This window comes from Octopus sinensis, linkage group LG7 (assembly GCF_006345805.1).
Source record: "Octopus sinensis linkage group LG7, ASM634580v1, whole genome shotgun sequence".
In the NCBI taxonomy this organism is placed as follows: Eukaryota; Metazoa; Mollusca; class Cephalopoda; order Octopoda; family Octopodidae; genus Octopus; species Octopus sinensis.
In genome coordinates this window covers 40,144,445-40,216,533 of record NC_043003.1, presented here as the reverse complement: position 1 = coordinate 40,216,533, position 72,089 = coordinate 40,144,445, and the positions used below count along the sequence as shown (strand labels likewise).

The 72,089-nt window shown below is 37.7% G+C and overlaps 2 protein-coding genes and 1 non-coding gene across 5 annotated transcripts; 1 reads left to right on the top strand and 2 right to left on the bottom strand.

Moving 5' to 3' along the window:
- Positions 1 to 2,418: 2,418 nt before the first annotated feature.
- Trnag-gcc lies at positions 2,419 to 2,489 on the bottom strand. The gene has a single exon. It is a non-coding gene; the product is annotated as a tRNA-Gly (tRNA).
- A 14,634-nt stretch (positions 2,490 to 17,123) lies between these two features.
- Positions 17,124 to 36,873, bottom strand: LOC115214525 (mitochondrial thiamine pyrophosphate carrier). Of its 3 annotated transcripts, XM_029783727.2 has the most exons (7): positions 36,512 to 36,873; positions 29,642 to 29,782; positions 27,524 to 27,706; positions 25,639 to 25,794; positions 22,216 to 22,395; positions 20,562 to 20,751; positions 17,124 to 17,566 (listed from the first exon to the last, which is right to left on the bottom strand). In XM_029783727.2, the coding sequence occupies exons 3-7, from the start codon at positions 27,650 to 27,652 to the stop codon at positions 17,265 to 17,267; spliced, it is 957 nt and encodes a 318-aa protein (XP_029639587.1). In that variant the 5' UTR covers positions 27,653 to 27,706; positions 29,642 to 29,782; positions 36,512 to 36,873; the 3' UTR covers positions 17,124 to 17,264. The 3 variants fall into 3 exon arrangements, with proteins under 3 accessions (XP_029639587.1, XP_029639586.1, XP_036360617.1); XM_029783726.2 differs by lacking the exon at positions 29,642 to 29,782 and having other exon boundaries at positions 36,512 to 36,870; XM_036504724.1 differs by lacking the exons at positions 29,642 to 29,782; positions 36,512 to 36,873 and adding an exon at positions 35,915 to 36,159.
- Positions 36,874 to 37,109: 236 nt separating this feature from the next.
- Positions 37,110 to 70,155, top strand: LOC115214524 (eukaryotic translation initiation factor 3 subunit B). Its single transcript, XM_029783725.2, has 17 exons — positions 37,110 to 37,303; positions 45,346 to 45,538; positions 47,594 to 47,713; positions 52,245 to 52,302; positions 53,601 to 53,732; positions 54,377 to 54,534; positions 55,764 to 55,895; positions 59,196 to 59,262; positions 60,100 to 60,146; positions 61,982 to 62,222; positions 62,911 to 62,983; positions 64,280 to 64,402; positions 65,813 to 65,891; positions 67,804 to 67,942; positions 68,130 to 68,333; positions 69,020 to 69,128; positions 69,407 to 70,155. Exons 1-17 carry the CDS (start codon positions 37,159 to 37,161, stop codon positions 69,499 to 69,501), a joined length of 2,115 nt encoding a protein of 704 aa, XP_029639585.1. The 5' UTR covers positions 37,110 to 37,158; the 3' UTR covers positions 69,502 to 70,155.
- Positions 70,156 to 72,089: the final 1,934 nt, after the last annotated feature.

The following is a 72,089-nucleotide window of genomic DNA, read 5'->3' as shown; positions in this document are numbered from 1 at the left end:
AATTTTTACTCGGTGTATGTGTATATGTATGTCTGCATGTATGTGTGTGTGTGTATGTATGTGTAAGTATGTGTGTGTGTGTATGTATGTGTGTGTGTGTATGTATGTATGGCCGATTCATACATACATAGATACATACACACACACACATACATGCAGACATACATATACACATACACCGAGTAAAAAATTTCAGTTATCTCTCTCTTTCACACATTACTCTCTCTGTCTCTTCACACACACTAACAGAAGCACTTCACTTACACAACATACTGTCTCCCACACCCCATCAAACACACACACACACACATGTACATCAATGCTTCCCCTAGACGGTAACTTCAAAGACAAACTTCCCTCGTCATAAAATCGCTTCCTCTTAGTCTCTTTCGCTCTCATTACTTATGTAAAAAAATAAAAGTTTTTTACGGAATCGACGAAAACTTGTGCTACGACAACGCCGAAATTTAATATTAAAAAGCAAAGAGCTGGCAGAAACGTTAGCACGCCGGGCGAAATGCGTAGCCGTATTTCGTCTGCCGTTACGTTCTGTGTTTGTTTACAGTTTTCCGAACGTTAGTACGTCACAAAAGCGCTTTCTACGTCACACTAATAGAATGCAGTCAAGTTTTACACATGAAAACAAACAATCTGATTGGTTAAAATTCGCAGTTTTAATCTACGATTAAAGTCATAAAATAGATTTTTCTCAAATAAACTAGTTCCAACCTGTGTCTTGTTTTGCTAGACTCTATCAGCATACGAAGTTTCAGATTATTTAGTTAAGTAGAAAGATCTGTGGTCCTGGCTTCAGAATAGAAAAGATCCCCCATCTCAATAACTTCCACTTGGAAGCTGAGGTACGAGTGAAGAATTTTACAGCTATCCGTGCAGATAGTGTCGGCAGAAGAAAGGGTGGGACCGCCATTTTCGTACACGATTCTTTTTCGGTTGAAGCAATGGACATATTTACCAATGGCTACTGTGAAGCAGCTTATGTGGATAGTAAAACCAACAATTTAATAATAGTTGGGCTCTATAGGCCACCCTTAACTCCTTTTCTACGCTTCAAGGAATGCCTCAACAATATTAAGTATTTCATCAATCAGTGTAATGCTGACAACATATTAATGATGGGGGACTTTAACCATCTCAGAGTCGATTGGTCCACAAACAGCTTGACACCAGGTTTATTCACCTCAACCCGTGATAAGAAAGCAATCGAATTGCTTTTTGATTTCATGGATGAGTTTTTCCTGACCCAACTTGTTCTCGAACCAACAAGGTGTCACAAAAACACCTTGGACCATGTGTTCAGTAACCTCACTGACACTATCCTCACTATTGCAGAGTGGAAAAAAGACCACTACTCTCAGACCATGACATGGTTCTCTGCGATCTGAGATTCTACCAGCCAAAGATCAAATCCAGTGATATCTCTCCAGCCCATCCATTTGACACTATGGATCTTCATAACGCAGACTGGGATACGATCAATCATGATCTTTCACAAGTTGATTGGGTCTTCTCGTACGCACCCCACCCCACCAACATGAATACATCATGGCAGACATTTGTAGATACTGTAACAAATATATGCGCAAACCATACTCCATTAAGATCAGTATACAAATCTAAGTGCAGAATCCATTGAAATAGAAGAGCAATTATCAGAAAAATAAAAAGAATTAAAAAGAAAATCAACCAACTTAAATACTTCCAGCAGCAACTTAAATACTTCCTATATATATATGTATATATATATATATGTGTATATATATATATATATATATATATAATATATATATATATTATATATATATTATATATATATATATATATATATATATTTACACATATATACGACGGGCCTCCTTTAGCCTCCGTCCACCAAATCCACCCACAAGGCCTTGGACGGCACTACCTTGGAGAATTTTTAATCAAACGGGTCGACCCCAGTACTTATTATTTTCTTTTAAAGCTTAGTCGTTATTCTATAGGCCTCGTTTGCCGAACTGCTAAATTGCGGGAACGTAAATACACCAATACCGGTTCTCAAGCGGTGATGGGGAACACACACACACACACACACACACAGATATGACGGGCTTCTTTCAGTTACCATCAACCAAATCCACTCACAAGGCTCCGCAGTGGGATTGAACCCTGAACTCTGGTTGTGAAGCAAACCCTTACCATACAGCCACTCCTGCACCTAAAACTGGACGTTGTCAGTCAAATGACTATGCGGGACACACAGACATAGACCCACACGTAATAGAATACAAGTGCTGTGAACGAATATTACTTGTCTCAAGTTTCTGATTAAAATTGAAGTTGACTCTTTAAGAGACATTCGAAATGTCGCCAAAAGATAATATAGAAATAACTCAATAAAAATAAAATGAGACTTTCATATGCATCGGCCGGGAATCGAACCCGGGCCGCCCGCGTGGCAGGCGAGCATTCTACCACTGAACCACCGATGCTGACAGTTAGATACTTCATTAAATATATTTAAATCATCAGTGATGTTATCTAAATCATTTTAATTCTAGTGTTGACTGGATGTTTGATTTCTATCACTCTCGGTACATGCTTTGGGGACACGGCAAGCCAACGGCTGTTCTGCGTGTGCACCATCCGTTCGTATTGGAGCTTTCTGTGCGAATGCCAAGCAGTACAGCATGTCGTTTCCAAATTTCTGGCTGAGTGAATTGCGTCATGGAGATGTTTTTTTTCTCACAGACGTTGTCGTTGTGTAGTCGGCAAAATCAAAAACAAACAATGCGCATGCGCAAAATTAAACTCTCAGTGCTGCCATTAACAAGCAAATCACCAAAACAGTCAAAATCAGTCCCCACTATCGCTCCAACATTTTTGCTCAATGCACAAGGCATCAGCCCTTCCACCAATGCCCCAAAATGGAAGATCCAATTTATTGAGGATTGGGTTAATGACCATCCGCACCATGTCCCTTTCTTCGTACTCACAGAGACCCATCTCAATAACTTCCACTTGGAAGCTGAGGTACGGCTGAAGCAATGGACGTATTTACCAATGGCTACTGTGAAGCAGCTTATGTGTATAGTAAAACCAACAATTTAATGGTAGTTGGGCTCTATAGACCACCCTTAACTCTTTTACTACGCTTCAAGGAATGCCTCAACAGTATTAAGTATTTCATCCATCAGTGTAATACTGACAACATATTAATGATGGGGGACTTCAACCTTCTCAGTGTTGATTGGTCCACAAACAGCTTGAAACCAGGTTTATTCACCTCAACCCGTGATAAAGAAGCAATCGAATTGCTTTTTGATTTCATGGGTGAGTTTTTCCTGACCCAACTTGTTCTCGAACCAACAAGGTGTCACAAAAACACCTTGGACCATGTGTTCAGTAACCGCACTGACACTATCCTCACTATTGCAGAGGGGAAAAAAGACCACTACTCTCAGACCATGACATGGTTCTCTGCGATCTGAGATTCTACCATCCAAAGATCAAATCCAATGACATCTCTCCCTCCCATCCATTTGACACTATGGATCTTCATAACGCAGACTGGGATACGATCAATCATGATCTTTCACAGGTTGATTGGGTCTTCTCGTACGCACCACCACCCCCACCAACATGAACACATCATGGCAGACATTTGTAGATACTGTAACAAATATATGCGCAAACCATACTCCATTAAGATCAGTATACAAATCTAAGTGCAGAATCCATTGAAATAGAAGAGCAATTATCAGAAAAATAAAAAGAATTAAAAAGAAAATCAACCAACTTAAATACTTCCAGCAGCAACGCACCCATTTGACTGTCATTGCATCACTCGTATCGAAAAAACACAACCTCCAAAAAAGCACGATGACCACCATTAACAAACAAAGAGCAGCTGAGAAGAATTGGGCCATTGAGAAAATAAAATTCAATCCCGAAGTGTTCTTTTCATTTGCAAAAAAAAAACATAAAGACGTTGTTTCCACTTTTGGTCCTCTGGTTGATGAGAACAACACTCTACATTATGATGCAAAATCCTTGTGCGAGATACTGCAGAAACAATACTGCTCTGTTTTCAGTAACGCTAACGCGGTTGATCTGGCTAGTATCAGTGATGTAAATCCTCAATTAACCATATCTGACATAACTTTTGGTGCTCCTGACATCCTAACAGAAATAAATAAGATGAAGCACAATTCGGCAGTAGGTCCCGATAAGTTCCCGGCCACTATCCTGAAGATGTTCCTTCTCGAGCCACGCCTGGCTCATAAGGGCGGGTTTCCCGGTTTCCTTGGCGTATAGGTTCCCCACCTGGACGAGACGCCGGTCCATCGCAGGTGAGCTGCAAGATGCAGGAGGAAAGAGAGAGAGAAAGTTGTAACGAAAGAGTCATCAGAAGTTCGCCATTAACTTCTGCAGGAGCCGCGTGGAGCTTAGGTATTTCACTCATAAACATACACATCGCCCGGTCTGAGATTCGAACCCGCGATCCCTCGACCGCGAGTCCGCTATTCTAACCACTTGGCCATGTGCCTCCACTGTCCTGAAGATGTGTCGACATCAACTTGCAATCCCTGTTGCTGAGCTCGGGGTAAACTCACTTGATGCAGGCTACATTCCTGATCATTTTCTTTCCCAGTCTAACGTTCCAGTCTTCAAAAGGGGGAACAAATCTCTTGCAGTGAACTTCCGTCCGATTTCACTCACCTCTCATATCATTAAAGTATTTGAGAGGGTGGTGAGATCGCAAATAACTCACTTCCTCGAAGGCAACAATCTGCTGAACCCCAACCAGCATAGTTTCCATGATGGCAAGGACAGTCTGTCGCAGCTTCTGCATCATTTTGATAACATCTTAAAAGCATTGGGAAAAGGCTCCAACACTGACGTCATATGCCTTGATTTCAGCAAGGTATTTGACAGAGTAGACCACAAAATCCTGCTGAAGAAACTGTCCACATGGATTCCATGGAAAGCTGCTGCAGTAGATAAAGTGTTTCCTGACAAACGGAACCCAACATGTTGTGTTTGAGGGAATACGATCCAGCTTAGCTAAAGTTAATAGTGGTATCCCACAAGGTCCTGTGTTGGGCCCACTCCTCTTCATTATCTACATCAATGACATAGTGGACGTCATCAAACATTCAACATTGAAAATCTTTGCAGATGATTCTAAACTCCAGAAAGCTATAAACGGTATAGGAGACCGAACATTGCTTTCAGTCGGATCTGTTTGCTGTTGTCCAATGAGTGGGGAAAACAATATGCTTCTAAATGAAGATAAGTTTGGTTTTATCCACTTTGGAAAAAAAGGACACTCTGAAATTACCATATGTTCTTCCATCAAGCGACTCCTTAGTGTCATCCAACAACACCAGAGATCTTGGAGTAATTGTTGATAACAATCTAAGCTGGAGTTCCCACGTAAACAACAAGATTAACTTGGCCCGCCAGATGTACTCCTGGATTCTGAGAACTTTCCGGTCTAGAGATGCCCACACCATCATCCTTCTCTACTCTACTTTGCCCGACCCCACCTGTTGCTCACTGTAGTCTCCCCTTACGAAGCAACTCATTATGAAACTGGAAGCAATCCAGAGGTCAATAACAAGAAAGATAGACGGCATGATAGGCGTTGACTATTGGGGTCGACTAAAAAAACTCAATCTCTACTCTCTCTCTCTAACACCGCCGGGAAGGCTACATCGTTTGTGTTATGAGGTTTCTAAGTTAAGATCATAAGTTTATATTTATATCGATGACAATTGGTGCACTTGGTTTGTAAATAAATCCTTAAATGACAATTTAGATAAATTGGGGTTTTCAGAAAAAGAAACCGTCCAGCTAACACGCACATTATGAACACAATCTGTAAGTGGAACAGCAAAAAATATGCAATACTTTTCTCAAGTTTAGAATGTGAATTTGTTTTTATTATCCACATTCCAAAGATTGAGCTTTGTATCGTCGTTAGAGGCAAGTTTTTCGTTCGCAAGAAGACTACAAGTAACTAAAAACAGAAGACACACGCGCACACACACACACACACACATACACACACACATACATACATACATAAATACATACACACACATACATACATGTAAAAAACAAGAATGGAGAGTTAGTTCTGAAGTTCATAGAGCATCCTTATATGTCAGTGAAAATTATAAGTCCAAATTACACACACACACACAAACACACACTCACACTCACACACACACGCACATATATATATATATATATATATATATATATATATATATATATATATATACGCGAAGAGGTGTGGAATGCTTACTACGATACCTAAAAAGCAGAATCCCGTAATTTCATTCATTAATTTACAGTTTTTCTACTATTAGAAGCATTGCTCGCAGAGCTGAGTGCTTGTGCAGAGAGACAGAGAGAGAGGGGGAGAGGGAGAGGGAGAGGAGAGGGAGAGGGAGAGAGGGAGAGGAGAGAGAGAGAGAGAGAGAGAGGAGAGAGAGAGAGAGGGAGAGAGAGTAAATAAGTCAGATTGAAGAGATCCCTCAACTTCAAACTATGTATAATCACAAGATGAGTTGAACGCGGCACTGAAATATAACGGAATATGTGACAATGTGACACCTATTTTCCTAGTGGGGAGTGTCATTTGTGACCGGTTACGAAAACGTAAGGTAATGTGAGTCACACTCGTGCTCGGTCGATCTGCTAAAATTGCCTTCGCTGTAGGCATTGAGGTAACGGATTTGTTAGAGTGTCCGAAAAAATGCCTCGTAGTATTTCTGTTAACTTTTTATGCTTCGGGTTCAAAAGACGCCGAAGTCAGTTTTGTTTTTTCATCTCTCCGGGTTCGATAAAATAAAGAAGTACCAGTCCTGTAGCTGAGTATTAACCCTTTCATCTCAAAAATGCTTGCCTTGTGCCTAAATAATAATAATCTTTCCTACTCTAGGCACAAGGCCCGAAATTTGGTGGGAAAGGGCCAGTCGATTAGATCGACCCCAGTACGCAAATTATTATTATTATTATTATTTTCCCTCTGTCTTTGTGTTTTGAGTTCAAATTCCGCCGAGGTTCACTTTACCTTTTATCCTTTCGGGGTCGATAAATTAAGTACCATTTGTGAAAATATATTGTGAAACGATATTTTATTTTGAAGGGAGATGACTCATAAAATATTTACGAGTTATTCCCCTTGCATGATTATTATTTTTTTTGTTAAATCTTTTGTTTAATCCGAGATTCTACATTGAAATCGAAACACGTACCATCACAGTAGATATATGTTACTCATTTAAAGCATATATATATAACTTTAGTTTTTATTTTTAATAGTTACATATATTGTAAAAATATCAAGACATTTTATCCACCTATGACCTAGTAAATGAATATATTCCACGACATGGTTTATATAGAGGCAAATACCTCCTTCGATCATAAATGAGCAAGAGATTGCGCCTAGGAAGTTCCCTTCCAAGGCACAAGTCTGGGCAAGGCTGTTTATGGAAGACCAGCAGTCACACATTTACACCAGCCTTCCCGTTCCACGCCACCGATGTTATCCAAGGGTAAGGCAAAGGCCAATACAGCTTGGCTCCAGTAACGTCGCAACCCATTTCCACAGCTGAGTGAACTGGAGCAACATGAAATAAAGTGTCTTGCTCAAGAGCAAAACACACAGCTCGGTCCATGAATCGAACCCACTACCTCATGATTGTGAGCCCAATGCTCTAACCACTGAGCCATGCGCCTTCGCAGTGATTTATATACTTTTTTGTAATGTCCTTTAGTTTATTTCTGCAGGTTGGTTCGTAGCCACGCTGGAGTACCACATATGAAGGCTTGTATCTCATATTTTTCTAGGGTACATGTAATACATATGAAGGCTTGCTTCTCACATTTTGCTATGGTACATATAATAAGTGGAGGCGCAAAGGCCTAGTGGTTAGGGCTGCGGACTTGCGGTCGTAGCATCACGGTTTCGATTCCCAGACCGGGCGTTGTGAGTGTTTATTGAGTGAAAACACCTAAAGCTCCACGAGGCTCCGGTAGGGGGTGGTGGTGATCCCTGCTGTTCTCTTTCACCACAACTTTCTCTCACTCTTTCTTCTATTGGCCTGCTCGCTTAGCCAGTGGGGTGGCGTCATTGAAGGCTAAATCAATGTGAAGCGCATTGTGACCAGTGATGTGTAGCAACATCTGATGGCCTGGTCGGTCACGTGATCACATATAATACATATGAAGGCTTGCTTCTTATATTTTTCTAGGGTACATGTAAGCCTATGATGTTATTCGTTGTACATTTACATACAAATCCATGTAACACATACAAGGTGGGGCCTGAAAAGTTCATAGGCTGACTATGAAGGAGTGATGCTAGGGCTGTGAAATCTTGCATGCATTACGTTATAGCTGCATTTTCTTTCCAAGTAAATTGATACCCGACTGATCAAAAAAAAAAATTCAAAAGTAACTAATAACATCGTGCTGTTATCAAGTGCCTGCAAGGGAAAGGCTTTCGCCTCCAAGGACATTCATGCTTACATGGTTGCTACATTAGGGGATGACACTCCAGCTTTATTAATAGAGCAAAAGGGGGGGAAGTTGAATTTAGGAGGGGAAGAGACAGTCTTAAAGATGACCCGAGGTCTTGACGTCCTGCAATTGTCACGATGGAGGAAAACATTTACCTTATTCACAACATAGTGATAGATGACAAGCAATTGACTATAAATCAAATAGACAGTATTATTAACATATCCTGTTAGAGAGTTGAGAATATGCTGTCCAATAAACTTAGCACGACGAAGGTTTCTGCTCGGTGTCTGCCACGTCTTCTGACACCTGATCTAAATGCACCAGGCTGATCACATCACAGGAAAATCTGACGTTGTTTCAGACAGAACCAGCTGGTTTATTTGAACGTTTTCTAACACAGAACTAGTGTTTGCTTCATCGCTTTGAGTTGGAAATAGAGAGATACTTCATGCAGTGGAAACACCCACTCCTCACCTGCTCTGTAGAAAGCAAAGGTAGTTTCATCTGTGGGAAAGTTGATGGTCTCAATTTCGGAGGATGCAAAAGGCATTTTTTATCGACTATCTTCAAAAAAACCACACCATCAATGGAGAGTACTTTGCCAACTTGCTGAGACAATTACGAAAGGTCATCAAGACCAAATGCATCGAGAAACTTGAAAGGGATCTTGTTCCATCAGGACAATGCTCCAGCACACAAGGCCTTGGTTTCAATGACTCTGAATGTTTGTTTCGGCTCTTTACGCTCTGATTTCAAATCTTGCTATGATCAGCCTCTCTATTCTACAAATTTGGCCCCAAACTATCATCTGTTCTCCAACATGAAAAAATACTTCGTTGGGAACCAGTATCGCAGTAATGATGATATCATATCTGCAGTTGATGACTTTTTTAATTAACAGGATAATAGTTTCTTCACCAGTAGGATCCAAGCACTGCAACACCAGTTGAAGAAGTGTGTGGAACGCAAGATGGACTATGTTACAAAATAAATCTCATTTGGTGATATTCCATCAGAGTATCTTGGACAGCCGACCCTCGTACGTACGTGCATACATACACCTCCCGCATCATACCTATTATTACTGAAGCAACAAGATACATACCAACTCAACTGGAGCAAAGTATGGCTGAACTTCGGATGTTGGAAAGAGAATGCAAAATTTTTATTCATATGCTAGAATTGACCATGATATCTGAGACTATAAAATTTGCAAAACCTTCTTAAACTTTTTTTCATTCATGACCCCATTTTTCACCATGAGATTTTTCGAGACCCCAGTTATTAAATATGATGCATCACATTAAATATTTTACATTTGTGAAATAATATATAAACTGAAATTCGAGTGTTTGAATTTAATTTTCGCGACCCCAGCATTTAGCTTCACAACCCCATTTGGGATCGTGACCCATAGTTTAAGAGGCGCTGACTTAAAGGATGATGGTTAAAAGAAGATAATTTCTTTCGCAACCTTGCTATGTAGGTGGCCGGTTAAAATTTACTCTAAAATTAGAAAGAGAACACACACACACGTATACGTCTGTACATATACACACACGTGTGTACAGGCCTAACCATTTATCCAACAGTTTCACTTCATCATGACATTGATTTGGATTTGTTTCCACTATATGTCATAATGTGGAGGCTCGTGGCTTAGTGGCTAGGGTGTCAGCATCATGATCGTAAGATTGTGGTTTTGATTCCTGGACCAGGCGACACGTTGTGTTCTTGAGCAAAACACTTTATTTCACGTTGCTCCAGTCCACTCAGCTGGCAAAAAGGAGTAACACTGCGATATACTGGTGTCCAGTCCAGCTGGGGAACACATATGCCATTGAAACTGGGCCCATGAGCCTGGCTAGGCTTTAAAAGCGCGCAAAAAAAATGTCATAATGAGCAGGTGTCTTTAGCCATAGCATTGTGAACGAAGTTTGAGAAACACGAAACTATAGGATTCCATTGACTATATATATATTTAATGGGGTGGGGTGAAAGAACCAGTAGAGTATCGAACAAAATACAAATAGTTCTTTTATTCCATTCGACTGCGGCTATGCCGGAGCACCGCCTTTTAGTCAAAGAAATCAACCCCAGGATTTATTCTTTGTAAGCCTACAACTTATTCTATTGGTCTCTTTTGCTGAACTGCTAAGTTACGGGGACGTAAGCACACCAACATCGGTTGTCAAGCGATGGTGGTGTAGGCACACACACATATATATACACACACACACACTCGACGGGCTTCTTTCAGTTTCCGTCTACCAAATCCACTCACAAGGCTTTGGTTACCCAAAGGCACTTGTAGAAGACACTTGATCAAGGTGCAACGCAGTGGGACTGAAGCCAGAACCATGTGGTCGGGAAGCAAGCTTCTTACCCCACAGATACGCTTCCCGTATTGACTTTGACTTTCTTTCTTTACATTGTCAATAAAATATGTACCAAACACTGAGGCAATGCCACAACACAGCCAGTCTAAATGACTGAAGCATATAAAAGAACAAAATTTATATGTATAGACATGATTATTTAGCTTTATTACTAGATTCCTTACCAATGGCAAAAGAGCTGGTTTCTAACCTAAATCCAAAACTCGTTCGTTGGAATTTTAAAAACGTCACCATGATAGTTGTACTGTATATGTGGGTATGAGCAAGCATTTGGAGTCTGAGCAATTGCAAATCTGTATACTTTGTTTTATCAGTGTGTATACTGACACATATACTTGCATGTCTAGACAAGAGTATGAATGTTTGTTTGTAGATATGTATGTTTCTTGTTTCTTTTATTATCTGAAATCTTCCTCCGAGAAAGGTGCTGGTTTCTAATAAAGATACAAAGCTCTAAGATTGGAATACCTTTTTATTGGAATTTAGACGCCTTCTACAGAGCATATATATATATATATATATATACATATACATACACACACAGGCCTTGTGCTTATAGTAGAAATCATAATAACACTCACTTCTACTTATGAAAAATAAATCTTACTCTTAGATATTAAAAACAGGAAAACTGAATTTTGTTTATTCCCAAATATGTAACCAAGTAACAATGAAAATGTTTTACTGAAAATTAGATTGTATAGTTTTCAAACTTCAGTTCACTTTCATAAATTTCTCAGATATGTCTTTTAAGTCTGCACCCACACCTTGTTTCATTGGTTAAACAAAGAAGGATTCTCAGTGGGGTATATTCTGCTCATACGTTATTAAGAAAGTTCATTTAAGTTAACTGAATGGTTTGGTGCAGTGCAGTGCCTAAAATGTGCAATGCATTGTTGGAAATAATGTCTGAAACCGCACCTTTCTAAAGCAGGATAAATGTTTGTAAACCATGCTACAAAAAAAAAAGCTCTTAACATCTATGCCTTTATATTTGAATACCAGATCAGGGGTAAATTTGTGTGACCTTTGAGAGAACTCAGATTTTTAGAGTGACATACGAGTAAGGTGTTGAATTTCATATCAGTGGCATTTCCTCCCGGAAGTGATTTTCACAATCTTTAAACCCTGGTGTTAGTTATTTTCTTGCAGAGAAACAATAATTCTGCTACTACTCATTTATGAATGCTTTACACTTTTCTAACCTACAAACCAACCAATAACGATATATACATTTCTTAACACCAAAATATGAATTTTTTTTTTATCTAAAACAATATTTGTGTCACTTGGACTTAATCTCATTAGCAATAAACATTCTAGTGCTGTACAGAAGATGTATCTACATTACATATTTTCTGCAAAAATCAAGGATTCCGGAAAACACAGGTAGTTAATGCTAACAATCCTCAGTGAATGTAAAGCAAATATAGAAAGGAAAGAGAAATCACAAACTGTTTTAGTGACTGTAAGTAAACCTTAGCACACATACACAGTACCCTATGCTCATGTGGTCAAATACTGTCAATATATAAATATAAAATTGTAGTAACAAAACCCAACAACAAAATATAAATAATAAATAATAAATAAATAATAAAAACATTGTGTACAGTGCTCAGGTGCACTACAACTCATCTAAAGTGTATGTATCATCAGGTGTAGTTTCGGCGGATTTCGGAAAGCATGAGGGCCTTAAAGGATGCAGTGTCATGGCAGTCAACAACTGACGCAGGCAGTTTGTTCCATGCTTCAGCAACTCTGAGCGTGAAAAAATGTTTCCGAAAGTCATGGGAGCTGTGTTGTTTTCTGACTTTGTAGGCATGTCCACGTGTGTTAGACATATCAAGATCAAAAAGGTGTTCAGTGTTGTTGTTGGTGAGGTGGTTGATAACTTTGTGGGTGTCTACCAAGTCCATCGCCAGACGCCGGAGCTTCAGTGAATCCATGCCCAGGGAAACAAGGCGCTCAGAGTATAACAGGTAAAAGCCTTCAAAATTCAATAAGACCCATCCCACTATCATCACTTATATTAAATTCCTCATTCAGAAAATGGAAACTATAATTGAAGAGGATTCAGTGAACCATCTATCTCTAGAACAATACAACACCAATAAATACTAAGGAAGAATATGGTTTTATATTTAAATTCTAAAAATGTGATCTGCAGTTGTAAAAGTATTTGAACATCATTGTCCTGAACACCTTGTATAACAGGGACCTCCAATCACTGAGCTACATACAAGTACCAGACTGTGGATCATTTAGTGCCAGGTCACACTAAAATAATAAATTTTAAAATTTTATTTCTATTTCACCTTTCACAGTCTGCAGAGTGTTGTATTTTGAAAAATTACCACTTCCATTTGTGCTTTTTTTTTTTCCTGTAGTTGTCTACATCATAGTTATTTTTCATGCACTGATAAATTACATTCACAAAATAATTGTAACAATAATAATGAATTGTATTATGTATATCACAATGTGTGGAGACGCAATGGCCTAGTGGTTAGGGCAGCGGACTCGCGGTCGCAGGATCGCGGTTTCGATTCCCAGACCAGGCTTTGTGAGTGTTTATTGAGCGAAAACATCTAAAAAAAAGCTCCACGAGGCTCCGACAGGGGGTGGTGATCCCTGCTGTACTCTTCCACCACTCTTTCTTCTGTTGGCCTGCTCGCTTAGCCAGCGGGGTGGCGTCATTCGAAGGCTAAAACAATGCGAACACATTGTGACCAGCGATGTGTAACAACATCTGATGGTCTGGTCGGTCACGTGATCACGTGATATCACAATGTAATAATGCTGGAAATAAAGTATATACTATACAATGCAATAATTACATTTGCATCATATAGGTAATAATTAAATCATGGCGCCACATAGAAAGCACCTAGTACACTCAGTTAAGTGTTTGGCATTAGGAAGGGCATATAGCTGTAGAATCCAAAACAAAACAAACTATGGAACCTGGTGTGGCCCCTGGCTTTGCCAGTTCCTGTCAATCCATGCAACCCAATCTAGCATGGAAAACAGACATTAATTAATGATGATGCACTTTGTATTTTGTTATGCATGTGATCCCCCAGTCCATGGAGAAATTTTATTGCATGAAACTGGTCCATGATGTAATGTGGTAAGAAGCTTGCTTTCCAACCACATGGTTTCAGGTTCAGTCCCATTGTGTGACACCTTGGGCAAGTGTCTTCTACTATAGCCTCGGGTCAACCAAAGCCTTGTGAATGGATTTGGTAAACAGAAACTGAATGAAACCTGTCGTGTTGCGGGGTGTGTCCCACCACTGCTTGACTACCAGTTTTGATGTATTTACATCCCCATAACTTAGCAGCTCAGTAAAAAAAGCCAATATTATAAGTACCAGGCTTAAAATTTTTTTTAAAAGCACTGGGGTCAATTCATTCAGCTAAAAATGTAAGGCAGTGTCCCAGCATGGCCACACCCGAATGACTGAAAAGAATAACTACTGATGTATAGTAGAAACTTCATTGATAAAAAGTTGAACAACACAAAACCAGAGGGATTTTGGTGATAGACTTAAACAGCTTGGTTCTACATGCTTAAAAGCTAAACTTTAGAAAAACGAGATATGTAAATTCTTGAAAAGCTGTTCAAGACCTATGCAGAGTTCTGGTTTCAGGGTATTGAGCAAGTAAGAAATACATCTCCCTCCTGGATAAGACACCAGTCTATTACAGACAACATCCCCAGATGATCCAATGCATATTGTCAGTAAACTAAGGGATCTACAACAAAGTGTTTCACCCCAGAAGACACAAAAGCACACCTGCACTGAATTTGAACACACAATAAGCCACTTGGTGACCCTGGCAGTGCTGGTACCATGTGATAAGCATCTAGTCCACACTGTAAAGTGGTTGGAGTTTGGAAGGGCATCCAGCTTTAAAAAACCATGCCAAAACTGACCTCATCTGTGATGGTGCTATATAAAAAGCACTCAGTCCACTCAGCAGGATGGTTGGCGTCAGGAAGGGCATCCAGCCATAAAAACCATGCCAAAACAGACACAGAAGTCTGTTGCTGTTTTCTACCAGTCAGCTCCTCTCTAACCATCCAACCCATGCCAGCATGGAAGGCAGACGTTAAACGATGACGATGATGAAGAATCTATGAATAAATGTTCTATCTATTCTACTCAGTCACTGTACCAATACTAAAATAGGAAAAACAATCTATAACTCGTAATGGGGTAGCAGGTAACCCCTAAATATTTTGTGTCAATGTTGTTTTTCTAAAAATCAAGTCAATCCTGAATGAGAAGACTTCTTAGTAAAAGCATTCCAGCCATGACCATTCCGTCTTTTATCAAGTATACATGTAAATTATAAACAGTTAATGTAAAAGAATAAAAATATAAACAAAAGCAATAAATTTATTATTAAGCAAGTATTTCATCCTCCCAGCATTCCCTGAGATGTTTGACGTTTCTGTAATAAATAAATACGAAATTTTTTTTTTTTTTTTTTTTAAAGACAGTTTCGGCCATTCGTTACCATGGTAATGCAATGCCTTCGAGGGGTTAAGTGAAACTGTGGCAAGTACTTTATGTAAAAAAAAAAAATTCGTGTAATGAATGATGTAAGGGGAGTAACTCATAGAAAAGAGTTACTTCCCTTCAATAGATAATATTTACATTACCCATCGCGTACACACCATGTGCTTCCCAATTGCGTAGTTTCTGCCCAGTCCCTGCACTTTGGGCAAATGTCTTCTGTTACCTTAACCCCATGAAATTTGTGAGTCGATTCGGGAGACGGATACTGAAAGAAATCCATCTGTGTGCGTTGTGCATTTATGTTAGGTGCCTCGTCAATTTAACATAGACCAACAGTTATAAACAAGTATGGCTGTTATACAAACGATATAATTCGTTTCCGATCTGCCACGAAAATATGTCTCGTCTTGGCTAGATATTACGTTGCTTGGAAACAAGGCTGGACTACAGGAAGAGCATCCAGCCATAGAAAATTTGCTACAACGAATTGTTTTACTCGTGCAAGCATGGAAAACAGGTCGTAAAAACGAAGATGACGTCAATGATCCCTCCACACACACAAACAACATGTGTGTGTATGTGTGTTTGTGTAGACAGACAGACAAACAGACAGATGATTGTAGACTAGGAGAAAAATATATACATATTTTGTTGGACTCAAGGAGAAGGATCATATGTATTGATACCATAACTTCTTCACAGAAATTGTTTATTCTATAAATCACACCATTTTGCTATGAACTGATTGTCTCCAGCAAGGAGTACATACACGTGTGTATTATATTCATATATAACATCGTTAGCTGCATTTTTACACCTGTTTCTTGTGCTAGTGTGTGATTTGCCATGGGGGAGGGGGGTTCTTTCATTTCAGCATCCTGAGATGAACCTTTATAATTTCCCTCCATGTCTTCTGTCTTCTTATAAACCTGGACGTTATCAAAGAAGCTTGAGAGGCGGTTGGATGGAACCTACACTCGCCTCCTTATGAGAGCTCAAAATCTCTCATGGAAGTGCCATCCAACCAAAATGCAAATATATGGGAAACTACCACCTGTGTCATCTCTTGTGAAAGGTAGGAGAGTCCAGTTTGCTGGACATTGTTGTAGAGCTGAAAAATAAGTAATTTCTACTCTTCTCCTCTGGAAGCCATCTACTCGCAATAACAGAGGGTGCACACTCTCCTACCCTGATGTAATCTCCAGGGATACAGGCATCTAGCAACAGGACCTCCGTAATGCCATGATGGACCGTGAAGTCTGGCGTAGCATGGTAAATTCCATTGTCTCGACCACAGTCGAACAATGATGATGATGATGTCTTCTTATATCATTATTGTTTTAATGTTCACTTTTCCATGCTCACATGAGTCAGACAAGATTTGTTGAGGTAGATCTTCTACAACCAGGTGCCCTTTCCGATCACCAGCCCTTACCTGTTTCCAAGTAAGGTAGTCATTTCCCCCACAATTAGACATTTTCTCAGAATACTAGAAATGACCAATACCGTTTGCATTATGGCGACACTCATTTACAATTATTGTGAAGGCAATGAGACGCAGACATATACACATGTAAACAATGGGCTTTTTTCAGTTTCTGTCTGCCAAATCCACTCTCAAGACTTTGGTCAGCCTGGGACTATAGCAGAGGAGACTTGCCCAAAGTACCATACAGTGGAACTGAACCTGAAACCAAGTAGTTGGGAAGCAAACTTCTTACCACACAGCCACACCTGCATACAAACATATTTATCATATATAATATATATTGAATTTCTAACCATTACTATCGTCACCTCCATTTTGAGAGGAAACCACAAGTCATTTCATAGATCATAAATGTAACACCACTCACAGACCCTGCCTTCAACATAGTTGGGAATAATCCTTTGTACAAACCCCGGATTCCTTCTTCAAGGAAAATCCCCTGGAGACAGCTGACCATGCCATTATAGGAACGTACTTTACCAAATTTCGACCGAGCCTCCTTAAAGTCCTGTACTTGCAGACGTTTCTTCACAACATCAAAAGGATAGACAATTAGTTTGGCAGACATCCCACTGCTGAGTCCACTTATGAAAGTTTTAATTTGATCTGAAATTACAAAATTTAACTCTTCTCAAAATATATACACGTTAATTGTTCTGAATATATATATATATATATATATATAAAACACTAAGTAAGTTAGGGGTTATGGATCCAACCCACTAAGGGATAATACTTATCCAATATACTGTTGGTATAATACCCAAATTCTTAATACACAAATTTTTTTAATTGCAATGCAATTAACTTATTTACTGTATTAAATGGGTGAAGATAAATAAATATTTTACCATTAATTTATAATACAAATAAGAAAATGGAGAATCAATTTAGTTGGTTCATCAGCTTTCGGATATTAGAATGTTGACTTATTTATTCATTTAACAAAATTGAGAACCTTAATAGGATACATATATACATTACAATTCAATACATATAAGATAAGAATACAATTATAAAAATCATAATATAAATTATTGAAATCATTAAAATCACTCCTTACAGCTTACCCATACGCATGGACTTGTATGTATGAAGAAGAACTATATTCTAAAAGCCATGGTCTAACTGTACGTTTTTGTGTATACATATATATATATATATATATATATATATATATAAATATATGTTTGTATGGATTGTGGATTTAAAATTTATAAAATTAAATCTACCGTAAAAAATTGTTTATATTGTATCGTAATATATGATATATTGGAATCTATTATAATATGTATTGTGAAGTGACGATTACTCTAAATCTAATAATATTGTTATTATTGATAAATATAACAATAATAATAATATTAGTAATAATTGTTTATGTAGTCATGAGCATAGACATATGTATATTTTCCAGTATATATGTATATGACGAATGGTCTATTTGCTTGTTTATTTATGTATTTATACACATGTATAGGCGCAGGAGTGGCTGTGTGGTAAGTAGCTTGCTAACCAACCACATGGTTCCGGGTTCAGTCCCCATGTGTGGCATCTTGGGCAAGGTGTCTTCTGCTATAGCCCCGGGCCGACCAATGCCTTGTGAGTGGATTTGGTAGATGGAAACTGAAAGAAGCCTGTCGTATATATGTATATATATATATATGTGTGTGTGTGTGTTTGTCCCCCTAGCATTACCTGACAACCGATGCTGGTGTGTTTATGTCCCCGTCACTTAGCGGTTTGGCAAAAGAGACCGATAGAATAAGTACTGGGCTTACAAAGAATAAGTCCCGGGGTCGATTTGCTCGACTAAAGGCGGTGCTCCAGCATGGCCGCAGTCAAATGACTGAAACAAGTAAAAGAGTAAAAGAGTAGAATATGTAAAAGTATATATACTCTGCTTATGTATGTATATATGTATATGTGTGAGTGTATATGGATATTTGTTCATATTTTAATATATATTAAATTGTACGTGTAATCTGTTTCATGCATTAATATTTTTAAAGTTCTTTATAATCTCTGACAAGGCCTATGGTTATATATAAGTATCCTGTTTTTAAATGCCTACAACCTCAATATAACTGACAACTATAGGCACTGAAAAAAAAAAACTACTTTTATCCATAGGCTGAAACAGCCGTAAGGAGTGATTTTAATGATTTCAATAATTTATATTATGATTTTTATTATTGTATTCTTATCTTATCTGTATTGAATTATAATGTAGGTTTCTACAGCTGTATGCCCTTCCTTAATGCCAACCACTTTACAGTGTGTGCTGAGTGCTTTTAACATGGCACCAGCAGACATGCTTTTATGTGACACCAGTATGAGAGCTTTTCAGGTGGCACCAGCACAGGACTCTTGCAGACCTCTTCAGCAGTGGGAGTAAACAAAACTGCTTTCTGCAGTTAAGGGTAATGAAACTTTGAGTGGACATATTTGATTTCCACAGTAAAAGGGGTTATGATGAATCAGGTGACAATCTTAAACTAAGAAACAAGCTTCTTCTACATAATTTCCTCTTCTCAATTTCATTCCTACAGCCTGGATGAACATCATCATCATCACTTAACATCCGTTGTCCATTCTGGCATGGGTTGGATGGTTTGGACAGAGCTGGCAAGCTGGGGAGCTGCACCAGACTCCAGTCTGATTTGGCACGGTTTCTATAGTTGAATGCCTTTTCTAATGCCAACCACTTTACAGTGTGTTGGCATTTATGTTACACTGTATGGGCACTTTCATGTGGCACCAGACGGGCACTTTCATGTGGCACCGGATGGGCACTTTTGTGTGGCACTGGATGGGCACTTTTGTGTGATACCAGATGGGCACTTTCATGTGGCACCAGATGGGCACTTTTGTGTGACACCAGATGGGCACTTTCATGTGGCACCGGATGGGCACTTTCATGTGGCATCGGATGGGCACTTTTGTGTGGCACCTGATGGGCACTTTTGTGTGACACCAGATGGGCACTTTCGTGTGACACCAGATGGGCACTTTCGTGTGGCACTGGATGGGCACTTTCATGTGACATCGGATGGGCACTTTTGTGTGGCACCAGATGGGAACTTTCGTGACACCGGATGGGCACTTTCGTGTGGCACCAGAAGGGCACTGGATGGGCACTGAATGGACACTTTCATGTGGCACCACATGTGTGCTTTTACATGGCACCACATGGATGCTTTTACATGGCACTGTCATGAGTGCTTGACACCACCAGAAAGACTGGTCTTAACACTTCAGCTGCAAAGTATGGATCTTCTTGAGTACAGCATGATGCCAGGCATCCAAGTCTATTGTCATCTCGCCTGAAAGGTTCAGCGACCTGAGGTCATTCTTCAGTACTTCATCCCACGTCTTCCTGAGTCTCCCCCACTTCCATGTGTTCCATCCACTTTGAGAGATCAGCGCTTTTTTATGGCGTTGTCAGCATCCATCCGCATCACATGAAACTAAACTAGGTTATACTTTCCCAAGACAGGTGCATTTCAGTAAAATAGAACCAAGGAGCATAAAATTAATTGTGAACAAACTTCTAAACCATACTGACATTCTTGCAACAACAAGAAGTGTAAATACTCACTTTCAATACTAAATGTAGAATGATTTTTCATATCATTCCTTAAAATTGATGTAAAAATTGTATGGAATCCAAAGGTGAGACCTGTCTGAGGTGTGACAAGGACAAGTGAAGGACCAATGCCACACCAAAAGCCTAAGATGCCTTCTTGTTGAACAATTCTGGCCGCTGCTGAGAAGATTGATTTATATACCTGAAAGTTTGGAAAAGAAATTAATTAATGACGGCAGTGATAAGAATGGTGACGGTGATGATGATGGTGGCGATGATGATGACGAAAGTAGCAATGACAAAGGCAATGGTGGTGATGGCAACAATGTCGATGGTGACAACCACAATGACAACGACAATCGTGGTGATGTCAGCAATGTTAGCATGCACTTAAAAGTAGCAAAGAGTGACAAACAATGTCCTCTCTTATTTTTTTTTTTTTTTCTGAATGTCTGCACAGAAATTTATTTGAATGCAAATTCTTATCTCTCTTTGCAAAACACAGACACAATTATGTGAATAACCATTACTCAAATGCCATACCAACACCAAGGTAAATAAAACAACAGTTTTAAGGGTGTATTACTTAATATTTTATCATGTATTTAAAATGCCTGAAGGTGCAAGGCTCAGTGGTTAGAGCGTTGAGCTTACAATCGTGAGGTTGTGAGTTTGATTCCCTGACCGGGATACGTGTTGTGTTCTTGAGCAAGACACTTTATTTCATGTTGCTCCAGTTCACTCAGCTGTAGAAATCAGTTGCGACATCACTGGTGCCAAGCTGTATTGACCTTTGCCTTTCCCTTGGATAACATCAGTGGTGTGGAGAGGGGAGGCTGGTATGCATGGGCGACTGCTGGCCTTCCATAAACAATCTTGCTTGGACTTGTACCTCAGAGGGTAACTTTCTAGGTTCAATCCCATGGTCATTCATGACCGAAGGGGGTCTCCCCATTTAAAATGCCTTTTAATTTTGATTTTCCAAAAATAATAAGACTCATTCTGAAGAGCAAAAATCCACCATTTCACACAAATGATGTGAAATTTGAAATGATTTTAAATCTAAATTTTTCTGACAATTCATTAAATTCATTAAACTAAGTATTTATGTAATTAACCAGACAATCATGATATTTAAGACAAATGGTATTAACCGTGTTCTCATTTTGTCCTGTACACAAGTTGTAGCCTGTGTGCACACAGCTTTGAGGAAACATCAGTGTGCATAGCTAACACACACACATACACATGTGTCTTGTTGAAGACATGTCAATGCTTAGTGCTGGTGCCATAATAAAATGCACCAAATACATTCTGTGAAGTACAGAGTCAGGAGGATCCTTTTCTTTTGTCAAAAACATGACAACCTCTCTGGTAATCATGCCATGATAAAATGCACTGAGCACATTCTGTATAGTGGTCAGTGTTAGGAAAGGAAGGCATCCAGCCATAGAAGCCAAATCAAACATGGAACATGAGCGAAATGTGGTCCTAGGTTCCATCAAAGAAAATAGAAACCCCAAATAAGAAATGTCACCACAAAGAAAACAGCCAAAACAAAAGAAAAAATACCATAATAATGCATGTGCACACACGTGCATATGCATACACACACACTATTGTAATCTTTCATATGATAAAAAGAAAGAAAAGAGTAGTGACTTACCTTTGGTTCACCTTGTGCCACAAACCTTGTCCTCAATAGATCGATGGGTTGGACAACTACGGTGGACACAGCCCCTGACATTGAACCACAAACCAAACTGATCAATGGCTTGTTCTTAGAAAAGAACTCACTTGGGACGCAATGATAGGTTAATTTAGAAAAGAATTCATATGAAGAAAACTGGAAAAAAAAGCAAAATCACAATGTAATATATACAATAGACAGGTGCAGGTGTGACTGTGAGGTTGAGAAGCTTACTTCCCAACCATGTAGTCTTGGGTTCAGTCCTACTGTATGGCAGCTTGAGCAAGTGACTTCTATGAATGCCCAGTGTCAACTAAAGCCTTGTGAGAGGATTTGGTAAGCAGAAACTGAAAGAAGCCCATAGATATACATGTGTGCATATTTATATATATACTAGCAGTATCGCCCGGCGTTGCTCGGGTTTGTAAGTGAAATAACTATAAAGCATTTTTAGAGAGTTATAGCCAAAAAATAGCAAAAAAATGGGAAAAAAATGATGGTAAATTTTTTTTGAGAGTTAAAAAAGGTCGAGTTGCGTCCCCTAGACAGTCTGTGGTTTGTGTTTCTGATTCTCGACCCCATGTCGAATTTATCGATTTTTTTCAGAACTGGGGGAACTTTTCAAAATTTTCGCTGCGTTAATTTTGAATTATGACATTGGGCTATGTGTGTGTCAAGTTTCATCAGAATCGGTTGAAAGCCGTGGTCAGGGTGAGGGTACAACCAAACAGACACACGGAAACACACACAGACAAACTGCCGTTTATATAGAGAGAGATATATAAAATTTAAAGGACTGATTCCGATCTCAGCGCGCCAAAGTGAAGGCATTTGAAGGATACACATAAATATAATTTGTTGGGCTCTATGCATGCGGGACTCCGGTCAAGCATTTTTGTATCTAGTCCAGGAAATTATGTTTGTATACGACAGACTATGCTGATGAGCTTGCAGATTTCCACGTATCCATATACATGGATATTAACAAGCGAAAGTGATCGGTACATAGGTAATCGTTATTATTTCGTATATTTTCATTTGTCTTGCTTATTTTTTACGCTTTGGTTTGTGCTGAGTTTTTATTTGAGAACACATTCTTTGTGGAAAATAGCGATTTTGATGTCTATATCTAGCATATTGACCGTCCACTTTTAGTGGTCAGTCCTTTAAATTTTGAATGTAAAAAAATTCTAATCTTCGGATTCCTTTAATATGCTAGGCCACTGGTTTTAATTGATTAATATCAATTTCTACCCTTATTCAATTTTATATATATATATATATCTGTGTGTGTGTTTGCCTCCCACCACAGCTTGACAACCAGTGCTGGTTCATTTATGACCCATAACTTAGCAGTTTCACAAAAGAGAACAACAGAATAAGCACCAGACTTTAAAGTAATTACTGAGTTGATTTGTTTCACTAAACTCTTGAAGGTAAGGCTCCAGCATGGGCACAGTTCAATGACTGAAACAAGTAAACAATAAAAGACAATTAACAACTAAGTTTTGGGAGCTTTTCATCATCATTTAACAGCTGTTTTCCATGACGGTTTGACTTGAGTGTGGGGTTAATGAAATTGATTGGTCCCCTCCCCCAAAATTTCAGGTCTTGTGCCTTTAGTAGAAAGAATCATCACCATCACCAGCAGAAGAAGGAGGAGGAGGAGGAATGAGAAAATAAGTTCTGTAAGAAACAATGTCTTTCATAAGACAAGCAGGACCTTATGTCAGGGTGGATGGGGGGGTGCGGTGTTCAATGATGTCATCGAAAGGTAGGCCCTGAAACAGCGTGCATTCTCTCCTGATGATCCCATACACTTGCAGGCTTCTAGCATGCAGAACTTTCAACTGGTAGCACATGAAGGTGCAAGTTGTTTGCAAAACGTTAAAGACCTTGTGGTAGGAAACTACTGACATACTGGAAAGATGGTTAGGAATCTTGGAAAGGCAAGAGGATTGCTTGGAAAGATGAGCTGACCATGGGAAAGACTATTGACACCAGGAAAGACTGGCAGAGGCTGAAGAGAATGACAGCCCCATGATTGACTGAGAGGGAGTAGTCGAGAATCAATCAAACCTGGTTAGTACGGAAATGACCTTGGACATGAATACAGCTATTCCTTTGAACAGTGAATGAAGTGTAAACAACTTTGGATGTAAGCTGTGCTGTAGGACCTTTGCAACTGAAAGAGACTTAAAGATTCATCAGGGAAAGACTTGTAAGAATAGGACAGAGCAGTGTGGATCATCTGATCATAAGACACATGGCAAATCATCCCTGGACTCAAACCACAGCGGATTGATAAATGCTACAGCAAAGACCTCTTCCCGACAGGAAACTGCAGGTTATGAGACTGGTGCATCAGATAGTACTCAGAGGAAACCAAGGGTTTTGCAGTCTGCTGCCAATGAGAAGGGAAGATATAAAGAGTTTGAGAACAAGGTAAAAGTTAAGCTCAATATACGATACAGGAAAGGAATTATTTGGAGTAAAATATGGTATCCAATTAGCAAAAGGAAAGAGTGGTCCAAGCAAGAGGATCAGGAAAATGAAACAGTTGAGGAGAGAAAAGAACAGCCTAAGAAATCAATGGAAATGTGCTGAGGAAAAGGAAAAACCTGGCCTCGCACAGCTGTATGAAGATTTAAAAAGGAAATGCCATTATATGCAACGGCATATCTGCTGATATGAGCAAAGAAAGGAAAGCTAAAGGTCTCATGAACAGTTTTTGAAGAACTGCTCTACTGCTCCTGCTCATGATCAGAGAAGCACATATCAGCCACTAAGGGACATGCTCAAATGGTTAAGGTCAAGCAGCTGACAAGCAAACCTGTGGTGTTTAGCAGATTTATATATATACCCAGACCTACTACCCATTGTTTTTAAGAGTGGGTAGCCACAACAAGACACACACCGGGAATTCTATTCATTTCCCAGTTCAAAGAGGTGAGCTGGGAAATGAATGGAATGCTTGGTGTGTCTTGTTGTGGCTACCCACTCCTAAAAACATGGAGAATAGGCCAAGGCATATAAAAATAGAATAATAATAATAATAATAATAATAATAATAATACATGATATATTTCTACTTCAGCAAATCAACGCTGAATGTCGGAAATGTAATGGAAAATAGGTCAGTTTCAAAATACTGAAGTCCAGGTTGCAAAAGCAAAGTTTGAAGGGAATAGTAGTCATTTCCTTTGATTTCTAGATAAAAGCAAATGCAAAATAACACTTACTGACTAAAGACAAAAAGAAAAAAATTGTTACACAGTGTAATGAGAAGGATAATGAACATGATTAATGAGTGGCAGTGGTGATAAAAGGATCACCACAAAACGGATTATTATGAAAACAATGGCAATGATGGTGATGATAATGCAATATGATACTTACTTGCACCATCCCATAAAAGACAGTCAGAAACTGAGCAGGTAAGTGGCCCTTCCATAATGCCTTCACACCTTCCTCTTTTGACATTGTGACAATGGTATGCATGAAACCATGGTATTTAGAGCCAATGGAGTACTTCGATACAGGTTCAATTTGAAGCTACATGGAATATACATACAAACATAATCATTATTATCATTTAATTATTCTCTTTATCATATAAAAACATCATTAGTTTTATTTTGATTAGTGAATTTTTATTTTTAATCAGAAAATTTCTTATTTGTTCTCTTCCCAGGCAATGGGAAAGATAAGATTTATATGCATGCAAACAAAATATCTAGAGGACTTAGTTACCTCTTTTTACATTTCCAGTTCAAATATTGCTTGGGTCAGCTTTGCTTTCCATGTTTTCTGGGTCAATAAAATAAATATCTGTCAAGTAATGGGATCAACTGAATCACTTATTTTCCTTCAGAAAAAAAAAAAACTAGTTTTGTGATTGTGCCAGAAATTCTTAGCCATCACTATTTGCAACAGGTTAGGTCAGATCAAGTCAAGCCAATAGAAGACAGACTGGTCCTCTCAGCTGACAGGTTTCATGTTCATACCATTATTGTGATGTGTATTTGAGAAATGTCACCCAGAGAAAAAGATATTCAACTGATTGAAATGAAGTCACTCAATAACATACTTCAAGCACTAACCCACAGACATACTGCCTCCATTCTCTTCCTTTTGCAATAACACTACAGTAGCCATACTCCTAGGAACTTGCTGGTTTCATCCCACCTCCACTCAGGCACCCCTGAATTATTCTTCCCTCCCTTTGTGTAAAATCCACAGGCCCTCTATCTCTTGTTTTACAACTATGCCCAATCCTTCTTTTCTGGAATATTAATCTTCTGAAATTCTCTCACCGCACCTGTTTTCCTGCAGCTGCTGACTTGTAAGAATTTAAGTCAAACCTTAGCAGCACCAATTTCAGTGGGTCTGTGAAAGCTACTAGGAGCTTTAAAAATCTGCAGCATAGGTTCTGTCTTCATAGCATTAAGTAGAAGAGGAGAACTACACTGACATCCTAAACAACATGCTGAGAAGTGCTACTCAAATGATTGGCATTCAATCACTAACAGATACAAATCTCAGGCCTACTTGCATGCTATCTCTTCTCTGTCGTTTCTACTGCAATTACAATGGGTCTCTGGAGGTATGAGACTTCTGGATGGTCACATACCTCCACTACTCAGGCCCCTCAAATCTACTTGTCTCTCATCATTCTTGTTGCATCTACACTGCCTACTCCCCACTTCCTCACTAACCACTATGTTGAGTTCTTCCTCTTCAGAACATCAGCCCTGATCATGACTTTCTTGCCAGTGTTGACCTGTGACAGTTTAACCATTTAGCATTCAGATTACCGTCAAAGGTGATGCTTATCTATTCCAGTTTTTAAAAATCATTTGTGTATTATTTCATAGTTATGGGATTTTGATGTGATTATCTACTTTTAGAATAACATCGCAGGGTAGAGGTGAGAAACCAGATCTGTCCTGTTTGAACATAAAACGGGTAGAATATTTTGGCTGGATACGGAATATTTAAATGCTAATGGGTTAAATGAAACAATAATGGCAACAAACTCATCAGTCTTGGATGGTGTGCAAAGGACATAAGCTTTGCCTGTTCCTCTAGATTGAGAAAATATTTTAAAAAATCAAATATAGTAAGAAGTGTCATGGTCAGATTGCAAAAAAGTTGAGATACTGAGGTGGATAGCAATATATTGTATAGGAGATACATCCCATGTAAACCAACAAAGGTTTAAAAGAAGCATAATGATGAAGATTACCATCACTGTTAACATAAGGATGTAAAGATAACTGACCTGTAATCGGATTTTGACAACATCCAAGGGTTGCAGAAGGAGTCTTGAGACAGCTCCTGAAAGGGCACCAGCAAAAGCATAATCGAAATACGTCAGGCGATGGTCTTGATTAGGGTTGTAGCCAACCATTGATAAAACAGCAGATATATAGATCCAACGCACATGGAGTCAGAGAAACGAATTCTGTAACAAAAGAAACAAATATTATACACGATGAGAGTTATTTCATATACAGACATTATATATATGTATATATATATATATATATATATATATATATATATATAAAACAAAGGATGTCTGTGTGTGTGTAGTACATATGCATTTCTACAGTTTTCAACCAATTTTCACCAAACTTTACACACACATTACTTATTTGCCAAGGATGGTCATGCACTGTAACGTTTTGCCCAGAGCTCCTGCAAAAAGCAAGAAATTTGTAAAAACGATGTTTTACAGGGGTTTTTCTCTAAAAACTTCTGCACTTTTCAACCGATTCCCTTTTCTCTCCCTGTTTATTTCTCTCTTCTCATTCTCTGTTTCTCTTGCTTACACATATTCTCTCTCACCCTCTGTAATAGTTCCTCTCTTTTAGTCTATGTCTGTTTCTTTCACTCTCTCTCTCTCTCACTTTAACTCATTCACACACTTCTGTCTACAAACTGACTTCTGTGTATTTCAATTAGTCGTGCATAAAAATCTCTTGTTATCGTTTTTGTACATTCTCCCTGAAAAATAATTTAGTTATTTTAAATCTTTGTTCACCCAGTATGTTTAAATTCAGTTTTGCCACATCTGCCTAAAAGTCGACTTCAGCATATTTCAATTTTGTTGTGCATAAATATCTTTGTCTTTACAGTATTTGTACATTCTCCTTACAACATTACTTTTTGAAAATTATTTGCACTCCTATTTAAATGCACTATTTACATTTCTCCTATCAGAAAACATTATGCATGTCATCATGCATGTGTATGTATGACTGCTGTGGGCTATATACATCCGATAAGCCTTTATTACTAACCAATGAGATTTCAACCACACCACTGAGCAGTCATGCATTAAAAAAAAAGCTATCCTAAAGTGGCTCAAGTTTTTTTTTTTTCACTCAAGCAACTTTCTTCTAGAGCTTTATATGCTCAAATGAGGTTTGTAAGTTCTGTCTACAAATTGACTTCCTTTCTTTGTCTGTCTGTATATTCCCTGTGCATTCTCAAACAGCTTCACCAAATCGAAGAAAATTTTACAAGGTAATAGCATTAGACCTCATGAGTATCAACATGCAATTTTTTTTTTTTTTTCATATTGATTAAAACAATATAACATTGGAACTGGTTTGGTATTATGTGTGAAAAGTGAAAGAATAGGATCTATATTGTAACTAGCAAATGCACCCATCCTTTGGACAGTTTAAGTTGCTTTGGTGATATTTTTTTTCAACAAATAATTGAACTACCAAAAAGGTTTGTGAGTAGCACGGCAACCTACGTTTCTGATTAATTTAGGAACAGAAAACCAAATTGAAGGCTGGTTATTGTGAGGGTCATTGCACTCTAATGATCACAGAACATATCAGTTTGCAAGAAATGCAAAGTAGAACTACTGAAGTGTTTTGAGAGTAGATTATGGATAATGACTACAAAATATAGTTGTTTTACATGAAAACGAAATTTCTTGTCAAAAACAGCCATATAAATGGTGTAAGGAAATTCTAGGAAGACGTTGAAACTTTGCCTCTGCAAGTTAATTTTATTCAATAGCAAAGGGAGCTATTTTTTTGGAGAGAAGTATGATTGGTATGTTCAAAAATGGCAATATAATACCTACTTGAAAAAGTAAAGGAATTTATTTGCTATGTGCTTACAGTGTACAACCACTCAGAAATTGACTTCAGGTAACGAAAACTGAAAACATGAAGAGTTTGACTTCAATTCATGAATTCTGCATTGAATCTTTAGCAGTTCAGTGAAAAGAGGTCGCATATCATAATGGATGGGTAAATAAGCATCCTTAAAGTGAAACAATGCATTGGTAAGTAAACAAAGGTATCAACAAATAGAAGAGAGGGAAAGGAACATCACCTTTCAAGTAACTCAGAATAGGTAATGGTAAGCTTACCAAAGTTTAATGCATTTTAAGTATTTAGATTAAGATTGTTTGGTATTGGGTATTCATCACATACAATGTTCCTAGTCAATTTAATCACTATCACAGGTGGCCAGTTGAAATGAATAGACAAAATCCTTTCACTTTTATATTCTGTAACCAAGTAATAATACACAATTACAACATATAAATAAATAAGAAATCAAAAAACTGTGGAAAACCACTAAAAAATTATTCTCTAATGCCGATATACGACCATATAGACTAAAAAAGTATGGAAGACCCTACATACAAAAAACTATGTACATACAACAAATTAAGAGAAAAACCCATGTAAACTGCCACTTTTCCCGGTTTGTCCATTTACATGGGAACTCTGGGCAAGCTGTTATAGTGCATAACCATCCTTGGGACATAAGTAATGTGTGTGTAAAGTTTGGTGAAAATCGGTTGAGAACTGTGGAAATGAATGCATTAGTCAATATACACACACACATAAGGCAGCAAGCTGGCAGGAACATTAGCACACCAGGTGAAATGCTTAGCAGTATTTTGTCTGTCTTTACGTTTTGAGTTCAAATTCTGTCGAGGTCGACTCTGCTTTTCTTCCTTTCGGGGTCGATAAATCATGTACCAATTGTATACTGGGGTCAATCTAATCAACTGAGCCCCCCCCCCCCCGCCCCCCCAAAAATTTCAGGCCTTTTGCCTAGAGTAGAAAAGAATATACTGTGATTTATATATACTAAATGTCATATAATATTGTTTCACTTACTGTGATTTATATATACTAAATGTCGTACTAATATTGTTTCACTATTCATAGTGTGATTTATATATACTAAATGTCATATAATATTGTTTCACTTTTCATTCTAAACCCGTAATATTGTTATGCTTTTATTCTTTTATTTTTAGTTCTACTGTGATGAATAAATAAACAATTTATATCCTAATGTGAACAACATTATGCATCGGCAACTTTCCGTCTTCACTGCCACAACAGTAGAATGCTGTGTCATTGTATGTGTATTGAATGACATAACGAATGGCTGGAGGTGAAATTCTTGACAAAATACAATTAGATGCAGGTCCAAGGTATATAAATATACTGTTCAACAACCAGTTCATAATTATTGCAGCAATTGCAAAGTATTCACAATTACATATTTACCCTTAAATTGATGGAGTCTCAATAGAGAAGTGAAATTAGACTTTCCTAAGATCAGTACAGGCATGCCACAACACATCAAGCTGAGTCTTAAGACAGAAGCGAGATGAGTCTTTCAAGACCAGCAAAGGTATGCGCATACCCACTACCCCCAATTTTCCATGACAAGTTAGGGCCTGGAATACTCCAAACGGACGCATGACACGTCACTTAGTCGAATTAGTCCATTATTTACTTCTCAAATGCTTTCTCATCAATGCTACACTTTCCCATCTAACTTGTTTCAACATAACTGTAATATATATTCAAACTATGCCATTTTAATCCCGAGCAATGCAGGGTATCTCTGCTAGTTTATATATATAGATTGCTAACCACTACACATTCTTTATTTTCTTTCCATGTTTCTCTCTGTGGAAGAGCATAGGCTTGAAACGTTAAAAGACGTTTTCACTTCCCAAGCGTTATACTAATACATCTGCTTGTTGTCTACACCACCTGTCTTGGTTGTTTGTTTTTTTTTGTGAATTCTCCCTATATATATATATATATATGAAAGGGTAAAGGAGAAAAATATTAACTGTGATCAAAAATGATAGTCAACTACCAGAACAGAAACATTTACAAAAGCATAAAAATACAAAAATAATTAGAACATTTCAAATTATGTGATACAAAACAACAACAAAACACAAGACCAGACTCTTTTGTTCAACATGTTTGTTAGTACATTGGTACTGAAAAGTTTCTGGCTTTATGTAAACAAAAATAGGAGGATCAGTTAACCTTTAGCACACTGCATTTTCTCTAGAATTGTTTCCCTAACTGTCAATGACAAAAATTAGTTAAGTTTACAAAACTGAATAATGAGAGGTGAAGCAAATATTAAGATCTTGAGCATACACTTAGACTAATTGAGTAAATACATCCTGAGAAGAGCCTCCTATTGAATAAGATTCTCTTCTAGGCATTACTATACAATATAAATCCTATTAGTCTTTTACTTGCTTCAGTCATTTGACTGTGGCCATGCTGGAGCATCGCCTTTAGTCAAGCAAACTGACCCCAAGATTTATTCTTTGTAAACCTTGTACTTATTCTATCGGTTTCTTTTGCCAAACCACTAAGTTACGGGGACGTAAACACACCACCAAATGATGTTGGGGGGGACAAACACAGACACACACACATACATATATATATATATACACATATATACGACGGGCTTCTTTCAGTTTCCGTCTACCAAATCCACTCACAAGGCTTTGGTTGGCCTGAGGCTATAGTAGAAGACACTTGCCCAAGGTGCCATGCAGTGGGACTGAACCCGGGACCATGTGGTTGGTAAGCAACCTACTTACCACACAGCCACTCCTATTATATTACACTTTCATTCTTTAAATCAGGAGTGGAGAAACCCCCACCTGCAGATGCAATTGCACCCACAGGCTGATATGCTCATATGTACAAAATATTGTAAACTTTTCAATTATAAAATTTATACAATATTCATATGCCTATTTGCAACAAAGGTCACATTTCCACTATGACTTAAAACGGTTAGACTCAAACAGAAACTCATCTAGTAATTGCTATTTGAATGGAAATTTTGTTGAGACACAACTATACTCTAGCTGAAAAATATAGAAACCTCATAAGTAATATGTCCTAAATTCAGTGGTGCGTTAAATTAATGTGTTAAACTTATCTTTATTAATGTATACCATATTATATATAATATACAAGATCTACACATATATAAGACTTAGAACTTGTGATCCACCCACGGACCTTTTTCTTTGTAAATTTTTGCCCACTGCACTAAAAAGTTTCCCTGCCCCTGCTTTAAATACTACAAGTAGACACTTCTTGAATGTATATCATTTAATGGAGAAAAACCAATCTCCACTAAATACAAAATCCAACAATAGAACATTTATGTGATCACTCAACCCGCTAGAAATAACAGCCAAATCTCCCTCAAGTCACTTCTTGTCATCAAAAGAAACCAGAGACTATATAATGTGGTAGTCGTTTTAATACATCTGACAAAAAACGAGATTGGAGAAAACATCTCTGACTATAGGTTTTCTATTATAGATCTCGCCTGGCCTCCGTGCCGGTGACACATAAAAAGCACCCACTACACTCATGGAGTAGTTGGCGTTAGGAAGGGCATCCAGCTGTAGAAACATTGCCAGATCAGACTGGGCCTGGTGCAGCCTTCTGGCTTCCCAGACCCCAGTTGAACTGCCCAACCCATGCCAGCATGGAAAGCGAACGCTAAACGATGATGATGATACCATTGATACCTTCTAGGAATACATTAGCTGTTTGTGTAAGCCTTCTCAGCAATTCTCACTTGTATAACCTAGTTGTGAGAGAAGTCATACTCAGTTGAATACAAAAGGTCTGCACGTTAGTTACATACCGTCTTCAATCAGTATTTGGTTACTGTCTTTAGTCAACATGTGGCTGTGTGGTAATATTTTCTGTGCTATTATTAAGTAGTTTGTAAATAAAGTGTCTTTGATATCAATATCTATTGTATCTTTTAAGCTATTTAGTTGTGTAGAGCTCATCCAAAAGAATTTCTTTGGATTGATTCCAAGTTAATGGTATTTTCTTTTGTGTATGGGTTCCATACAAGCCTAATATATTCTGAAAGTCTATAAATGCTTTATTATGACAAGATCTTAGTTTCACCTGTGGCTTTTCTGTGAGTGATGAAGATGTCAAGATATTTCAATTGGATAATTCTGTTTCAGTGTATATTGAGCTGATGTAGGTAATTATATTCGCTGAGGAAACAAAGTCGACAGGGGGAGGACACCTACTTAGTCACACCACAACATTTTTTTCCCTCTTTTTGTAGTGGTCTGGTCAGGGGAAAAGGGTTGTGGCCATAGTACACTAATCCACACCCCATTAAACACACACACACTCTTCTCTAGAATTACAGTCATTGCAATAAAGAACGAAATCTTAGATAATCTCATTATTCAAGACGTCAGTATCAAGGTGTGTTTCTGTTATTTTAAATACTGGGTGAATGTAACATAACTAATGATTCTGAGCTGTGTGCTTTATAGCATATCATTGCAGGTCTAAGTTAATTTAGCCATTTAGAACAGTATGCAGGGATTAGGATGACCTGGGGATAAACTACAATATCAATACAATGTGGAACTTTTAGGTAAGTTATTTTATGTGACCCCTAATAAAACTAAGGTTAGGACAAACAGTTGACTATCACTCTTATCTAATGATCTTACCAATGATCAGGTGGATGTAGACAGCTCCATAAAGAAGCGCCAATCACACAAAGTGGATGGAACTTATGGAAGATGGAGACGCAGGGATGGGACAAAGTACTGAAGGATAATCTTAGGAAACTGACCCATACACAGGAGATGACAAAGGATCGAGATATCTGGTGCCTTTGCTCTACTCAAGAAGACCTGTATTCCACAGCAGATGAGTTAAGGCCACATCCCCTGCTGAATAGGATTACATATATGGTTGTATTTTAGTTTTACGTAAGCACTCACAGATAAGCTTTCTATAGCATAGCCTTGTGTCACCCGAAGTCCTACAGCATGTTTGCATATGTAACTAGCTCCCATCGATACACTAGGCCCAATCTTTCTCCCCATAAACATCGGGGATTTGGGGGGGGGTTCTGGTAGTGGTGGGGTTGAAATTCAACGAAGCGTGCACATGTTAGATGTCAACTAATTGTGTCAAAACAGCGGAGAACAGCCCGAACCAATAATCTATATCAGGACATTTTTTTTTTTGTTTATGTCTTCAAAGAAATAATTACGTTGAAATAAAAAGCTATTCCTTATATTATACTATATATATATATATATATATATATTATATATATATATATTCACGCACGCATAGTGTGTGCATATTAGTAATAGTAGTAGCAACAGTAGTCTTTGTTATAATAAGGTACCCGATTTGAACAAAAATGTAAAACAAACTGAAAGCGTTTAGGATCTAAAGTAAAGATCCAGCATTTATAACATGCTACATTGAAAATCACTTTTTTTTACATATATATTTTAAATGCACATGCACAAACACGCAAACAGCGAAAGAGCGAATAGTAATAGAAAGCCAGACAGACAGTTAGACATACAAATATATATATAAGATATAAAGATAACAACAGAGGTGACACTAGAGTGAATTGCAGACAGAAAACATAAAATACAGATATTGAAGGGTTTAATGTTTCGCAGCAAGTAAACAATCCAATGAAACTGGTGGCCCACACATAAGGAGGGAATATTTTATCGTTGTTTACTCCAAGGCTAGCCCCAATTTTAAGCAGACCTGTGTGTATGCCTGTGCCTGAGTCTGTCCACTACCGCCAGACAACCGGTGTTGGTGTGTTTACAAGATAGCGGTTCGGCGAAAGAGACCGACAGAATATGAAATGCTTAAGTACCAAGCTGTTACACAAAATTAATAAGTACTAGGGTCCATTCATTAAACTAAAAAATAAAAACTTAAGGAGGTGCCCCAGTATGGCCGAATCAAGTTTAAGATAAAAGGTATATATGTATATATAATAATGGTGTTCGGCGCTTCACTTTCACTTTTATAACAGCAGACTGATAAAAACGAAAGTGAAGCGCTAAATTCAAAGTTCTTATATAATAATAGTGATGTGAATAGTTTCGGTCCAAGAATCATACATATTACAGCACAATAAGTGAGAGAGGCTTGCTTAAGTAAAAAGTATCGTAAATATCCCTCCGAAATTATATTCAGAAATATTTTTATATAGGCCTTCACTTGCGCCTTTAATTCCCCTTAAATAACAACCCCAGTTCGAGTGCCCACACAAGTGAGTTCCCCCACCAACTTTGTTTCCTCGTAACATTCAGAAAAATGGATGTTAAGTTTTTACAACTTTAGTTGAAACCAGTGCCCCATACAGATTGGGTGTACATTTGGCAAATAATTAGAAAGGAAAAGTGCCCGCGATGGTGATCGAATGCACCGTCTTTGTTACAAACGCCTTTGCGGGCAGTGAAATGTCTTCTGCTTTCGTAGACTATCGGGTACCCGGTTCATTGAGAATTACTACATACCTGTCCACTTGGTGCTGTCTTCTTCTGCTAAAATTAGGAAAAAACTGCTGATGATGACTGGAGTTATTATAAGATTATTGTGGAGGATCGAACTAGCTCTTGACCGGCCCAATTCTGTGTAGGAGGGTCCATTCGTGTAGGTTTCAATCTGAAACGATCTTGGTACTAAGTTACAAGGTGAAGCTCTGACTACAGCGTGACTTTTCCTTGGTGCAGTGGAAGGACCAGTGCAGCGCAAAATACGTTACTTTCATTGTTTTGATTGAGTCTCTTAGACGTTGTTTTTTTGTTGTTGTTTTTTTATGTGGACGACGTCTCTGAGAATATAATTTCAATGATTTGCTAAGAAAAAAACGATGTCCCAGCCAAAGATTACGGTTTAATCGACTATACACCTATCCCAAACGTGGGATCTTCTCTCAAAGTTACAAATCAATCACAACGTAAGGGAATATATAATATATTTCTTTATTCACCTATAAAAAAGGTTTACACAGAGGGGACGTTACAAGGACAGACAAAGGACATGTAGGGTACAGACACGCTTCTTATATACAAGATGAAAAGACAGATGGAAGAGAATATATAATAATTTACCTTCAGTCACTTCCTGGTTCATCTGTACTATTAGTTTAACCGAAGTGATACCTTCTTAGCACATGTCACTTCTGCGTACTGTCATTGCATAATCATGCAATATATATATATATATATATATATATGTAATTTACGGAGGATAGCGAGGGTCAAAATGCAGAGGTGTTTTCACTTAACGTTTTTGTTATAATTCTTTCATATTATATTAATCGATAAAAATATAATGATCGAATTAGGAAAATTAAGATATAAGCACCAAACGAAATAAATAGAAAGTTCACGCCATATCATGTCTAAATCTGATCATCATTGATTTTTTTTTTAGTTACAGTTTATTCAATACTTTCGAAAGGTTACAAAATTATTTGTTTCGTTTTGGTCTTCCGTACTTTCACGATGTAACTAAACTTGAAGCAAAGCGATTGCAACTTTTTTTTTTTTATTTCATACCTAACTTTGATCTAAGTGAATAAACTTAAAATATATTGGAAAAAGAAGACTGATATTAATGAGAATAATAATAAATTCTTTAAAATTTACTTTTAATCCGAGTCGAACGGATTTGTACGAAGCCGAACGAAGTTAAGGACCGGAAGCGTGCTTGACGCGTGCGCCCTTTCGACTCGTAGCACACGAGGTCTTCAACGATGGCGGCCGACAACGATGGTTCGGAATTGAAGAAAAATAAGAAAAAGGCAGAGAAAACTTTGCAGAACGGTATCGAAGATGATGCCGAAGAAGAACCTAATTTCAGTGACCCGGAGGGATTTGTAGATGACATTACAGAAGAAGGTGATATCTAGTTATTTTCCCCATCCTGTCTCCCACTCCGGCTTGTTGCAATGGCGGGAGGAGTGGGATGAGTTCCGTCGCACTCCCCCTCAGTTTCACTTCTCTACCGTCTCCTCATTTCTTTTTCTTTATCACTTAGTCTCTCAACTCTCTCTTTTCCCCTCCCCTAGTCTCTCTTTCCCTCCATATTTTATACATATATGTCTATTTCGTTTATCTTAAAAGTATATCATATGTATTTATTTATATACTCAAGGTTGGATTTATATTCTGTATTCATCCGTGTGTGTATATATATATATATGTATTGGGATATATACATATATATATCTATGTGTGTGTATGTTCAGTATACTTCTGGAATGGTTGGACTAGAATGTCTCACTTCCTTCCAACATTGTCTACATGTCAGCTGGTTTTCATGGCAGGCGACAAGTGTCTGCATGTGGCTTGGAAGAAGCAGACTCAACAGAATATATTCGGCTCAAAACTGGTCTTCGAGTTACGAGAGAGAAATGAACAACATTAAGTACCAGTGATGTCCTAGAAATGATTCTGTAAACTATGGGTGCTCCGTCTAAGTTGTGTCCATTCTTGTGAAATTCACATCACGTGTCGCTGCTTCTATTTTATTCGTTACGCTTTTACTTGAAACCATCATAAAAAGCTGGCGAATGGACTGGATTCCTTGCGTTTATTTACGATCTGAGTTCAAATCGTGGGATTGAAAAAAAAAAAATATGCAAGTAGATTATAAATGCGTAAGTTTCTAATACAGTGAAACTATCTTTCGGCTTCAATATTCTAAGCATGGTACCTTTGTTAATCTAATAAAGTATCAATAATATATTGAGGGTATTGATTCAATTGACTCTACGCTCCCTCTAAAGATAGTCGTTTGCCATTCTTTAAGGAAATCACTCTGAAGTTAGTTTCTATTATAAAAGAATCTATTAATACACATTATCTATTTTGAAGTAGTAATGTGAGATTTGTAGAAGAATTAACTACTATTTCTAGAAGGCGAACAACTTAGTCAAAAGCTCCCTCAGTGGCTCGTGTGTGTGTGTATAGCTGCACTGGTCGAAAGCCTTCTTGTAGAAATCAATATGTGAAATGGTTTACCATGGTAGCTACCACCTCAATCTAATACTGTAAGGGGATCGTTGATATTTCTTGAGTCCTGACGTACTAGCTAACCTGTTAATGTTGTACACGGCTGGTTCTCCTCGACCAACTTGTGAAAGGTAAGGTGGTACCTTCGTAATTTTTAGCGGCTTATGTCTGATACCCCTTAGTCTTGATTTGGATATAAAATAATCTCTACGTTAAAGATTAGAATCCAACTGTGTCATCACTGGTGCTCCCTGCAAAATATTTCACTCTCAACTGCCAGCATATCAACCTATTTAGGCATAGTAGCACTGAAATTTAACCATCCATGATAGATTACGGGCAGGTCCAGGAGACCGAATGTTGAGGGCATTTCTTAACATTGAACCTTTTTATTCCCTGGCCTTTATAGTTCCTCGAAGGTTAACTCTTACGATGGTGATAGGCTTCGTTTAACAGACCATCGACTCTTATCTCGCCTTCAACTAAAACCGAGTACTTGGGGCGATCTAATCGACTTCCCCCGTCCCTCAAAAATTGCCGATCTTCAACTAAAAGTAGAAATTTATTATTATTGTATGTTTTGGAATTGTACTAGTTCGACAAGTGATTTGATTTGAAACATTTACATCCTAGAAGAGCCACGTTAGGTATGTAAGAACACACAAAAGCTATTGTGTTCACATGTCGCTTATTCTTCAATAATAGTCTTTTGTGAAGCATCAAATTTTTGTCGCTCTTCTGTGGCCTTCTCATTGACTCATTTTCGCTATATCGGCTACTTGTAACTGCTATGCGTGGTTGATTATAAAATTGATTGGGTAAGGTTGTCGAATACGTACATAACCTCCTATGCAAGACAAGAGATCGTTTAGAAACGACGTGCCGGATTCTTCTAATATCCACAAAGATTCTAAAGTGTTTATAATTGTTTATAAAATATACTGTAAAAGAGTAAGTCAAATTCATTAGTCTTAGTAATCACGGACTGAAGCGATGGCTTCGTGGAGTTAAAACGTGTGGAATCCTCAAATATCTGCAAAATTCCTAGTGTTGTTTTATGTCTATAAAATGTACCATGAAACTGTAATTAATCCTGTTTAGTTTATCCTAGTGGTCACTTGAGTAAAAAGATTTATTTGTGAGTGTAGAATGTTTTACACCTGATTTCGTACAGTTTGATAACTTTAACCAACTAGCAGTTACAATTGGCATATGGTGTCACCATCAGCAGAAGTAGGGATGTTGTGACAGTTAATGGTAGTGGGGAGAAATTTAGAAGAGGGCTATGTGGTGTGGTCATCGCATGGTCTCATAATTAATGACCAGTGTGACTAGAGAGGTGGACAGTAATTAATGTAACCGACACTCGTGTGTTACAGAACATACTAAATGACTTCGTTCTGAGAACGACTACACAGCCCATCATTTTATCCAGGGTTTTTTTTTGTGTGTGTGTATAATTTGATGGAGATTTAGCTGCTATTTCTTATAGGACAAGCGATCATATCGAAGTTTTGTCGTTGACTCGTAAGGCTAACACATATGTCAAGTCGCAGTTACCCTAACCCTACTTCAAACTTAACAATTTAAATATTAATGTGCACTCTGATTTCTGATATAAATGTGCTTTTATCTTCTTGTTTTCGCTTCTCTCGATAATTCAGTTTTTTATATAATTTTAACCGGCCATTACAGAAAGAACCACAACGCGATGTTTAAATTTCTCTCATTTCCACCTGCTGTTTCTAGTTTCGTAAGCGTTGAAACTACTTGGCCATGTCACAAAGGTGTTATATTTATTCATGTATATAGCTTCACATCTACACCTGCTTCTCTCTTGCTTACTAAGCAGGTGTTGCCTTGAGGATTTCTAACTAGCAGAACTTGGGAAGTAATAATTACTTAACGAGGGGTACTCCACTATATATATATATATAGAGAGAGAGAGAGAGAAAGAAATGCACAGATATGTATGTATAAGTCTGCTATTTCTAGCAGAGCAGACAGTTTTATTGAGGTTCTGTTATGTTGTAAGGCTAACCATATGTCTGGTAACAAATAAATTCTGGTTTACCTGTCCATCTGAAGGTCAGTCCAGTTCAAACTTATGTAGCTGAATTTTTGGCTTTTGCTCCTAATTTGTTGCTTATGATTGACTTAGGCCAGGCCACTCCTGGTTCCATAATACAAACTTTTCTTTATTCAAGTGTTCTGATATAAAACCTTCCATCAAAATATTTATGTTCCAAATACTGATAAAAGTTATTTCACTAAATTCTTCATTGAGAAAAATAGTGTATTTCAACAGAAACAGTAACAAAATGTTAATTTTGTTATATGCCATATGTTATACTGTTTAGCCTCTTGTCAAAAACAAACCAAACATCAAATGCATTCCAGTCGAAGCCACCCTGTCTTATCAGGTACTGTATTGTCTAATGCATTAAGACAGCAAGGTATGCTTTGAAGAAGATTTGAATGGTATTTCTAGCATGTCAAGCAACCATGTAGGTCTGTGACAGGGAATCTTTTCAACATTGAAAGTGTGTAATTTGTGTTGTATATGTTATTGAGAAAAATACCGACTCATTATATTTTCAAACATGTGCAATTATATTAAATTGTTTTTTGTCTTATGGTCTAAAGTTAGTTTGTTTTTTTTTTTTCTTTACCCCCCCCCCCCTCACGTCTAAAACCTAATCGTTTCAAATTCGAGTGCTGGGGAGTAAAAAGATCTCTTCACCTTTGGTGGAGATGCATAGATATCTCATTTGACTTGTGCCATATGTTAATTTTCTCTTGTTGTTGTATCTGAATTCTTTTGTGTGTATAAGTGGTGAGAGTGTGGGGGGGGCAGTCCTTGGCTGAAACTACTCTCTTCAACTTTTACTTTTGTTCTGTAGTACCAAGTTGTATGTATAGAGTTTATTTGTGAATTAACTTGTTTTCATTAGGCTGACAATTATTTCAACATGTCATGTCAGTGTGAAAATACTTCTGCTTTGTTCAGTGGTATATTTAGTGATTGCTTTGTTGTTTCTCTATCTCTCTCTTTCTTTCTTTTCTTTTTTTTTTTTTTTTTTAAAGGTAGAATGTAGATTTTGGTTATTTCTGGCAAATATTTTTCAGCCTTTGTTTCATTATGTATTCTGTGCCACTTTTTTGTTTAATGCCTCAGACTCACATATATTTTCGTGTATAGATAGATTGATCTGTGTCACCTGCATTTCTTGTTCAGTGACTCCTCTAATCTAGCCTTCGCTGTTCGTGCCAACGACTATTTAGGGATTCCAGGACAACTCCCCATCTCCTTAACATTTTCTTCAGGCCCACTGCTCTGGCCTACTTAAACTTTTTTAGGAGGCAATTACCTGGTGGTATAGTCATCCTGGAACCTTAGTTTTATTCAGTGGCACTGCCATTTCAAACTGGATATTTTTTATTTTTTATTTCTAATTTACCATTTTTCTAAGACTATTATGTAATACAAATTAAGGAACTAAACTGTGTTGTGAGCTGACAGTATTTATTGCTTTTCAATCAGTGTTTCTATGTCTCTCTTCAATTTTTGCAAAAATGATGCACCCCACCATGAATAGTCAGTGTGTGTGTGTGTCTATATATTTATATATATATACATATACACACATTGCTTTGTCAGACAAATGAGAAAGGAGTGCTTGGTACATGTAGAATATATGGCGTTTTTTGTTGGGTTTTTTTCTTCTTTTTAAACTAAAGCTGAAAGTTTGATCATAAGTAGTTTCACATCGTTTTGGAACTCATCATGAGACAAAGTTTCATTTTTTTTTTTTGTGAAACAAATATATCAATTAAAAATAAGTTTTATTTATGAATTTATTGCAAGTATTATATGCATGTCACTTTTCACCTTATTCTGCAGTCCTACACCCCACCAAAATATTCCCATGTCCTACAAGTAGGTCATGTACCACACACACACACATACACACCTTGGGAAACACTGTTGAGAGAAATATGTACTAGATCATCATTACCTGAGATGGCATATTTCCATGAAATTGGATGTAAGCACTAGCTTGGGATTTTTCTTTCTTTCTTTGTGAGCAGAGGGAAGCAGTTAGCCATTATTGTTTAGTTTAAGAATTTAATAATTTTATGATAGATGTAATCTCAGCTTTACTACCAGAGTAATATAATGCTATGGTTGCAACATATCAACCAAGCAGCTACCCCTATAAACACCTCACTATATCTTCTGTTTGTCCATTCCATGTAAGTTTATTCAAGCTCACATTCACTTATTTCTTATTCTTCCTCATTCCCTAAGTGGTTGCTGGGCTTGCTCGAAATAGCATCCAAATTATCCTCAAACACCACACCCAGCCATCTTGAAGAGGTGCGACTCGGTGGATAGTGCAAATTTTGGTTAAACTGCCTGGAAATAAGATAGAATGGCCATAACTGGAACATCTTTCAAGATAGATCTGTCTGAACAGAGCTTCCAATTTTGGGTTCATTGACAACAGTAAATTACTTTTATTCAAATCTGTGTTTAGGTTTTTGCCAATCTAGGTTGACTAGTTTTTTTAATTTGTTCACTACAGTCTTTGAAGGTTTTTTGTGTGGTTGAGTAGTTAAGGTATTAAGGCTCACAGTCATTAGGTTGTAGGTTCAATTTCATGATTAGGTGGTGTCTTGTACCTTTGAGCAAGGCATTTCATTTCATGTTGCTCTAATCTGGTGCAGCCTTCTCCCCTTCAATGTTCTGCTGGGTCATAGGTTGGACCTATGTCTGCTCACTACTAAATAGGCATCTAAAATTATTAGTGAAAGCATGATACCTGCTCCCAGGTCTCACTTGTTTGCAAGTGGCTTTTTTTGTGTGTCAAAACAAAGGTCCTTTAGAACAGAATCATCATTTTTATTTAATGTCAATTTTCCATGCTGGTATGAGTTGGACAGTTTGAGAGAAACCAATGAACCTCATGGTTGCATTAATCTCTCACATCAGCTTTGGCATGGTTTTTGTAACTGGATGCCCTTAATGTCAAAGGAATGTCACAATCTGACATTCCAGTTGAGAACTTTTTCTTCCTAAGATATAAAGTGCCTAGGATGATGATTCTCAACTGTTTTTTGATCAGACATTCTCTGACCGTTCTATCTTTTATAGTGTGTTTACCATTATCTGTCCTTTTGGAAGATAGGTAGTAGAATATAGTTTGTTGAGAGTTATTTCTCGTAGCTCTCCAATGATGTAGAGGTTTCTTTACTGACTTGTTTTTTAATCCTCTTTATCTCTTGTTTGACACAAGTATATCTTCAAAATGACCATAGCTAATAACCTCCATTTTCTCACTCCTTATAAATAAGTTAAATCTTGTCTTAGGTCAATCTCCTCCCAATCAGCTCAACTAGTGTTGATTGATCTGCACCAGATTCACTTTAAGCATTTAGCCTTCCCTCTTGCAAGCTGGTGTTCAGTAAATCACATCTCTTGACATCTTACTCTGTAATCACTGTTTTATTGTTTCATTTCAAGCAGAACTGTTACCATCAGCTTCCTAGAACAGCTGCTCAAGACAGTTCTTTGTCAGTAATTCATCATCATCATACGTCTGTTGCCATGCTGGCATGGGTTGGACAGTTTGACTGGACTGACATCCTGAAAGGCTGCAACAGGCTGCAGTCTGATTTGGTATTCTATGGTTGGATGCCCTTCCTAATGCCAACCACTCTGAGAGTGTAATGAGTTCTTTTACATGCCACCATTACAGGTACCATTTGCATGACACCAGTATCTGCCACAACTGCGATTTTGTTCAGCTTGATAAGTCTTCTTAAGCACAACATAATGCCAAAGGTCTTGGTCATTGCTTCCATGAGGCACTCGAAAGGAACTCAGCCACCTCGCCTCTGAGGCCCGATGCTCAAAAGGAACTCAACCACTATGCCTTTTTGGAAGCAGTGTTTTATGGCTGATGCCAACCATTATATGTACAGGTACAACCTATTTAATCTAAAACATTGGTTACACATAATTAGGGCATATGCACACAGGTACAGGCATAGCTGTGTGGTAATGAAATTCACTTTGTAACCACTTGGCCTATTCCAAGTCCTAGTATCATGGCTAAGTGTCTTCTTTAGGCTCAAGATAACCAATAAACTTAGGAGTGAAACTGTAAATTGAAACTATACAGAAGCCCATAGTGTGTTTGCAAATATTCTCCAGTAAACAATATAGTTTAACCTGTGATGACCAGTGGAATAAAAAAAATCTCTTAATTGAAAAACAAGTAAGGATTGGTGTCAGGAAGATATTGTATCAAAAAGTATAGTCCAACTTGTGCCCGCATGAAAAACGTTGTTAAAATAAAGTATTCCTCAAACTGGGTGGGGCTTTGCAATATTTTGGTGTAGTGTAGGTTACTTCAGAATAGGGTGTAAGTAACAAGTGAATACAACTTGAGATAAAGTTTTTGTTAAAGCTTCTAATAAATATATGTGTGCTGTCTTTTTTTTTTTTTTTTTGTTAATAGCTGTGCATTGTGGGACAAAAAAGTTTGAGAAACATTGCATTAAAATGACGATAATGAACAGGCTTTTGCAGTTTTTGTCTACCAAGTTCTATGTGACGCATTGGTTTATCAAAAGCCACAGCAGAAGAGCCTTGCTTAAAGTGCCATTCAATGGCATTCTGAAGTGAAATTTGTAATCACATGTCCATGTTATATAAAATGAAATTAATCCTGGAACCAGCAGCTCTTTTTAAAAGTATATCAGCATCAAGAATTTTGACAAGTTCAATGCATTTATTGATTTCTACCTGTACTGATTTAGTATAGCAGCTAAAACTAATTTAGATAAAATATTATTGGGTCTTAAAATTTTTTTTCATTCATCTAAATGTGTTTTTTTTTTTTTTATTCTTATCTCAGAACTAATTGGAGACCTGCTGAAGGAAAAACCAACAGAATATGATGGCTTTGATTCTGTTGTTGTTGTTGACAATGTTCCAATTGTCGGCCCTGAGAAGTTTGAGAAACTACAGAATGTTATCAGAAAGGTTTTCCAACGCTTTGGCAAGATCAGAACCGAACATTATCCAATGGAAAATGGCGAAAACAAGGGGTGAGTATTAAATGTTGCCAGTTACAGATTCATATAGTCTTTGGTTTTGTTTCCTTCACATCTTTCTATCCATTCACTGTCCCTTCATTTTAGATGGCTATACAGTTTTCTCGTGTGTTTGTATGGATTTTTCTTTGTAATCGCATTGTTTTGAATTTCGTCTCTGTGACACCCCGGACGAGTATCTTCATCTTCAAGCTGACCAAGTTGTGTGTAAAACATGTAGGTTGAAAATGTCTTGAAGCTTGTGTGTATGTATTAGTCCAAATGTTGGCATTCTACATCTTTGCTTGCTGCTGTCTGAGCAAAAATTGATATTTGCCCTTGGATAAAGGAATTTTGTGGCAGCTGAAAAGACAATGGTTGCAGCTAGAAAACGTCTTGATTGCTCAATCAGGAACTTACTTGGGTCAAATATGAACTACTTATTTGCTAAAGTGAGCCTTTATGTAGTGGCCTTAACATGCTAGAAATAGGACCCAAATCATAATCTACTATTATAATAAAAAAAGAAAAAGGAAGGAAGGAAGGAGAGATTCAATAGTAGTTACATTTTGTCTGAATATAAAAGAGTTGCCATTGTCATGAATATCTTTGGTCATGGCCTGGTACTAAAACAACAATGTTTCACAAGTGCCTACTGCTACAGTGTGACTGCAAGTTCTTAACAAACCAACGATCCGTTTATGTTGCTGCCAACATTTTAGGCTTTGTGTCTCTAACATTGTTATTTTTGGATAGTTGGTTTATTGCAGGTGTTGAAACAGCACAGTTGTCTTTGATTTCTCTACAGATAAAATACTCAAGTCTTGCTGTTTATAGCTATATAAACTGTTTTGCTTTTGTCAGTTAATCTTATAACACTGTAGTCTATAAAGCAGCAATTTATGATGTGGTGTAATCGTTAATGCTTTCATAATTTTCCTGCCAAGACTAGCCTCCACCCTTCTAAGATTGATAGATAACTGCTAAATTTGTCAAAATGTCCATATCTTTCTATTCATTCTTTGGCCATTTGTTGCAATAATTTTTGCAAAGCCATCTGTGTTTTATACAACTATTGGTATTTACTTTTTTATTTTATTATATACTAGCAGTATCGCCCAGCGTTGCTCGGATTTGTAAGGGAAATAACTATATAAGCATTTTTAGAGAGTTAGCCAAAAAAATGGGGGGAAATGATGGTAAATTTTTTTTTAAATCGTTGACTCATCATAGACATTTTTAGAGAGTTACTTCCCTTATATAATAGCGAAAAAATGCATTAAAATGGGAAAAAAATGATGGTAAATTTTTTTTTAAATCGTAGACTCATCGTAGACGCACGCTGGGCTCGATATGAATCACGACTATAAGATACCCGGTTTTGGTTAAACTGTACCGCAAAATGTGGGAGTAGTTAGGAATCTAAATCGTAGGAGACAGACACACAACCTCTCTTTTATATATAAAGATTTTTTTAATTCATATCTGCCTCTTAGAATGTCATAGTGTGATTGTGTTTAGCAGTATCTCCTTATATCCTGGACATGTATGCTTCAGTCATATATAGAACAACTATTGACTGGTTAGAGTTACTTTGGTACTGTGTGCAATTATATTATGATGGCTGTTGATTGATGTGTTCTTTTGACTGGTTAAACCTGTTTTTATATTCTGGAGGTTAACCCTTTAGCATTTAAACCAGCCATTTCCAGCCTAAATCTTCTTGTCTGTTTTATGTTGAAACCGGTTCCCCCTTGTCTAAGTGTTAGATAGGCCCTAAGCTTCAGAGAACAGGAGATTAGCTAAACAGTTAATAAGCCACCAGAAAGCAATGGGAAATCACTCCTTTTTTTTTTTTTTATTTTTTTTTTTAAAGAAAATTAACCTTCAGGGTATAGCAGTGAGAGAGGGAGAGTTGTGTAATTTAATAACTGTAGTGGGAGTGTGATAGCTGGCACTAAAATATTTAATGAGTGCAAGAGTAATTGGTGAAGCAGTTTTATAGCAGTGACATCATTTTTGTACATTTTCTTTGTGTATTTACTTATTATTTATCGCTTTTTATTTCAGCTATGTGTTTCTTGAATACACTTGCCCTGAGCATGCACTTGAGGCTGTGAAACTGGCAAACAACCACAAGATGGACAAGCAGCATATGTTGCAAGTTAACCTGTTTTCAGACTTCATCAAGTAAGTTTCTTGTTTTATTCTATTGCTGCTAGAACAAACTAGGGGTACTGTACAAGTGTTTCTATTGTATCTTACTTGGATAAAGTTAATTTGTGGGAGATGGGGCAATCGGTGTTTGACTATATGGTCGATAACACTGCTTTCTGTGAACAAGAAAACCTTAATTTCTTTACGATGTTACTGTATAGTTGTCTAGGAATCTATAGATTTTCTGTAACCAGAACTACTCTGACTGATTACACAATATAACATTCTTCATAGCTCATTAATTCTTACCATGATCAATGTTTTTGTGTCTGTGTATAAATACAGGTTGCAGGCATTGTTGTGTTTTTAAAAAGTTTGCTTTACATTTATCTAGTCTTGACTCTATTCTCACTACACAATGTCTTGAGTAAGCATCTTCCACACTATAACCTTAGGTCAACCAAAGACTTGTGAATGAAATTTAGAAGGAAACCACCTGTAAGACCTTTTGATGAATTGTTCCTGTTCTGGTGGGGTAGACCTTATCCCTTGCACAGATTAACACACCATCTGGTACTTGTGTGCTTCTGAGTCCATTTGGAAACCCCTTGGAGAATTCTTTAGGTGCAGATGCTCAAACATGCCATAAAAAAAAAACAGACTATTGAAATAAACGGGTGTAAATTGTTAGTTGCTTTACATCTGTTTTCCATGCTTGCATGAGTTGAACAAAAGTTATTTCAGGCATTGTTTTTCCTGCTGCATGTGCTTCCTGACCCTTACATGTTTTTCGGATAAGGGATCGTTTATTCCACTCAGCTTCTGAAGCACAAAATGCCTGGCAATTCATTGATGGTAGAGGCTGACAGCACTACCGCTCATCACCCTGTCATACAAGGAATTGCAGATGCAAACACACACACATGTGACAGTCTTTCATTTTCTTTATGCCAATCATCCCTTGTCTATAAGCAGATGAGATTTTCCCAAGGTGCCAGGTAGTGAGATTGAACCTGGAACTACGTGGTTTGGAAGCTAACTTCTCAACCACACAGCCTGTGCCTGTTGCAGTTGTGACAGCACTTGTGTGTGTGTGTGTGGTTTCAGGTTCAATCCCATGATGTATATCAAGCAAGTATTTTCTTCTGTAGCCCTGGGTTATGGAGCCTTGTCAGTAAATTTGGCTAATAGAAACTGTACGAAGTATTTAAACCGGCCAGATCTATTCTCTCACCCATCTGACAATATCATTCAAATCATAAGCAATCACATCTTCAGAATCTCAAACCAACAAGATAATGCATTAATGCATGATTACTTCAAAACAATGTGAATGGAATAAGTATTGAATTTGACAGTAATTTGAATGCTAATGGGTTAGTGTGTGTCCATATTTCCATCACACTCTGGTTTGTAAACAGTGTTTTTTACTTGCAGTCCATCACTGAAGCATTTCCAGGCTTCTTGATATATTGCACGATCTTTGTAAACAAAAAGCTCATTCAGTTGGTGCAGTGTCTCCAGGGTGTTGTTCATTAGGCTGGGATATTAATACTTCACTTGGAAACACAGGTGGAATCAACAAGAATTTCATCCAACCATAAAATCTCTGCTCCTGACCCTATCTCACCCAAGCAAGCATAAAATAAATAAACATTAACCCTTTAGTGTTCAAATTAATCTGTAATATTTATTCATGTTATTTTGAATTATGCAGGTTTACATACAGATTTGAAATTTTGTCAGTGGATGCTTATATGCCAGTGGTTTATAGTTATGTAATTTCAGCTGATCTTTCTGATTAAATTTGACTTTTATGGGCAGGTAAATTTAATTAACAGATGTAAGAACAGTAACATTATGAATAAACACTAACATTGAAATTTCTAATGCATCTTAACTGTTTGATTTGTTACTAAAATTATCCCAGATATCAATTACCAACAATTTTACCACTTTTTAAGATGAGGTACATTAATTAAAATACAGATATAATCGGTACAAGATTTTAATCTTTCTTTATATTTCATTCAAACATTTTCACTGAAAATAAGTACAGAACTCTTTTACTAATCAATATATCATTGGCTATGTACTCTTATACAATTTAATGAATACATTTACATAACAGAATGCATTTAATAAACAAAGTTCATTAACAGTGAAACAAGGGTGAATACAGTTAGTTAGTTAATTTTTGGCTCAAAAAGCAAAAAGCAAGGCCATGTAGGGGGACATGGAGTTATGTACAGGGTGGTGTTCATGTAAAGAGTTCAGGCCACTTGAGGTCAAGGGAGACTTTGAACAAAGCGGTCGTCGGCATCTTCACCATCTCGTCTGGCAGCTTGTTCCACGGATCCACAACCCGGACGGAGAAAGCCCCTCTCCTTCAATTGAGCTGAAATCGTCGCAGATAGAGCTTTTCGGAATGACCCCGCAGCTGACGCTCTGGAGCAGGAGTGAAGAACAGCTCTTTCGAGAGGTTACACTTTCCGCTTATGATGTTGTTAGCGAGAATGAGATCACCACGGCGGCGACGTTTTTCTAGAGAATAAAGGTTGAACGTCTTCAGCCTTTCTTCATCAGACAAATTCTTGAGACCATGAACCATGTGGGTAGCCAGCTTCTGGACTCTCTCGAGATGCTGTATGTCTTTGAGGAGATAAGGAGAAGAGGCTTGAATCCCGTACTCCAATAAGGGTGTCACCAGCGTGACATAGAGCAGTAGGAATATGGCTGCTGTGAGCATTCCGAATGACATCGAATCAAGAACAGAATTCCGCATGCTTTGTTGGCAGCATGGACGCACTGGGCCGAAGGCGAAAAGGAGGAATCCACCAAGATACCCAGGTCCTTTACCTGATCGGTCCTCTCCAGCAGCAGACGACCCGGCTCAAAATCAAGTTGAGTTGCAGGAAGAGAGCCAACAGGCAGATGACAGCACTTTGACACGTTCAGACACAGGTCCCATTCGTTAGACCACCTCCAAATTTGGTGGAGGGAGCGACCAGTTTGACATCGTCGGCAAATAGAAGGGTGTGTTGCGTGAAGTTGTCGAGCAAGGTGTGTAACATACTGAAAATTAATATGTATTTCTCACTTTCATATAATATTTGTAATAAAATGAAAGGAATATATCATAGTATTAGTATCAAACAACAAAATATAGTTAGACTATATTTCTATTGTGAAACTGTCCAAAGCACCCTTTACACAAGGGCATTTTGCAAAACGAACTCATATTTGAGATCTCAACCTGATATCCTTTTGCAGTGGACAGTCTGCAAACTTTTTCCCTTACATTTATTTTTTCCAGTTTATGGAGGTCAATATTTTTTCTGTTGACATCCACCTCAGGTAATTTTGCTTTTCTCATTGTTCTGTTCTTTCTGGAAGAAAAGCCCTCATGTAACTGAGATGCGATGTCAACCCGAAATTTCCAATGGTTGTAGTCCTTTGATGGTGGGGGTACCTTGTGGCTTTTTACATAAACAATATATGAATTAACTATAGTTAGACATAATGCTGGAGATATATGGATCACCGTACCTTATATCAGGATTCCAATAGCTCCACAGTTGAAGAAGCTGCTTGATACTAAATGCTTATGATTAAAAAAAAAAAAGCTTGCATTTCCACAGTATCAGTTGGTTGCCATAGTGGATCAGGTCTTCCACGAATAGAAATTATGCATTGAGCATATTTATTTGTTTCCTCCACGACAGTTTCCAAAACACTTTTTGGTAAAAGTAAAAAATAAATGTCTGACCTCCCAATGTACAACCACTGGACTGTTGTGGACTAGTTTTTACTGTGAAATCAGGAATTGTGGTTGGTGTAGTAATCTTCAACCATGTTGCCATAATGTTTTCAATATCAGTTTCATCACTTTCATTATCAAAATCTTCCTTGTCTGATGAAGATTCATAAATATCAATATCAGTTTCCTCCAAAGACAAATCACTTTTGTTTTTGTTTATATTTTGTACATCATTGAAAGTAAAATCTCCAAATTCAGAATTGCTGCTTGCTGCCATATTAAAAACTAAGATATACACTTCTCAAACATTGAAAGAAAAAAAGTCTCAAAAATTTCACAGTATTTTTTACTTGAATAGAGGCGAGAAAGACTTTATCTCACATTATCTCAAAGTGAGAATTCAATTTTGGGAATCAGTCTCTCTCTCTCTCTCTCTCTCTCTCTCTCTCTCTCTCTCTCTCACACACAGTGATTTCGTAGAATAATCAGATATGGCTAAATTTGGCTGGTTCAGACAAATAAAGGGGAATTATTTTTGGCCAGTTTGAACAGTGAAGGGTTGTAATGATGATGGTACCAAGTGATTGCTTACACTCTCGGCTGGTACAGTCCAACGCACACACACTGAGGCTGTAAAAGTTACCTTAAGCTCTGTTGTGCTTTAGTAAAAGCCTTTGCATAGATTCTGTGATGGTTATAGCCACATCTGTGTTTCTAGGGAGACTATGTAGGAGTGAGGGTAAGCCACTTCTGTAATTATTTCTCTAAACAGTTAATAGTTTGTTTTGTGTTTTCTTTTTCTAGATATGAAAATATGCCCAAGGACTGGGAACCGCCTCAGCCTAAACCATATAAAGACATGGTAAGACCAATTATATATATAACTGTTACATATATGTATTGTGTGTTCTATTCATGTTTCTATAATTATATTTATCATTTTATTATTCACATTTTTATTCCTTCCAATTTAACTCTCGATTCTTAAATACAAAATTGTTGCTGTTGTTCAGTTTCTGGTCAGCTTTGATAAAGCAGAAGTATTCCAGCCATGACCAACTTGTCTTTAGATATATATATCAAGGACTACATTACAGTGTTTTTGCATTTTAAAAACTAGTGTTTTGCTGATTCTAACAGTTTGAGTAGCCATGGAGAATCCTCTTCATTGGCTCACCAGCATTTTGAATGGTTATTTGATGTGCTAGTGAGTTGTTTAGCTCTAGGTCACTTCTGACCAAAACTGCTCCAACCATTACCATCCAGTTTTTTATTCAGACACATGTTATCTAATGTGTTAAGATGGTAGGGTGTGATTTGAGGAAGATTTGTCTTGTTTCGACTGTTCCTCTTATTGAAGCAGTTAGCTATTGTTGCAAGGTTTACAATTAAAAATAGTCTTGTGCAGCTGCAAGATTTACACTGCAAATATGTAGTATCTGAAGAATCACAAACAGCTGTTAGTCAGTTGCATTGTGGTTGTCATTGTGGCCATTTAAAACACATTGTAAGTAACAAACCAGATGACGCATACTAGTAGCAGTTGCCATTCAACCCATATTGACATGGCAAAGAACCGAGATATATGGTGCATTGTTGTATTCAAGAAGATCTGTTCTTTATAATGTGCCACATAAAAAGCACCTAGTAGACTCTGTGAAGTGGTTGGCATTAGGAAGGACATCCAACTGGAAAACAAGCTATGGAACCTGGTGTGGCTCCTGGCCTTGCCAGCATCTGTCAGCCCATCCAACCCATGTCATCATTAAAAACGGATTATTAAATGATGATGATGTCAGTAATCAGTGTTTCATATAAATCTGCATCTTGGCTTGTGATGTATTATTCCAATTTACACAATTTGACAATCAACTCTTACCTGCTTTGACTGTTGGGTGATCCTGTTCAAATTACAAGGTCTTCGGTCTTATTTCTGTAAAAGAAAGTCTTGGATTTTCAGTTATACGAAATACAACATGACTTTCAACTCTGGAGGATCTGAGCAGAAATTAGATTGATTTTGCAACTTTACATGCATGTATTTTATCATTGATTTCTGTGTTGAAATATCATCATCATCATTGTTTAATGTCCGCTTTCCACTGGGAATGTAGAGTGCTGTCTAAATGTGGGTTAATAAGTTTTCTCCTGTCATTGCAGGGTAATCTCCGTTCCTGGTTGCTGAACAATGAAAGCTTTGATCAATATAGTGTAATCTATGATGCTGGAGACAAAACTGCCATTTTCTTCAATGGTTCCGGAGGACAACCGAATCTAGCTGAAGAACGAAGTGTAAGTCTCTCTCTCTCCCCCTCTCTCTCTCTCTCTCTCTCTCAAAAAAAAAAAAATAGCTTGTATTATGCTTTACCCTATTCTCCATCTCAAAGTTTCCATTAGAAAGACTGTTCTGCTGATCCCACATTGGCATGGCTTGGACAAGTTTGCAGAGCAGCATATTGCCATTCCTCTTTATTCTATTACATCTTTTCTGTAAGTCCCACTATCTTGAGGCCTGATCTCATTCCCTTCCTTCTTTTGTTTTTTCCTCTATAAATACTCTCCATGATCATTCCAAATATCATCTTGCACATATCTCTCATTTATTTTAATACCCAGCCATTTTGACAACTCACTTGTGATCCACCTTTCCTACATGTGATACATTCAATGAATTTTCATCTCCATTCTCTCAAGATTCCAAAGACATTTGCCATTCAATGTTCATGTCTTTTTCAAATGTGGCACTTCATTACTTCATTCATCTTTCCTTCATTCTGACCTTTGTACTGAGAAAGAACCAATTTGTCAAAAACTCACATAACATTCCTGACCCTTGATTATTTACTTACATATTCAATTTTAATACATATGTTGATTCTAACTGCACCAGCCACAGTTTCGAGTGATTCCTTTCTATTGTTTTTGTATACTTACAGCGGTGGACAGAAACTTACGTACGTTGGTCCCCACAGGGAACTTACCTTGCTACTTTTCATTCCAAGGGTATTGCTCTTTGGGGTGGAGAGAAATTTGAGCAAATAATGAAGTTCAGTCACCCAGATGTCCAGCTTATAGACTTTTCTCCCTGTGAACGGTAAGTCTGCTGCTGATAACCTATCTAGTGCTCATAGAATAGATAAATTTTCCCAGTCCATACTATAAAGTGATCAGTGATATCCAGCATTAATACAAAATGACATATAAAAACAAAGTTTGATAGATATGTTGTCTCTATTGTTGGTGTACTAGATGAGGAAGCACTACAGCATGTAGCAAGGTATTGTCTTGAGGTGGATGTTAAATGATAGCTTATTACTTATATCCCCATTCTACTCAATGACATTAAGAGACCCTAAATCTCAGCTAAATGGCCCCTCCACATCTGCTCAGTATCATGAAGACAGACATAGTAATAGTCTTCCTTCTAAGATTACCACTGTAAGGTTCATATCAGGGAGAACTTTATGCCTGTCTGCTTCAGAGTATAAGGGCTGTCCTCAATAATCACAGCCATAACAAAGATGAGTTTTCAAGGAAGTTGGGCAATCTGAACAGACACAGCATTTTACAAATAGGATTTTACACTAACTACATGGAAAAGTCAAGAATTTTGTTAGCCATAGCAGAGGTCTTCCATCTAAGAAGTCTGTAACTCCAAAGAAAAACTGAGCGTAGAGCTTCTCTGGTGTCACTGGCATGAAATGCATTGAAATAACACTGCAAAGTTATTTGTATTGAGAAGGGTATCCAGCTGAAAGAGTTGTACCAAAAATAACTACCCGCAGCAAGTGATGAAACTAAGACTTACCCGATCCATACTTTCATGGTAAAGGGGACAAAATGCCTGTGTATATGCACACACACACACTGGCATAACAGTGGTTGAGAAGTTCACATCCCAGCAACTTGGTTTCAGTAGCACCATGGGAAAGTGATATCTACCAGCAGTGTTCCTTTGCAGACATTTTGACTGGAAGTCCCTTATCTGAAAAACCAGTAAGGATTAGTGACAGAAGGGGCTTATACTTGTAAAACAACAGTTCAACAATAATATATTCATCTCGTCCATGCTGGCAAAGAACTAAGATGACGTTTGTGTGTGCGTGTATATATATATATATATATTTGTGTATATATCATAGCAAGTGAGATACAACATGAAACCAGTTTCTGATAAAAAGATTCACCTCCTGATGTGAAAAGGTATGACCTTAACACTTTTTAGAAATATAGTGTTTTTGATTTATAGTAATCAATAATTATACACCTGTATTGCTTTTGAATTAGGATTGTTTTCATGAATCTTCTTTGTTTTATTTTTAGGTATCTCGTGTCATTCAGTCCTCTACAGGAGACTAAAGATGACCCTCAAGCTATTATTATTTGGGATATCCGTGCTGGTCATAAGAAGAGAAGCTTCCACTGTGAAAACCAATCAACTTGGCCTGTATTTAAGTAAGTTCATCTCTTCTGTGAGAAAAGTAAAAGTATCTTGTGGTAACAGCTGGTCATTAATGATGGTCAGTAGTATAAGTGTGTGTGCTGAGAATGGGTGGTAGTTGAATCATAAAGAGACTCTGGAAGAAGTAGTAGGTTGTGTTAGTGTATTTGGACCTTGTAGGCAACAAATAAAGGCTTCTGACAAGTGATGGTATACTGTACAACATTGAATAAGCAAGCATTTAAATAACCATCTCTCTCTCTCTCATCTACATAATTGCCATTATTCTCATTTGTTAACCCTTTCGTTTCTATATTTCTGACCAAAATACACCCCTCATGAGTTTCAATTAAATTCTAAAATAATCATGAATTTAGGCTTGTTTCATTAAATAACTGTAACTTTTTTACTTATCAACATATTGTGATATTTGGAACATAATTGAAGAAAGGGTTCTTAATCAGTTCTATTGCATAACTTTTGTCTCAAAGTGACTTTGATTACAGGTAAATCCAGGTAAATTGAGCAAAAGATAAAAATATTAAAATTTTGTTTAAACATCACCATAGAAAATGAATCATCAGCTAATATTCAAATGGGTATCCAACAAAATTTTGATAAAAAAGAATTGAGCACATCACTAGATCATCAGTTGAATTTAATGCACAACAGGTGTACCATAAAGGTGGAATAAAGTGAAATACTGGAATCCACCGCAAGTTTGACCGAACTTAAGAAATCGGTCAAAAAATAATATACGGCCCTGGTTATGGTATGGAAGTGATAAATTCCAGACCACATTGTTCTCTAGGCCATGTTGACTAACATTATTTTCCCTGTATAAAAACCAAATCCACACAGTACCCAGTATTTACTTCACAAATTTTCCGAAATTTGATCCCCCATTTTGTGTTTGTTTACAATCTGCGTAAATTTGTTTCCACATTGATCGCTTCAAACAATAACTTCCAGACCACATCGTACCCTAAGCCATGCTCACTAACATTAGTTTCCCTGTATAAAAACTAAATCCACACAGTACCCAGTATTTGCTTCACAAATTTTCCAAACTTTGATCCCCGATTTTGTGTTTGTTTACATTCTGCGTAACAGTCTGCTTCCACTGTGATCGCTCCAAACAAGCATACTGTAAAAAATAAAAGTCTAATGGTTTCGCTTCCTAAGAAAGACTATAGATAAACTCTCCTCAGAAAAATTGCTAATAAAAACATTTTTAAAGTTTTTTTACTTCATTCCGATGTAAAATCGTCTTTGCTGTTGCCATCGCCAATTTGCTTCTTCGGAATCGCTGCTTTTGATTAATGGATAAAAAAATATCCTATTATTTTGTACACCACATGCTTTAAGACCTCATTCATTCTTTTTCTTGATATCTCCCTATTTTCCGTTGAAAAAGCTTTAAATTCGGAATCAATGCTTGATAACATGAAACTCCTATCCATTTTCAAAGTTGAAGAAAAATCGATGCCGAAAAAAATGTGGAAAAAAATCTCCCAAAATTCAGGGAATTAAAATTACACATCGATCGTTGTACAAAACTGTGGATGAACTGTTTACGAAGTATAATCACATGTTTTCACGAATGTACTAACGAGATTTGCTCTGATATTCTCATTTAAATATGAAGTAATTACAGGCGGGTTTGGGCGGCTTGGTCACATGAACCAAAACTTTTTTCGGGCGGTTTGGTAACGAAAGGGTTAACCTGTTTCGTTCCAACCTACCTGAAACCACGCAATGTTCTGTGATAAAACCTTGCGTCAAAGTAATCTAAATCAAAACCTTTCATAAAAATTTATGTTCCAAATACCAAGTTAATAACTGTTCCTCATCATCATCGTTTAACATCTGCTTTCCATGCAGGCATAGGTAGGATGGTTTGACAGGAACTGAACAGGCAGAAGACTGCACCAGACTTTTGTATCTGTTTTGGCATGGTTTTACGGTTGGATGCCTTTCCTAACACCAACCACCCCACAGAGTGGACAATGCTTTTTATGTGACACCAACACAAGCGGTCAGTTTTGGTATGGGTTTTTACAGCTGGATGTCTTTCCAAATGCCAACCACTTTATAGTGTGGACTGGATGTTTTTTTACATGGCACCAGCACTGACAGGGTTACCAAGTAACTTGCAAGTTACTAATTTCTACATAATTCTCCAAATCAATCAAAACAAAGGCAATGTATTTCAGAAGAAATATGGTTAACAAGAGTCTGTCTCTGTGATTAATACCTCCTACAGAACTGGTGTGTGCCAATGAATGTAGCTGCTGTTCAAAGAATTGTTTGATTTTTACCTACTTTATTGTTCTGTGCGATGCATTGCACTCACAAACTGCACAGTCCCTTCTCACTCCTAAGACAGTAGGTTATTGCCATGTTCATCAACTTAGATGCATCTCAATTTTGGCACGTCTTTTCTTGAATCACTACTTGCTTTATTAACCTAAACCTTTATAAGACACTTTTTGAATTCCTGAGACGTTTTGGAGGGTAAAAGTACAATTTATAATCAGTTAACATGGTAGATCAGTGGTTAGTCCTTTAGCTTTTAAACCAATCTTATCCAGCCAAAATGTTTTATGTGTTCTAGGTTCAAACTGGCCTGATCTAGTCTCTGACATCTACTCTACAATATCATTCTAACAATAAAGTCACATCAAAATCTCAAAGTTACAAGATATTGCATGATTAATTCAAAGCAGTATGAATAAATGAGCATTGCTTTCAGAGAGTAATCTGAATGCTAAATAGTTAAACACTGCCTGCCAGGAGTTTTGAGAGGATTTACTCTTATGAGCTGCATCTATCCTCATCAGAAACCTAACTGGAAGTTGTTGGTAGAATTCATTCCCTCTCTCTCTCTCTCTTTCGGAGAGGCACTGATCACCCACACGCACACATATACACACGGCAGTAATTTCCGCCTACTGAATTCAATCACAGAGCTTCAGTCGGCTCGGGGCTATAGTAGAAGACACCTGCCCAAAGTGCCACGCAGTGTGACTGAACCCAAAGTGCCACGTAGCTAGGAAGCAAGCTCCCTAACCACACATATTTGGGAGAAACAGTCACATCGGATTAGATATATATCAGTTAATAGCTCAGTTTTCAGGTTGTTTCTTGGAAATCCCTTAAACCTTTTCTGTTAATTGTCCTAAGTAGAAGTATTAATGAAGGGTTTAGATGTACATAAATTAGTGTAATGATTATTACTTTCAACTCGTCTATTTCTCTCACCTCTTTAATTGTTGTGAACTGAACTTCAATCTCCTTATTTTTCCTTTCAGGTGGAATAAGACAGGTGAATATTTTGCCAGGCTTGGAACTGATGCACTCAGTGTGTATGAAACACCTGTAAGTATTTAACTTTTCATCAAATATTGATTGAATTTCCAAAGGCTATAAAATTAGGGTACAGCTCAGTTGTTTCTCATGGCATTGAGTCAAATATTTTAACACTGAGCATTGTTCTTCATGCGACCAGCATTTATGAGTATTTCCGTGAACCATTGTATTTATCACTATCACTATGCATTTATATTTGATTCTCCTGTCTCAACCATGGCAAGAGCAGTGCAGTGTATTGTGAAGTTGCCTCCCATACTTTCATGCATAAGATTAACAGTCTTCGTAGACATTCCACTGTTATTACCCTGCACACAAAAGAAGTAGGGTATTGTAGTTGTCGTTCGTCTTTGTTTTTGCAAATTTGCTGGAAAACGGCTGAGCGGATTTTCACCAAATTTGGCAGAAATACTATCAGTTTCCAGGCCCCTCGCAGACCCCCTAGATTGGGTAGACTAATGGGATTGGCTTAGTTGTTATTTTCTTAATCCCATGGTCTTTCTGCCTTCAGGCTTCTGCCATTCTACATTCTTCTGTTTAACCATAATCTTTAACTTCAAACCAAAGCAACACTCCAATTTAATTTATCCTCATTACATTACTACATAATAACCAACTCCAAAAGCGCTGGAAACAATCTGGTTAAATACTCTTGTTGCTACCGGTATTAGAATCACTGTACACAAAATGAGGTATGGATGTTAAAAGACAATGATGATGACAGCTACTTCTGTTGTTACTTTATAACAGTCTGAATAATTATATATCATTGATTTCTTATAAATAATTAATTCTCTAAATTTTGCCATGCACATTGATTATTGCTATATTGTTTATTTCTTTCAGTCTTTTGGTTTACTTGAAAAGAAAAGTTTGAAACTACCTGGCATCAAGTAAGCTATTGTTCTTTTTGGTTATATATTATCATTAACCGTCATTGTTGTTGCCTACAGTGTAACTATGGGTGTGCGTTTCAAATATTGCATCACACATACATGTATGTATGTGTATTCTTTTACTTGTTTCAGTCATTTGACTGTGACCATGCTAGAGCACCACCTTTAGTCGAACAAATTGACCAGGGGACTTATTCTTTGTAAGCCTAGTACTTATTCTATCGGTCTCTTTTGCCAAACTGCTAAGTGACTGGGACACAAACACACCGACATCGGTTACCAAGCGATGGCGGGGGAACAAACACACATACATATATATATATATATATATATATATACAACAGGCTTCTTTCAGTTTCCAAATCCACTCACAAGGCTTTGGGTGGCCCAAGGCTATAGTAGAAGACGCTTGCTCAAGGTGCCACACAGTGGGACTGAACCCGGAACTATGTGGTTGGGAAGCAAGCTTCTTACTACACAGCCACTCCTGTGTATATGTTTATATATCTTTGATTGAAGTCTCTCCTGCAATACCCTGCTGTCTTTAAGATAATTTGTTATCCCTCTTTTCGTAAAAGAATTGTCACCATTCAAATCCTACAAAGCTTTGCTTTATTATTTATCCCTCAGATACTGGTTTTGTGTCTAAGTTAAACACCATTAGGGTGGAGGTATTTCATGTCCCTTTGTATTTTAGGTTTACACTCCACTGCTTTGCTTTCTATTTTTCACATCTGTTTATGTACACGTAACAAACACCATCCGATCGTGGCCGTTTGCCAGCCTCATCTGGCACCTATGTCGGTGGCACATAAAAACACCATCCGAGCGTGGCCGTCTGCCAGCCTCGTCTGGCACCTGTGTCGGTGGCACATAAAATCACCCACTACACTCTCGGAGTGGTTGGCGTTAGGAAGGGCATCCAGCTGTAGAAACACTGCCAGATCTGACTGGACTGGTGCAGCTTTCGGACTCCCCAGACCCCAGTTGAACCGTCCAACCCATGCTAGCATGGAAAGCGGACGTTAAATGATGATGATTATGATAACTAATTCTGCAACAGATTTGGGTTGGGATTTTAACGAAATGACTTGGAGTAATTATCTTTATGTTCTGAGTTGAATGAAATCTGGCCAGATTCAATTTTGCTTTTCATCCTTCTAGTATAAATTGAATAAGTAATAATCTGGCAGTGAATTTCGTATATTCAGTTATATCTCCTGTCAACTGTAGCCTTGTGCCCAAGTTAAAAGTAAGGACTGTGGTTAGTTGGCAACTGGTAACCCATCAGGCAAAATGCTTTGCGGTATTTAATTGGGTTCTGAATTGAAATCCTGTGATAATCGTCCTTTGCTCTTTATTTTGCTGCATTCATAATTTATAAGTACCACCCAAATATTGGAGTTAATATTTATCAGCTGTACCTTATCTAAAATATGTAGTATTGTGTTTGGCTTAGAAATCATTCATCATCATCATCGTTTAACGTCTGCTTTCCATGCTAGCATGGGTTGGACGGTTCAACTGGGGTCTGGGAAGCCCGAAGGCTGCACCAGGCCAGTCAGATCTGGCAGTGTTTCTACAGCTGGATGCCCTTCCGAACGCCAACCACTCCGTGAGTGTAGTGGGTGCTTTTTACGTGCCACCGACACAGGTGCCAGACGAGGCTAGCGAACGGCCATGCTCGGATGGTGCTTTTTACGTGCCACTGGCACGGAGGCCAGACGAGGCTGGCAACGGCCACAATCGGAATTATTATTAAAATAGGCAACTTTTTTTTTTGTTTTGTTTTCTCATTTCTTTACTAATCTTTTTGTCTTTACTCCATTTAGGGATTTCACCTGGTCTCCAACAGACAACATCATTGCCTACTGGATGCCAGAACAGCAGAATGTTCCAGCTCGGGTGGTGTTAATTAGTATACCAAATCGAACAGAACTATGCAAGAAAAACTTATTCAATGTAGCGGATTGTAAGATGCATTGGCAGAAATTGGGAGATTATTTATGTGTCAAGGTTGACCGTTATACTAAAGCTAAGAAAGTGGAAGAAAAAGACCAGTACAAATACAGAGTAAGTGCCAATAAAGATACTTTATATTTTTACTATTATTACTTCTCACACACCCTGCCCCAACAAACCAATCTTCTGCGTCTCTTCTTTTCCTCCTCCAGTCACTATACCTACCTCTCACTCCTCAGTCCTGTCCCTCTATCATTGCTATGTGTAACTTTGTATTTCCTTTGCTGCAGTGCACATGTTCGTTTCTTCATTCCTGATCTCTCTCTCTCCTTCTCCCTCTCCGTCTCTCAGGTCAGGTAACCTTGTACCTCTTCTACAGCAAGACACCTGTTTCTGCCTCTCTGTTTCACTATTACCTGTCATCATTTGACACAAGATCACCTCCCCTCTCAAAAGATTTTTGTCTTGCAGGTTACTTGGTGACCCTGTCAGTGCAGGTGCCACTTCAAAAGCATCCAGTCCACACCAGAGTGGTTGGTGTTAGGAAGGGCATCCAGCTGTAAAAATCCTACCAAAACAATTGCAGAAGTCTGGTGCAGGCTTCTGCCTAGCTGACTCCTGTCAAACCATCCCACCCATGCCAGCATGGAAAGCGGACATTAAACGATGATAATAATGTTTATATTTCTACTGTGGCTATATAGCGTGATATTGTTGTGTTCTTAATGTTGGTTCTTTAAATGTGACATCAACCAGGCAATAGTACTAATATATTTGTATTCATCTCTTTACTTTCCAGGGAATCTCTTATAACTTTGAAGTGTTCAGGATTCGTGAGAAACAGATCCCTGTTGATAAAATTGAAATCAAAGGTACCTCATAATTGACTCTTTTCTTATTAAATCATTGACATATATCACTGTTATCTACCCCTTCTCCTTGTCTCTCTACCTCTCTCCCTTCTCTTCCTAATTCTATGTTCTCGTGTGAATCATAATTATTACCATATTTTAATGTGTATAAGGAACCCGTTTTTGTCAAAAATTAGGTTAAAAAAAATATAGGAGTTTCTTATACATAGATTGTATTATAATCCCTTACAAAACTCTTTTTCCAAATTTTAAGCCCAAAAATTAAGGGGGTCTCTCATACACATTAAAATATGGTACTTCTGGACAATTTTATCAATGTTACTAGCCAACAGAAGTGATTAAAATTGTAGACATGTGGATGGCTGTGTGGAAAAAAAAAAGTTTGCTTGGCAACCATGTGGTTATAGGTTCAATCCCATGTTGCAGTACTACGGCAAAGTGCCTTCTGGTGACCAGTGCTTTATGAATTTTGTAGATGGAAAGCCCATCGTATAGATGTGTGTGAATGTGTTTAAGAGAAAAACGGCCATGGGTTAGCAGTAGGGAGGGCATCCAACAGTAAAAATACTGTAACTGTATATAATTGTTTAACGCTTGCTAGCATGAGAAAATGGATGTAAAAACAAACAAATGCGACGACGTGGTTTATGTCACATTTGTATCATGATCCTACTTGAGAATTACTTTGTTTGCACTTGAATTATTCAGCTGCATTCCACTCTAACTCAGTGAGTGAAGTCATCCACTTGATCAAACAACTAGACAAGGCATGGGGAGACTGGCCTAATGGACTTTATGAAAGGCATAACAATGAAAAATTACTTTGAATTTTTTTTTTTTTTTTTTTTTTTTTTTTTAGTAGTGCAACCCACCTTATGGTGAGTCATGTCTTATGTAACCTACTTCCTATAAAAAAATTTAAAAAAGGTTCCCCATACTTGATGTAGTCACTCATATGATGAAATCAATGGGAGGAGTTATTACGTTGTATATATTAGTATCAACATGCAATGGTGACTTCTGTAGAAATAGTAATCAAAAAGAAAATGGAGATTTTGAATTGAAATTTTTTCAAATATATGATGGTTGATGTGTTTGCTTGACCATTTGTCAAAAGTTGTAACCAAAACAAAGGTAAAAGAATATTGTTTTTTGAAAAGGTCTACTAATATTAGCACTTCATATATTAGCTTTGTTTTAGTTGATATAAATGGTTGAATGTTAAAGTGAATCAAAGTGTTGTTCATGTTAAATCATATGTATTTCATATTTTCTCTGTCTTTCTCTTGATTTCAGAAAGTATAATTGCATTTGCTTGGGAACCCAACGGAAGTAAATTTGCTTACATCCATGGCGAGGTCCCTCGGATATCAGTCACATTCTGTAATATTCGACCTGGGGGTAAAGTGGAAGCTTTAAGTGAGTAATTTTTTTTTATATTGTTATTATTATTATTTCTAAGGCGGCAAGCTGGCAGAATTGTTAGTGCGCCAGGCAAAACGCTTAGTGGTATTTCACCTGTCTTTACCTTCTGAGTTCAAATTCCGCTGAGGTCGAGTTTGCCTTTCATCCTTTCGGTGTTGATGAATTAGGTACCAGTTGCGTGCTGGGATTGATCTAATCGACTATCTCCTTTACCCCAAATTTCAGGCCTTGTGCCTATTGTAGAAAGGATTATTATTATTTAGGATGGTGGTGTGACAAATAAAATACTCTGTGGTATTTCTTCAAGCTATTTGCATTCTGAGTTCAAATCCTGCTGTAATAATCTTTTCTTTTTCCCCCCACAGGGATTGATAAAGAACTAGTATATTAGTTTGGTCGATGGCATCAACTAATCCATCCCCTCAAAATTGTTTGCCTTGTGCCTAAATTAGAAACAACCATTATTGTTGATATTGTTGCTGGGGGCCAGCTGGCAAAATCATGAGCTAATCAGACAAAATGCTCAACAGCATTTCTTCAAGCTCTTTACGTTCTTAGTTCAAGCTTTGCTACGGTCAGCCTTGCTTTCATCCTCTCAGGATTGATGAAATAGGTACCAGTTGAACACTGAAGTCAGTATAATTTACTTACCCCTCCTTTAAAATTGCTGGCCTTGTGCCAAAATTTGAAACAACATTGTTGCTGAAGGTGGCAACCAACACAGTAAAGCTTCAATTTTTCCTTTTCTTCCTTCTGGTGTGTTATGCCTGTGTGAGAAATTATTGATAGTGTTCTGCAAGTTTTTCACTGTGATCAGATATATTTCTCTCCAAATATGGTTATTGCTTAGTTGTTCTTGTAAAATATGCTGGGCTGCTTACCTTGGAGTCATGAGTTCATCACAGTAGTTATGTTACATCATTGGGTGTAAAACATGACTATTTGTCCGGTTACAAAAAAAACTACCCTACAGTTAAGAAATTAACAGAAAAGTTGTCCATCAATGCAAACTACCAACAAAAATGTTTTTTCACTCCATAATCAGTATGTTATGTGAATAGTAAATTTTTTATACTTAACATAGTGTATTTTTATAAAGTGCTTAATTTGATATACTTATGTAGTGAGGAACCGACAACCTTAATATATTATTATTATTTTAATAATTACACATGATAAGTTGTATTGTAAATACTGGGCTTAATTTTAATATAATTTAGAAATATGATTGTGCATAGTGTCCATAGCCAGAGAATTCTTATTGAAGCTTAGAACAAATTTCTTCTTTGAATTATGTAATACTGATGCAATTGTATGGAGCTCCGCTTGTGTATCGTTCTTATTTATAATCAGTTCATTTAATTTTGCTTATTTATTGTTTCTTTCTTCCTTGACTTACCATAGAAACACTTGAGAAGCGACAAGCCAACCATCTATTTTGGAGCCCAACAGGGCAGTTTATTGTGCTAGCTGGACTTAGGAGGTTAGTATCTTACACAGTTAACTCCTGTCTTTGTAAGTAGTAGCATGCACATGTGTGTGAGTGAGTGTGTACAGGTGTGGTAAGAAGTGGGTTCACTCCTGCGTGAAATCTCGGGCAAGTGTCTTTTATATCCCTGGGTTGACCAAGACCTTGTCAGTGAATTTGGTAGAAGGAAGCTATGCATGTGTTACTGTCTCCTTGCCATGACATTCTTAACCTTCCATGGAAATGTGTCTGGTCTTTATGAAATATTACTTTACTTGGAAACGAGACAGTTGGTGACAAAAAAGGAAATTTTGGCCATAGAAAATCCACCTCAGCAAATTCGATTTCACATATGCAAGCATGGAAGAGTGGATGTTAAAACGATGACAACGGTATATATATATATAAATACACTGGTATTTCGAGTGGCTGTGTGGTAAGTAGCTCGTTTACCAACCACATGGTTCCGGGTTCAGTACCACTGCATGGCACCTTGGGCAAGTGTCTTCTACTATAGCCTCAAACCGACCAAAGCCTTGTGAGTGGATTTGGTAGACGGAAACTGAAAGAAGCCTGTCGTACACACGCATATATATATATATATGTGTGTGTCTGTGTTTGTCCCCCTAGCATTGCTTGACAACCGATGCTGGTGTGTTTATGTCCCCGTTACTTAGCGGTTCGGCAAAAGAGACCGATAGAATAAGTACTGGGCTTACAAAAGAATAAGTTCCGGGGTCGAGTTGCTCGATTAAAGGTGGTGCTCCAGCATGGTCGCAGTCAAATGACTGAAACAAGTAAAAGAGAATATATATATATATTAAAGGCGGTGCCCCAGCATGGCCACAGCTCATGGGCTGAAACTAGAATCAATCATATTCTTTCATTAACTGTGCCATTTTAGAGCGCTGCTATAACCAGGCTGAATATGTGTTCAAGCATGATTGCTATCCATTTGGTTTCTGGTTCATTTCACTGCGTGGTACCTTTTGAATAGAATTTGGTAGATGGAATTTTACATGATCCTGCCAAGTGTTCTGAAATCGATACCATTTGATCAATGGTGACATTAACATTTCTTGCAAATAGTATGTCCTGTAGCTTGCTCAGTGAAATAAAAAATGAGGATTGGTGGCAGGAAGGACTTAAAATTCTGCCTCACTGAGTCCAATACATGCTAGCATAGGAAAAGCAGATATTTAAAAAAAAAGAGCTATGATGATGATATAGGATAATATAGTTCTATTTATAAGCATAGACTACATAATTGTAGTCAGTCATGCATACTGAAATATAAATAAACTATACATTAATTGTATTACAAATATGGTTAGATTACAGGCTGTTACAAATATTCATTGTCAGCGAAGTAATAGAATGTAGTTTTTTTTTTTTTTTTTGTTAGAGTGGAAACTAATCCACTCTGTAAGGGCTCCAACATTAGTCCCTTCACATAATATTTTTATTGAAAGTAATTTTGTTAATTTCATTTGTGTGAATGTATCAAGCTGTTGCCTTTGTTACATTTATGACCAATGTCACTTTGAAGTCGATTCTAAATACAATTCTTTGAAAAATACTTTTAAGAGAATTGAATGGAATTTTCCTGATAGTCATATAGATGTCTCTTAAGTCGCTTTTGCTGAACCACTAAGTTACTGAGATGAAGACATACATACAAGTTTGTTTCAGTTTCCATCCACCAAATCCACCCAGACGGCTTTGGTCAGCCCAAGGCTGTAGAAGACACGTGCCCAACCAGGAACCATGTGGTTGGGAAGCAAGCTTCTTACCACACAGCCATGCCTAGCCATCCCAGCATGGAATTGGATGTTAAATGATGGTGTTGAGATATATATATATATAGCATAGATATGTGTAGGTAGTGATGTATTGATCAGTGTCACCTCTTTCTCTTTCTCTACAGCTTGAATGGCATCTTGGAGTTCATTGACACTAATGACATGACTGTGATGGCTCTCACGGAGCACTTCATGTCTACCGACGTGGAGTGGGATCCAACCGGTCGATATGTTATCTCTGGCGTCAGTTGGTGGGGACATAAAGTAAGTCATTGTCTCACTCCATCTCTCTCTCTCTCCCTCCCTCTCTCATGTATTCTTCCTCTACTTCCTGATGTCATCTTGATGGGTGTTACTGGGATCACTGATCAAGATCTTTAAATTCTTAAATATTAGCAATTATTATCATAATCATCATCACCCTCATTAAATTTTGTTTTGTATGTTTCAGGTGGACAATGCCTATTGGGTTTGGACATTCCAGGGAAGACTTCTGCAGAAGCAGTCCCTGGATAGGTTCTGTCAGCTGCAGTGGCGACCCCGGCCCGCAAGCCTTTTGACAAAGGATCAACTTAAAGATATTAAGAAGAATATGAAGAAATATTCCACACAGTTTGAAATTAAGGATAAGATGAGCCAAACAAAGGCCTCAAAGGTTTGTAACTCTTTGCTGACTGAAACTCTCCTTCTGTTTAATGTACTTAACTTTGGTGATAAAACTGACAGGGCATGGAAATTTGTAGTTATTTGCTGTGTGCAATTGCTTAGGATTTCAGTAGTTCAAAGTTCAGTTTACTATATTGCTAAAGTATGTTTGTTTATTTCATTCGTCACATTTCCAGTTCGTTATTGTAACACCTTACCAGTTAATTATTATGTCAGTGCATATGCTGTTGCAAAAGTGTGTATGTGGATATGGATGTCGTCATTTAACGTCATCTTCCATGCTGACATGCATTTGACAGTTGGACAGGAGCTGGCAAATCAGAGCTGCACCAGGCTCCATTCTCTGCTCTGGCATGGTTTCTTCAGTTGGATGCCTTTCTTAATGCCAACCACTTTATAAAGTGTACTGGGTGCTTTTTATGTGCACACCAACACTTATGTATATGTAGGTATGTTTGTGGAAAATTTATAATGAACTTTTACCCTGCTGCATTAATGATAGGTATGGTGTATATGTCTTCTCAATGCTTTCTGTCTTACTATACAGATTATCTAAAAGTATTGTCCATTGTGTAACTGATAAATTTGGTATTTGTGCTCTTGTATATTTACGGGATCCATGATGATTGTGTATGAGCTAGATATCACAATAACCTTATTATTCTTCCTTTGTAGGAGATGATTGAGAAACGGCGCAAGATGCTGACTGACTTCCGGCAATATCGTGCTGACAAGGAACAAGAGTACGCTCAATACCGAGAGAGAAGAATAACTCTTAGAGATGGTAAGTTGGTTTGTTAGTTTGACGAGGTGGGTCTGCTTGCTTTGCCACTGCAGGCCTCCACTAGTTTGTTTGACTTTTCATTTTATACACTTTTTGATAAAAATATAATTTGATATATTTGTAATGATAAGTGCTCTTATACTTAATCAATTACGTATTCTTCCTGCAAATAATGTATTTGTAATCTGGGTTCCATTGATGCGCCCATTACTCATTTCTACCTCACTTTGATGCTCTTGGTGTCTAATATCTCATATTTATTTGTTTTGCTATTTCAGGCCATGATACAGACTCTCAGGCCAACAACCCAGACAACTACATTGACGAGACTATTGAATTCCTGTTGAGTGTTGAGGAAATTGTTCTCGAGTAATCCACTTCCGGCAGAAGAAACACTTATTTTTTTTTTTTTGGTTTTTTTTAAAACTCATTCACACGCCACATTATTATTATTATTATTGTTTTATTATCTTTTTTCCCCCCCTGTTAGAATTATTTTTAATGCCATCAGACAAGCTTGACTTCCAGAAATAGATTGTCACTGCTAATCAGATGATGACGACAGCACTCTCTTCGACTGTCTCTTTCTTATCCACTTCTTTGTCTGCTCCCCGTGTCATGGCGGTACCCAGGGTAGGGTCCAACCGCACCACCTGCAGGTGTTTGTTTCAACAAGGAACAACTGTGAAGATGACAGCAGCAGTACCACTGGTTTCAATGTCGTCTAGAATTCTGTTGTGTGTCTCTTGTTCGTCATCCATAGCAGCCATTGTCTCAAAGTTGTTGCAGTTGTCTGGACATGGTCTTAGTGGACTGTTACCTCCTAATGCCACGCTGATTCACTACACTGCTCTGTCCCTCAATCTGCTATTCGGACACTTCTCCGGGCTCTTCCCAGCCCCATTCCGGTTATGGAACTGCCATCTAGACTTTGCTGAAAACATTGACCATTTTCTTTGTTCTAGCTATACATTTGGTGGGTTGGACGGGTGGGATGTGGTGGAAATAAAGCTCCTAATTACTTGTACACGTGTCTTTTGTATTTCTCTTTCCAAACTCAAGTGATTGTTCTGAAAAGATGTGTGGAAGTTCAACTGTGGGTTATAACTGATCCTGCAGGCCTGCAATCGAAACCTTTCTAATCACAGCCTTTTATTCAAGCATAATATCTCGAACATTTTCTTTTCTTTGTGAAACTTGATAAAAATTGGGCTGCTATTTCTAGCAGCCCAATTAGATACTGCTTCATTGATAGGTCGTTTTGGTGGTTAATAATAAATATTTAAATGAGGAAATTATTATTTCTAGATCTCCCTGTTCGAAAATAGAACACAGATTATGTGTCATAGCCAGCTGAAGACAATGTTTTCTAGAGCTAAATAACAGTAACAGTCATCCCAACCGGGACTGCCACATTATGTTGGCAAATAATCTTTACAATAAATATTTATATACACACAAACATGTATGCAAGTGTGTTGATACTGCTGTACACTGGTACAGTCACACATGTTCACATACGTATTTGTACACGCCTAGAATACCTTCCAGCAAACATTGACGCACACTTGTCAGGGGCATAGACAAACACAGATTAATGTACAAGTTAACTACCTATCTTTAGTGCTAGTTTTTCTTTGTTTCCTGATAATAATAGTTATATATTTATATGCATCAGAAGCAGTTCAGAATGGCATTCTTTATATCCTACTTAACATAGATATACTGTAAGGAAGCCATTGCTATGCATCTTGTATAGGCATATAGTTGTAAAAAGCAGAGTTGTATCAGTAGCAGACTGAAAGTGTCCAGCCAAGTTTTGCATCTTCTGATATAGGTGCAGGAGTGGCTGTGGTAAGTAGCTTGCTTACCAACCACATGGTTCCGGGTTCAGTCCCACTGCGTGGCACCTTGGGTGTGTGTCTTCTACTATTGCCTTGGGCCGACCGAAGCCTTGTGAGTGGTTTGGTAGACGGAAACTGAAAGAAGCCCATCGTATATATATATATATGTGTGTGTGTTTGTGTATCTATGTTTGTCCCCACCAACATCGCTTGACAACCGATGCTGGTGTGTTTACGTCTCCGTAACTTAGCGGTTTGGCAAAAGAGATCCGATAGAATAAGTACCAGGCTCACAAAGAATATGTCCCGGGGTCAATTTGCTCGACTAAAGGCGGTGCTCCAGCATGGCTGCAGTCAAATAACTGAAACGAGTAAAGAGTAAGAGTAAAGACGATCATCAACAAGTAGCTGGCAGTTCATTATTAGCATCAGAAGTAGTGTTGGTTCAGAATACCAATGAATTTTCTGTATCAGTAGAAGCAGTGTTTGTTTAAATATGCAGTGGTAGTGGATATTTGCTAATGATGATGTGCAGAGATGCAGAAAACCCAGATTTAACAATTCCACATTGCCTTTGGACACTTTGTTACTGATTTACTTGCATGCTTTTTTCGCATTGTATGTTTATTCAAGATGAATACTGCATTGTTGTGGCTTAAAGTATATCCACATTTTAAGTAAGAGGTAGAATGCTACACTTAAGGGTGACCCAAAAGTCGTGCACCATGATTAAAACAGTATTGTATGCTTCAAAAGTAACACAATATAAATGTTCTGGTTGAGAGTTCATCCACATTCTGTGTAAATCCATTCAGGGCTTTCTCTCTCTCTCTCTGTAGATAAATATGAGGGAGAGAGAGAGCTTTGAGTGGACTTAGTCAATGTGGATGAACTCTTGTGCTTTATGCTTTGTACTTCCACACTGTTGAAAAAAAGAGATAGTTGGTTTGCAAGCTTCATATCCAGCTTTGTGTGTGTGTGTGTGTGTGTATTTGAAGAAACTAGTGGAAATTTTACCATATTGGAAACGAGTTGGCAACAGGAACAGTGGCCAGAGATAGCTTGTCCAATTCATACAAGCAAATCGACATTAGAATGTTGAGAGGGTACTTGTTAC

Excerpts from the sequence above, each read along its gene's own strand:
- LOC115214525 (XM_029783727.2), bottom strand. The coding sequence starts at position 27,652 with ATGGTTGGCTACAACCCTAATCAAGACCATCGCCTGACGTATTTCGAT. Across the intron at positions 22,396-25,638 it reads TCTTTTATGGGATGGTGCAA|TTTTCTTCATATGAATTCTT; the intron begins GTAAGTATCATA and ends TTTTTTTTCCAG. Across the intron at positions 20,752-22,215 it reads TGGCACAAGGTGAACCAAAG|GTATATAAATCAATCTTCTC; the intron begins GTAAGTCACTAC and ends CCAAACTTTCAG.
- LOC115214524 (XM_029783725.2), top strand. The coding sequence starts at position 37,159 with ATGGCGGCCGACAACGATGGTTCGGAATTGAAGAAAAATAAGAAAAAG. Across the intron at positions 68,334-69,019 it reads GCCAAACAAAGGCCTCAAAG|GAGATGATTGAGAAACGGCG; the intron begins GTTTGTAACTCT and ends CTTCCTTTGTAG. Across the intron at positions 69,129-69,406 it reads AAGAATAACTCTTAGAGATG|GCCATGATACAGACTCTCAG; the intron begins GTAAGTTGGTTT and ends TTGCTATTTCAG.